General features: G+C 45.4%; 1 protein-coding gene across 3 annotated transcripts; it reads left to right on the forward strand.

Annotated features, from left to right (window-relative positions):
- The first annotated feature begins 5,271 nt into the window (after positions 1-5,271).
- NKAIN4 (sodium/potassium transporting ATPase interacting 4) lies at positions 5,272-58,220 on the forward strand. Of its 3 annotated transcripts, XM_037402955.1 has the most exons (7): positions 5,278-5,647; positions 30,898-31,035; positions 31,537-31,617; positions 40,252-40,449; positions 48,673-48,733; positions 51,816-51,900; positions 57,151-58,220. In XM_037402955.1, exons 1-7 carry the CDS (start codon positions 5,594-5,596, stop codon positions 57,158-57,160), a joined length of 627 nt encoding a protein of 208 aa, XP_037258852.1. In that variant the 5' UTR covers positions 5,278-5,593; the 3' UTR covers positions 57,161-58,220. The 3 variants fall into 3 exon arrangements, with proteins under 3 accessions (XP_037258853.1, XP_037258852.1, XP_037258854.1); XM_037402956.1 differs by lacking the exon at positions 51,816-51,900 and having other exon boundaries at positions 5,272-5,647; XM_037402957.1 differs by lacking the exons at positions 5,278-5,647; positions 30,898-31,035 and adding an exon at positions 31,225-31,381.
- Positions 58,221-60,692: the final 2,472 nt, after the last annotated feature.

Consider the following 60,692-nt stretch of genomic DNA (forward strand, 5'->3'; position numbering starts at 1 on the left):
AAAGACAGGCTGGGAATTGCAGTGAACAAGGGAGGTTCTTCAGTGCTGCGGCTCCGGTGAGAGGTGGTCCGTGGCACAAGGCACCCCATCAGACTAACACAAATGCTGGCAGCTTGCAGGGTGTTTCTGTCTCGATGTTTTTCCTTTATAGTCACGGAGACGTAGAAAAAGGTTATTTGAAAGGCTGCTGTGGGATGTTATGGCAGAATTGTCAAGGCATCTTAGTAAAGCTGTAAAAGTGAATTTGAACCTTGACTCCACACTGTGGTGGTAAATGGGTGCCTATGTGTTTGATCCAGGGGAGGAACAATACTAGTCTTGTTTCCTTTGTTCAAGCCCTTGATCGTACAAACGAGGTAGATGTATCAGCTAGATGTGGACAAATTGTTCACCTTGCTATTATTCTGACATACCGATGAGCTTAGTGAATCTGCCTTCCACCTCTGCCATCCTCCACTTGCTCATCAAAGAGTGATTTTTGTGAATTTGTTGTGCAGCTGAGCAAGTTAATATTAGGGAATTACAAATGCAGAATGTAGGTGATGGTGGTGTCGAAATGCAAAGAAGCCTGATTAGGAGCTGCCCCCCCCCTTCCCACCCCAACATCCAAGACTTCACAGGGATCAGAGACAAAATGACAGATTTCACACACCAGTCCTGATGAGTTTTACAGATTGCCCTGGGCTTCTGGGGAACCATTTCAAAGCACAAAAGTCATTGAGATTGTTTCCTTTCTTGTGTAGTGATGAGAATGATTTTTAAAACATTGTGCTTTGCTCTCACGGGGCTGTTTTTCTCTGTGAGGCAGTGAAAGGAAGGGAAGAGCAGAGCGTGGTTCCTTCAGGCATCGCCTGCTGAGGTTGAACCACTATGGTGCTGCTCAGTTTGGGCTTCTCTGCCTCTCTGGTCCCTCTGGAGAGAAGGAAGACATGTCTGTGCTATTGCCACCTCTCAGGTCTTCTGCTTTGATAGTCTTGGCTTCAGCTGGCTCCAGTCCCAGAGCAGCTGAGCTCTGCAACAACTCTCTAGTTATTACCCCAGGATAATGGGAGGTTTAAAAAATTACAAGTTTAAAATTAGAAGGTCAAAAGCTCTTGCCCTTTTTTCATGATATCTCTCTCTCTCTTTCTAGTTGTAATCCTTTGCTCTGTAAAAGGTCTTCAGTAAGAGACATGGGAATATTAGAGAGCGAGAACCTCTGCTCGCCAGCACTTAGGTCCTGTCACTGCAGCCAATGTTACTCTTCTGAGGAGACAGGGCAGAGGCTAGTGCCCTTTCCTCCTCCCACCCAGGAAGGTGATTTCTCCTAATCCAGTTGTACCTTTATACGTTTTAAGCATCCGCAGTGTCCTGCAGCAGGAAGCTTCACAGCTCACCCATCTCTTAGGTGAAGACTTTCCAATTGAGCATTTTCAATGTGTCCCTTGCGAAATACTGCTGGCGCAGTGGAAAGCTGCCATCGGTCAGACAACTGGCAGCAGGTTTTGCTTCTCATTTGTGATAGAGAAATATGGTGTGCCATGCCACCTTGGGAAGGCTGCTGCCTGCCCTGAAGGAGGGGAGCGGGCTGGCTGAGTAGCTCCTGAGGCCATAAAGCACTGGCATAGGCACATTTTGCCTTTTGGAGGTGGCGTTGGTGAGGTTGGAGTACTCTGACACCACTGCGTTTGATCAGATGTCTGTAAAGGCACTGTGAGCCAGATGAGGTTATTAAGAAGGAGAGGAAGTGAATGTAAATGAACTGAGCAGACTAATGCACCCCACATGTATCGTGGGATGTAAGACCATCCATAGCTTTCAGCGGCTGTGACAATTACAGGGTTTGGGCTGTGAAGAAACGTGTCCCCAGCTAATACTTTTAGCCTCTATTGCTCATCTTGATCTGTCAGAGTGAGGAGGCTGCAGATATGAGAGATAACAAGCTCTGGTAAGCTACTGCTGCTTTGTTTCAAGCTTGCTAACTTTATTTCTTTATTTCTTCTGAAGTAAATCTGTCACTTCTTGAAGTAATTTGGATGTAATCAGCCCGGTACAAAAATAACAAGGTCCCATTGTCTCAGGTTGCTCTCCCCTAGCACTGCAGCTGGATCCATGCAGCCCCCTCAGCACAACACACTGGGGTGGGAAGAGGTTCCTGATTGAAGCACTGGCTGAGAACAGGGACATTCAGTCTCCGGAGCATCACATGAACCTGAGGATGATTCCCAACTGGATTTCCTTCCCTCCATGAAGTCAGGATGTGACCAGCATGTGTGTCAGGATCTTAAAGTGGAGGGGCATCCCCAGGAATTAAAGGAGGAAAAAGGAAACAACTAGGATCGTTTAAACATACCTGTGGCACAGCATTTCGAGAGGACTGCAGTAATGACTGCTTGACCAGTTCTCTTTTCTTGGTCTTCTCCTGATTGCTCTCTGGTAGAGGGGGGGATGGAGCTGCCTGCAATTGCCTTGATCTGTGTGCACACATCAGAGATCAATATCCCTGCTGAGAATCCCTTGGACCCCATCCGAAACCCTTAATCAAGAGAAATCCTTCTTGACATCCAGACGGGACTCTTGAAGCAACATTTTGCCTGTTCAAAAGCTGAGGATGAGGTTATACTCCAGGAAGTAAAAAATTCAGGATACCGAGCAGTTCTTTTCTTTTTTGCTAATTTTTAAGATTGTAGTTGGTTTTACGAGTTAAACTCTCGGGATGGGTGTGTGGTCCTGCAAGCACTCTTGCAGGGATTCACATGGTCAGGACTTTGCACAATTTTTAGGAGATGCTGGTGGCTGCTGTGGCTGTGCCAAGGCAAGTGCCACTGTATAGTGGCACTTGGGGAATCACTGGTGGTACGCCACACATCAGCAATGGCGCTGTGTTTTGACAGCCTCTGGGCTGCCTCACCCCGTGGTGCCTTGTTCATCCACCTGCTAACTGAATAAACGTAGGATCTAAGTTCTCTGTGTTTTATTCACTTGGGTCCAAATTCAACTAAATTAATATTTCATTTTCACACAAATAAAGGATTTTCTGGAGGTCTGTAGGAGACACTTCAACTGGCCTGCAAAGAGTAACCCAAAACCCAAACCTGTTGAGATTCAAACTCAGTGCACTTCCACTGGTGTCCATAATCAAAAGAGGCTGGAGACCACAGCACTGAAGCAAGTATCCAACTTTTAACACGTGAGAAGCCCCGCTAAACCCAGTGAGGGACTTGGATGCTTGAAGGCAGGTCCCCTCTGTGTCCAGGCCACCTGCTATACCAACGCAGATAAGAAATCATATGAATGAAGATTATAACATCAGGCTCTGAGAGTTTTAAGTCTCCCTTTGAAATACAGGTTACGTTATCCCTGTGGTTTCACTCTTCTTAATAAGCTAAGGAGGGTCAGTATGTTTTCTTTCAGAGGCAGGTGGAGTCCCAGCCAACACATGGTTCCTTTCTACTCAAGATAAAAGTGCAGGTGGAAAAATTCCTGTTTATGTCAAACTTAGTATTTCAGCAGCAGTACCTTTTGCTGTTTCACACGACGTCTTCTTTGTAGTACAACTGAGTTGGAGAATAGCTACGCTAACTGGAGATTTTTAGAAGCAGGAGGCAATACAAGAGATACAAGGAACCTGAAGAAATGGCACAAAGGCCAGGTACCAGCCCGCACGGCTGCAACCCCACCTTTCCCCCACTGTTCCCAGCAGCTGCCAGAGCACGGAACACAAAGCAGCCTAACCCCAGCCTGCTTCCCGCAGACTTGAGCTCCACTTGTAATTCTGGTGTCAGGCTGCCTGACCCAACAGTGCAGAGTGAGGCCTCCCTGTGCAGTTTGTAAGGAACGTTTCATCTGCGGTTATTTAAGAGTGAACTGGTCTGCGTGCCTCTTGCCTCCACCATCCAAAGCCTACCTTCCTGGGAATAAAATACTGCCAAAGCTTCTTCAGTCCACAGTTTTCTGGGTGAAATAAATCAGTTTCTTCTCTGGGTGTATGCCTTTCACCTGTAATAAAATGTGTTTCATAGTATGTGACTGCATTAAGTGATGCCCTGGTTGTGCACAGTGCACAAGTCAGATAATCAATGTACTTGACCATTTAAAACCAGTAGGATTTGTTACTAATTCAGAATCTGTCTCCTCATTTCAGTTATTCAGAGTTTGCTTGTTTGTTTGTTCTGTTTCTCCTTGTGGCTGATTTGAATAACAATAATGTTAATGTAAGGGTTTTAACATTCATAGCACTTTAGGACTAATCCTGCTTCCTTGGGGTATAGTCAGGCAATGCTTGCTTTGAGAAAAATGCTAGTGGTTTTATCATTTCAGCTACCATCTCCTTCTCACACCACTGTAAGAAGGAGTGTGGCTTATTTAACAGAAAAGTGGATCTTGTCACCCACGGTACGAGGTCGCACCCTGCTTTGGAGGCAGAAGCAAAACCCTAACTTGCTTCAGAGTACGAACGAGCAGCCCGAGAGTAACAGAGCAAACTGTGGTGCAGGCATTGGAGTGACTGGAGATTGCAAACAGTCAACATCGTCATCAGATGAGTCTCTCCCAAAGCTTCTTATCCTGTTGTGTTGAGCTTAGCAGCAAGTCTGTCCGGATCACAGTGCGCGATGCGTGACCCGCTCCCCAGGCCGAGCAGAAATGTATGCGGCAGGGAGGCTGATGTGACCCCACCGCTTCAGGACCTGGGTTCTCCTTCTGGAGAGAGGGAATGGGAAGGACTCAGGCATGTAAAGGAGGTGGTTGTGTGCTCGTGGATTTGCTCTACTATCCACAATTGCTCTTCTACAGATGCAGGGTGTGGTGAGTGGCTCACAGATGGTGCTCAGGTAGAAGCCTTTCTTGGAAGAGAGATGCTCTCCTACATCCCTCTGCCGCTAGTCAGCTGTGATTCATTCACAAGCCTGGGTATATACTTTAAAATACCCACAAATGTGTGTGCTTAAAGAATTCCTTGTCTTATCCCCCTTTCTGAGTTTGTCTGCCACGTGCACGTGCTCTGACAATTTTTATGGGAAGAACCGCTGTATTTTGGGTTTATTCTAAGCTTTGATTTTTAGAGCGAGCATGCCAGCACCTGCACGGGGAGGAAGGTGACAGGCATGTGCGGAAGGGGGAGAGGAGCCCCTGCTCCCCGCCGCCTGGGGTGCACTCCAGGCTGTGTGTCCGACAGACACCCCTGCCCGTCCGGCACCCCCGGGCACAGCCAGCACCGCCCGGGGACAGAAAAGCCTGTCCCAGCCGCGCAAGACACCCGGCAGCGCTCGCCGCGGGGAGAGGCGCTGCCCCGCCGCGCTGCCTGGCTCAGCCTCCCGGGGGAGGGCTCAGCCCGGGGGCCGGAGCATCCCACCCCGCCTGCGGGGGCTGGGGGCGCATCCCGGCGGTCTGCCCCCGCCCCGCCAGCCCTGCCAGCCCTCCCAGCAGCCGGGCCGGCAGCCGCCGCCGGAGCGTTGCCCTTTTAAGCCGTGGCCCCCACTTGCCTCCTGCGCCGCTCCCGGAGGGGCTCCGGCAGCCGCCGCCGCCCCAGCTCCCTGCCGGCCGCCGCGCTGCGGGCCGGGCGCCGAGAGCCCCGGGGCGGCGGGGCTGCCCCGGCCGCGGCCGCTCGGGGACCATGGGATGCTGCACCGGGCGCTGCACCCTCATCTTCCTCTGCACTTTGCAGCTGGTAAGTGGAGGCGCTCCGGGAGCGGGGTCGGCGGGGAGCGGGGGTTCGGCTCGCCGGGACGGGCACCGGGAACAAAAGCACCCCCCGCTGGGCGCCCGCTGCCCCGGGCCGGGGAGGGCGCCCCCCCCCTCCGCAACTTCGTCCCGGAGCGCGGGGGGGGATGTCAGGCAGCCTCCGCCGGGGCTTAGCTGCGCGGGGGGATTCGATGGTGCCTGAAACTCGGTGACGCGCTTGGGGGGAAGAAAAAAAGAGGAAAAAAAAAGTTCTCAATTCGTAAGTTTGTGCTTATAAAATACAACTAAAGAAAAAATAATCCTTACTTCTCCGTGAAAGGAGTCCAGGCAGGCTCGGTGGCGATGCTGCAACCCATCCCGACCCGACCCCAGCTCCATAGGTGCTGGCACCCACCGGTGCCCTCAGCCTCTCCCGCACCCAGCGGCCAGGACGGGCTCCCCCATATCCCACACTGCCCGCCTGCACGGGAGGGGGCCACACCGGCTGGGAAGGAATTAAATCAAACCACCTCGGGATGAAGCGCTTAGATAGAATGTGCTTATAAATATACGTATAGTTAATTAGGAATAAACTTCCCCGTGTGCAGAGAGCGTGGTCCCTGGTGGGCACGGGGTCCTCGTCCTCATGACATCTGCGTGCGTGATAAACAAAGGTCTGGTTGTTCCCCGAGTGTCCGTGCATCCAGCCTGGATCTGAAGGGTCCCCTTCTTGTCATTAAATGGGCTCCAGGGCTCCTCCAGCCTTAAAAAGGAAATGACAGCATCGATGTATTTAATTTCATTTACCCCTTCCAAATTTGCTTGATTTTGGAGCAGGAGCAGCACGCAGGAAAGGGCAGGCTTCCTGCTAAGTTCTGGTGAATAGTGAGCTTGTGCCAGGGGGTGAGTCTGGTTAAAAACTCTTTGTTTTGGAGTTGCTCACTGTGACAGCAGAGTATTTTCTGCCAAGGGACGGTGAGCGGGCACTTTGCTGGAGGTGGGAGGGAAAAAATGGGAACCTGCTAGTTTTTTAAATGTAAACCATCTGCCTAAAATTGGAGGGGAAGAGGGAGGGAGTGCCACCCTGCTAACTCTGACTAGCACCGTCGGAAGATGCAGATGGAAGGTTTGCCTCCTAGTTAAACAAAATACAGAGCAGAAGTGGTGGGGTTTTCTTGCACAAAGCATCTTGCTAGGCATATTTATGAGCGAGTTGAATGACTGGGGAGTGTATTTAGTCTCCTGGATTATTTCTTTTGATTTTTCACCCGTGATCACAGAAGAAAGAAGCTGTACCCTGTATTACATTAGAAACTGGCATCTCAGCACTCACTGTCTCTTAAACCCACTATGTCATCCTGCTTTAAAGCACACACTCGCACACACTGGGGAAAAAAAAGAAAGAGAAAAAGCCATGAGCTGCTGGTGCTGTTCTTATTTCTGACAAGCGTGGGAGTTTTCTTGTATCCAAGATACAGGGACAAAGAACCCCCAGCATTTTATTTTCCTTAAGACCCTCCTCCTTGAAGAAAAGAATCAGTTCGGCTCATTCTTAAGCAAGTTTGGATGCCTTGGCCATAGCGATTTCCCATGGCACTTGCTGGGTGAATTGGTAGAGCTGGAAAAATGTGAGCTATGGTGAGGGAATTCCTGGAGCTGTGCTCTGATGAGGGTGAGGTCAGGAGATCCTGGCTGGTTCCCAGCAAGTGCTTGGGTGAGGGTGAGATCCAGCCTGGTGCTTTCAGATTTTTTTAAAGCAAACTTTGTCTGTGAGTCGTCACATCGCTTCCACATCAGTAGGGCCAAGTGACCTGTGGGACTTACTGCTGCTCAGGGTGGGTTCTGTTAAGACAAAACACTGAAGAATCAGGCCAAGATCATCAATAAATTATAATGACATGAACTTCCTTTGTTCCTCTCATGTCTCTGATTGGCTTCATCTGATACTTGGAACCCTTCGCAGTCTTCCCTGTGTGTTGTCAAACTCTGTCTCTCCCACTACCAAAGTCCCAGGGGTGAAATCCTGGCTCCTCTCCTCCTGGTCTGGGGAGGTTTTACTTCTGACTTAAATGGGGAGAGGGTTTCGGTGCTGGGGTTTCCCACCCCAGTTTTGCAGTACACCCCTATGTTTCTTTACATGTTCTCATCTCTGTTCCTCCAGGCTTCACTGGGGCGTTTTATAAATGATGAATAAAAACACAAACACCACACACATAGCCCCAAAATCAAATTAGGAATTTTAGTTGCGATGCTTCATAGAGGTTGTTTTACTATTAGGTGCAAGTAGTTGAGTGAGCGTGTGGGGAAGTGTTTGCACACTGCAGCCTAAATGTTTCCCTAGGAAAGAAAAAGGCAGAAAGGGAACATATTCATCACTGCAGTGTATGCTCCCAAAGAAAGAGTTTGTGATCCAGTCAGAGAGCAGAACAACGTGTGAATTCAAGAAACGGCTACACAATGCGAATACCAACTAGATCCTCAGCCCCCCACGGACCGAGCGCTCGTGGCGCAGATAGGGGAGGAGAGCCGTACGCATCTGTCTGAAGAAAATCAGGGCTGACTCCCCAGCGGTTTGCTAATCAAGGGGGGAGGGAAGGCTGTAGTTTGAATAAATAATTTGCCATGTTCCAATTTTAGGTTATTGTTTCCTTGAAACGTCCACCTCAAGCTCTTGCTTTGCCGATTGGTGCTGCAGGGAGGCTGCAAGAAGGTTCTGGCTCTCCCTCTCAATCCCAGGGCGTATTGCTGTCCCTAATCCTTCCCTTCTTCCCAATCCACCCCCATCTTCAGCTGAAGTTTGGGTGAAAGTTGGCCCAGGTCAGGGCTACCCTGCAGATGATCTTATCCTCAGCCACGGCAGAGGGAAGGATCGTCAGCAAGGTGATGGGGTGTTTGTAGCCCTGAGTTTGTGCATCCCAAGGATGTTGCCACCTCCCAGTTCTTGCTTTGCCTGAACACCTCTGCTGTTGAGGTGCTGGTGTTACCTGCAGCAGGTTGCTAGCCCTTGCTCATCCCTCCCAGCCTTTGGGCATCTGCATGTTAAGAAACATGAGCAAAACTTAAATGAGTCATAGGCCTCCCCACAAAAAAATCAGGACTGTGTAAGAAAGCCTCTGCAGAGGGCTGAGAAATGTCCCTTGTAGAAATTAGGGTTGAAAAAGGCTTGTCAAGGGCAGGATTTCTGAACCCGAGTGGTATGACAGAGACTGTCGTGCCCAGCAGGACTGCGAGCTGGGTGGGTCATGGTGAGAAACCACAAATAAGGGCTGGCGCTCAGGCACGGAGTTACTAAAACATCATTGATTTGCTTCTTCCATCTCTGCCAGCGTGAGTTTGCACCCAAACGGTGTATTTTCTGGAGCCGTAAGTGATTGTGTACGGAAGGCACTATGTGAATTTATTTCCACCGAGCATGGAAAAATTCCCTCCCTCCCGGTGCCCTGTCCCAATAAATCAAAGAACTGTAGTTTCTTTACATTCTGTCCGTGGATTGAGAGCTCAGATGCCAAGCAAAGCCTGGAGACAATTTTACAGATACATTATAAATCCCCCTAGAATAAGAGCTTCTAATGGAAAAAGTGACTAATACTTCAAATGAGCACAGAACAAGGCGCCCTGGGACAAGACTGCATATTGAGACTAACCAAAAGTAACTATATACCTTTATTTATTTATTTTCTCATGCTTTCTTTCTCCCTCACTCCCTTCTCAGCAATGCCTTTTTAATCTCTTACAGAAGGGGGTGACCAGTTCTGGAAAATATTTGAAACCAGCACAGATCCTTCTCTAGCTACTCTCTTGCAGCTAAAGCAGCTGTGTCAGTTTGATCAAGGCGTAAAACGATGGAGAGGATGCAAGGGGGGAGGGCAGAAGGGGAGTGTGGCAGACAGGCAGGTGGGACTGCACTGCAAGGCAGGATCTGGGCAAAGAAAAGCATGAGTTAAAATAGATGGACTCAATCGGATCGGCACACGTGGGCTGCAGGAGGGAGGGTGGTAGAGCATCTTCCCAGCCAAGGGAAGGAGCAAGCAGGATTGTGGCGTCTGGGGGCTCTAGAGACAACTTGCTTGGCTTTCTCCTCTCCATCCCAGAGACATTCTGAACTGGAGGCAGGGTGGGGAGAGCAGGACGCGTCTCCCCCCTCCTCTGCAGCTGCCTCCGGAGCCGGGGCAGTTTGATGCATCTCCTGAGGGAGCTTTGAGCTCGCACAGCTGTGGTACGGCTCAGCACAAAGCGTTCGAGGCAAGAGCAGGTGCAAGGGAAAGTGCAGTGTCCCTTTGCTCATCACGCTGCTTAGGACCCCTCCAAAATTACCTTGTGCTCTCCCTAGCTTTTTATTTTCTCCATGGTTTGTGCTTAAATTATAATCCCTTGAGGGAAGAGACTATCTTTCGTGTATATGCACAGCACCTAGCACCACCATGGCTTGAACCTTTCCTGAAGTCCTTGAACAATACTCCAGGCTAAATAATAACATAAGTCTAAAGACTACGTTTGACAGATGCTGTCTTCATGTCTGTTCCAGACAAAGGAAAATTAAAGCTGTGCCAATAATAGAGCTCGTCAGCATTTTCCACTGAAGCTGACTTTCAGTAGAAACCTGGGGATTTGACTAAATGAATATTTTCATGAGAAGTATCTGCTTTCCATAGACAATTCTGAGTTTTTCTCCCGAGTTTTGGCCAGAATATTTTGGAGAAAAATCAAAAATGTGCTGGCAAATGTTTGCTGTGCTGGCAAACATTTTTAATTTTGGAGTTGTAGAGGTTTTCTTACAAAAACTTGAATTTTTGCATGAGATTTTTTTTTTTTTCCCCTGATCAGCTGGAGTCAGTACTGCTCTAGCACAGTGGTCTAAGCCCAAGAGCAGCACAAGGGAAGAGGAGCTTGGGGTATGTGTCAGACGTGCCCGTTGCAGACTGCGCCTTGCCCGGCAGCCCACAGCCGCGTTTCCCATCGCTGTGGCGGAGATTGCAAATGACTCATAGGAACCACGTTTCTTTGTGTCCTCTAACCAAACCCATTCCGACCAGGAATAAAATCAGGCAAGAGCCAAGCCAAAAAAGTAGCTGAGGGCAGGGTGATATTGAAGTCAACTCTTCTTGGAGAACCGGGGTTTTATTTCAGCTGACGCAGTATTTTTGCCTGACCACTCTGATTTCTTCTGGCCACTCTCTGCTCCTTTGTCTTCCCTCTTTTCCTCTCTCTGAGCACCAGGGCCATGGAAGAAGAGGTTCCTGATGGGGAACCTCTCCCCCCAGCCGGTGTGGGGTTAAGGGAGCTGACGTTGCTCCATTGTGTGCTAATAATATACGGAAACTAGGATCGTTTTGGCTGGGGTGCAAGATGGAGCTCTTCCAAGAATCTGCTCCAGGGGCCCTCAAGTAGGAACTCTTGGAGAACAAACTGGATAACAAAGGCCAGATTGTGATCGCTTTTCCTCCAGGAAAGCCCTGGAATAGCCCATTGCTTTTCGAGCACTTAAGAAAATGCATATGACCTCGCGAGCAGTAAGTGCCCCAGCTGTAGCATTCCCTGTTCCCATTAACAAAACATTGGGTCTGAGGTCGGCAGAACTGAACCTTTCTTTCTTATTAAAAAAAAAGAGATAATTTTTGATTCAAAGTCCTGATGCTTGTGAAGCTCCCTTTGTCCTCCGCTCCTCCTGGGCTGCAGTAGATGTGATGAGCACACCTGACCGCGTAGGTTGGATCTCTGTTTAAGTTTGGTAGAAAAAGAGTTTTCAACAAAGTGGAAACTTTTGTCTCAAACGTAGCACATTCTCCTCCCATTCCCCATCTCCAGAACATGAAGAGGGGAAAAAAAGGACATTTCTGGGCAAAAAAATGTAAATACTCTGGCATTTAGTAATGTTTGGTGAAAATGATGGGGGACGGGGGGAGGGTGGTATTGTGCCAAACCCAATTATTTTTAACTTTTCAGAAGTGTTTTCAAGCTTCTGTAAAAAAGTTGAATAGTCTTGCTAAAAAGAAGTTGGTTTGGTGGTGTGTTTTTTTTTTTCTTTGGAGTTGTGCACTCTGGGAGTTCTCATCTTCCAAATATCTCTGAAGTCATCGTGTCTCCTCAAACCCAGCTCATGTTGGGGTTTATGGGGAGAGGTCCTCAAGGAGAAAGCACAGGCAGGGCAGTGCCTCGCTGGGTTGACTCATCTGCTTACAGGCCAGTGGGTTTGGTATTTTTGTTGTAGAAGGAAACTCAGTAAATAAACGCCCTGCAGAACTGCCAATGTAAGATATGTTGTAACCGTTCCAGAGTCATAATATTACCTTAATGTTCATGAGATTTCAGAATAAGTATAAATGACTTCTGCTTCACTTGTTTGTTGAGCTTTGATGAGGGTCAGAATCTTATTTCATCATCTTCTTGCCAGGGATAACAGTAGGGATTACAAAAGTGAGGATTAATAGTAAAAAGTAGGGAACCAGTAGCAGTAAAGTAATAATAGGAAAGTGGGTAGTAATAGCAGGGATGAGAAAAATGGAAATGATTGAAGTGTCTGGCAGAGATCTCGGAGTTGGGGTTTCAGCAAAAGCGCTGCTTCTCACCAGCATGTCGGGTTTGTGTTTCAGGTTGAACACACAAAAGTCAGTGGTGCCGTTGCTCTGGCTCCTCTCTGGATGAGCCGAGCCTGGGGCCCACGCCTGAGAGTCCTTGTGAAGTGAAGAGCAGCAGTTGTGTTCTGCTGTGGGTCCTGAGGCTTCACAGAGCAGAGAGGAGCGAGCAGCCGTCCTCTGCTGGGGCGAGATCAATAGCTCCTCCTTGACTTTGCTGTAGCTCATTAACATCCACTGTCTTTTCCAAGGGATGCTTTTGGGTCTCATTTCCACAAGGACTTAATTGCCATTTTCCTGGTGTCTGTGGCTTGTTCTCAGCACAGCTGCTTTTCTGTCAGGACATTAGACAAATATGTTGTTTATCAGGGAAACGCACGTCCCAGATTTTCTCTCAAAGGTGAGGATTCGTGGAAATTAGGAGAGCAGCCTTTCTGCCCTCCCCTTCCCCCTTCATCCTCTATGTTGTTTGGGTGAATCTAGGTTTAGTAATTGAGATGTCAGATTTCCCTGACACCTTTCGGCTGGGAGGATGATGGTGTGGAAGCGGTGACCTCCGCTGCCATCTGCCATGGCTTAATGAAAATATACTGTGGGAATCAAGGCAACAGCTTGTCTTCGTCACCTGCTTGGAGAAGGCAGACGTCAGCAGTTGCTGTGCCAGCTTCCTTTGCCACCTTTCAGTGACTGGCCAGCCCTGCAAACAGCTTCCAACCTGCTCTCCAGGCGCTCTCAGGCCAGCAAAATATCTGTTTCTTCCCTCTTCCCACCCTCGCCTCCATTTTTTTCATCCAATGCGCAAAACACTAGAAAACCAGGACCTTCATCCTATTTTTTCTGTGCCAACGGAGCAAGCAGACAGATGCCCGCCCAGGCCCTGATTTTCGGAAGTGTGGGAGCAGAAGTTGCCACCCCGTTAGGGCAGCAGCAGCAGCCTCGCTGCACAGCAGTGGGGCAGGGGTCTGAGCCTGGCTGTGGGACCCAGCCGTCGTGCCCTTGCTTTCTGCACCATGGGGCAGCCCCTCACCAGGCAGACTTGCTCCCCGTTGCAGTGCCCTCCGAGGAGACAAGAACGCAGCTGAGGATCGCACTGATGAGATCGCTGGAGATGGGATGCCCGGAGCAGGGTGAGCCAGGGCTCCTCATCCCAGCTTGCTCCCTCCCACACGGCGCAGAGCTGCCCACGAGCTCAGCCTCCCAGGTCTAGGAGGGCATTGCCTGCGAGAGGGTCTGTTTCCTCAGCACGGTTCTCCCAGTCTCTTTCCCTGTCACTGTGCCATCCCTGAGTGACCTGGGACATTGCTGACCTGAGGAAGGTAGGTTAGAATGATACAGGGCAGAGTCCCTCCTTCGTTAGTGAGCACTGGGGCAATCAGTCACCTGGTCACAGATACGAAAGAAGAATTTAATATTGCCGGGGACAGTTGGGTTACACTTCTCCCCAGGAGCTAAGTATACCTAATAAAAAAAGAATCCTGGTGCTCAGATGAATACACAGTTGCCGTGGATATACAAAGCCTGAGAAGATGCCTCCTGTGATCCCTCTCTGGGGAACAGGGACCTGTCCTGTGTCTGCGGTGACCCTGACAACAGCCCTGGACCCATTAAAGCGTCGGGTGCTGAAATATATTTTCCAAGTGCTGTTCTCTGGAGATAGTTCATCTGTAAGCACCGTTTCATCTGAACAGTGAAGGTGAGATAGAGGACACAAAAGAAGGGGATGGAACATTTTATTATCCACACAGAACTTATAAAATATTGAGTGTAACCTTGCATGGAGTGCTCTGTATGGTGTTCATCCATCACAGATAAACAGCCTCACCACAATTAACAGTTTGTCACTGTCTGTCTTCAGCTCTACCCTGAAGTTACCCCTGTAGTAACCAGAGCTCAGTCTCAGTACCAGGACGGTTAACCTACCTGCACATCAGGAGGAATCTAAGTCCTGGCCTTACTCAGAGTTGTTCATATTTAGGAGATTTGGACATTATTCTACAGTACTGCAATAAGAGCATTGCCTTGCACATTAGGAATGGCTTCTTCATGTTGGGAGTATCTTGGGTTGTACTCTAAGGTCTACAGCCAATCTTTTTCCCTACATGAAGCTCAGCAGATAGACAGTTTTTGTGGAGGGTATGTGGCAGGGTCTTTGCTTAACATGACTGCCAGGGTCCAGATACTCAGGAGTGCCTAACTCCGTGCCGTGGGGCTTGGGAGCATCCTTTCCTCTCAGAGATGCTGGACCCTAAGAGGGAAAGAGTCCCGCTTCGGTGGAAGCACCACATCCAAGTGCTCCAAGGCCCAGGATGTAGTCGTGGACATTTAAAACTTTTTCTCCTTTGCTGAGGCTGAATTATTGAGTGAATCCTGGAGGGAAAACTCCTCCTGAACCAAAGACCCGCCTCAGCAGGATAAGGAAGAACCGACTTGGCCTGATGGCTTTGGCCTTCCTTTAGAGACCTTGAAAGCAGCAGAAACCACAAGTATGTGTTTACCAGCCAACAGGTTCACAGAGGTAACATCCGGGCCCGTAGGCTGATTAACCTTGTGGAGAATGACAAGACCTGAGTCCTGACACAGGCAGATGATTGCACCTCCCCAGAACCCAAAACACCTTTGAGGTTCTGGGCCAAACACCTCCTGTGCAGAAGAGCTTCTCCTATAGCTCTTCCCTGGAGGACAGGGAAGAGAACATCCAGACCTCTCGCCAGGTTTGAGGACTGTGCATTTACATAGCTTGCATGAATACCTGAGCTACTGGCTACTTAGCCAAATCAAACCCAGTTCCTAATTTCCCATGGCTACTCGTAATCCGTTAGCAGCAGATTTCCGTGTGTGAGATGAGAATGGGCTCTGACAGGCGGCTGGCATCCCCAGCTCCGGCAGACAACACACTTTTTGTGATATCATTGTGGGAAAGGCAATACACCTGCTTATATTGTATATGTACAGAATTAGGGGAGAAATCTGATTATCCTAATTACTCAGAAATGCTAAATATGCGCAGAATACAGTTTGGCTAATTAGCCTGGGAGATTGCTGGCTGTTCAGCAGGGAGGAGAGCGGGTGTTGGGAGAAGTGTGATGGGAGTTTGCAGTCTGTTATGTGCCCTTTGCTTTCTAAGCATGTGGAGAAAAGTGAGCATGGGGGTTTGGAGATGTGATTACCAGCCTGAAAACAAATTACAAAGCTGCGAAAGGGCAATTCTTTTTTCAAATGTCTGCCACTTTTTAGGATTCTGGGTCTTCAAGTTTCCTATCTCATTATTCTGAGAGGAGATGTTCAAGGGAAGGATGGGTCTGCCTTGCTGTGCAAACAGCTGGTGAGAGCCCCTGCACGACACCTTCTCGGAGGTATCTGTTCGGCATGCTCTTTATCATGCCGTCGTGCTGACACAGGCAGACTCTCAAATGCTCTCAGAAGCCTGAGGAAACGACGATGGTAGTTGCTTCGGTGAATGGTGCTGCTTCGTTTGCATTTAATGGGCTCATTTGCACCACAGAAGGGCTTGTCAGAAGAGCTCTTCTGGCCCCAAATCCGACCTGCTTTTCCCAGAGCTGCAGAGGAGGTCAGGTAGGTGCTAGGCAGGGTGGAGGGTGGTTCATGCCGAGTACATCTCAAGGGACTAACCCCCAGGTGTCTAGTTCCAAAGTGGTTCCTCCAGCTCTGGATGGGGCACCAAGCAAACCATCACACTGGACAGGAGGGCTGCAGGAGCCACACCAGTGTGACGTGGGGATAGCTCGGATGCACAACTCGGTGTGTTCTTGGGTCCTGCAGTCTACACAACGCTCTTAGCATGAGATGAAGCCCAAACCCAGGTCTTCTGGATATGATCAGTGCCCAAAATGCACGTTCATCCATTGCTCCTCATAGCCATGATTCCTCATATCTTTAAATAACCCTGCATGGCTTTCACTCCTGACCTAGCAGAGACTAACATCTACCTCAAGCTTTTCTGGAAGGGTTAACTTTCCCTCTCCTAAGTCACTGGCCATATTCCATGTGCTCAGGATCGGTCCCGCTGTCAGTTCAAACCAACGTTAGCTGGGAAGTTAGCTGTGAGAAGCGTTCAGGCTTCCAGGGCTGCCACTGAAACAGCTTAAAACTGAGTTGTGTGACAGCCTGGAAGAATAGATAGGGTGATATAAAAACTCTGCCATGGCTTCAGACAATAAAGACTGTGTCTCCCTTCTGATGAATAATGGCTCTTTGTTTTAGTCCTTAGATGACAGGGCTGTTACAACTGCTGAGAACTATTCCAGTGCTAAATACATGGCTGTGTAATAAAGGCTCTGCAATCTATGAACTGGGACTGAATAGATACTTGAGTGAATCATTTAAAGTACGATGAATTTCTGAAGCAGCTAATAGTGACAGGAGGTGGAGGGGCAGTAAAGTCCTTTGCAGATCATTTAGCCAAAGGATGTTTTCCTTGCATGAGATGTAACCCAGGTTTCGTGGCTGCCAAGTTTTTTCCTCATGGTGGCTCCCATGGCCATAAAAAGTTCCTCACTCCCAGGTTTGGACGCTAACTTGCAAACAAAGGACATTTCAAATGGAGCTCCAGTGTTTGGTGGTGAGTGACTACAGATTTTCCTGCAGAAATCCTGGAAACCCCGTCCTGGCAGACCCAATGGGAATGCAGCAGCATACCCCCTGTTCAGCTGTAAGCCAGGGCTGAGAGCTCCGCAGGATTTTGCTGGGCTCCATCAGAAACAGTGTTAGTTTGGAGCCTGCTACAATAAGGAGGAAAATGCTGCTTCCTACCACTGCAGTGTTGCTGAGCTAGTGGGAGAGGAGAGGCACAGATGTTGTTGTCCCTGTTCTGGAGTTCACCTCAGTCTCGCCAAATTAAACTTCCTTGAAATTACTTAATGTAGTGGCAAGGATTTGAATTTCCATAATGTGGATTAACACTTTTCTATTTTAGCTAATCCTTGCAGGCAGACCTGCAAGCAGGGAGATCAAAAGACTTGAAAAAACTGGGCAGAAAGTTTGGAGTAGGAACAAGCCAGAGATGCTGTCATTCCAGGCATAAGGAATCATCCCGCTTCTCCAAGGGGAGCAATAGTGGCAGGGAGGCAGGGCCATGTGTGGATGAAGCTTTGGTGACACAAGTTAATAGAGGGCAAGTCTTTGTCCCCTTTCATGGCCGGAGGAGACACCAGCTTTCAGGAGTGCCACACATCTGAGCTGCTGCACCACGGTTCGGGGTCCAGACCCTGCAAGGTCATCAAACTCCTGCACCACAGAGACACGACCGCTAAAGGTTTGCTGCGATGGAACTCTGTTCTCCAGAGCTGCCAAAGTGGCATCTATTGACCAGCCTCTATTTTAAAAGGAGGGGAAGGGGAAAAAGAGAAGGAAAAGAGAAATTCAGCTTTGCTGTTGAATAAACCATGAGCCATTGAGGAGCTGCAAGTCAGCAGGGGAGGGGCAGGGGCAGCGCAGAAATGAAGGGGATGTGAACGTCATGTGAAAAATGAAGCACAGGAGGGGCCTGGCCATTGTGCGACACTCCTGGAAACTTACTTGGCAGGTCAGTTGGTGGGAGGCCAAAAGATGTATACAATAAAAGAGAGACACTCGACTGGACTGAAAATGCAAACAAATTGGGTAGCACAACAGAAGAGATAAATTATGCTCAAAAAATAACTAATGGCTGAGTGACGCTGGATAAACAGTTACATATAATAACGCCACTGTTTGTCTGAGCCATCCTAATTGGGAGGCTGGGCAGCATCCGATGAAAACTCTGCATTGCACATTTTCCCTTTATAATGAGGAAGATTTTTCCCTCCCCCCTGAAAGCTTCCCCCCAGTCCCATTTAGGAGCAAACTGAAAGCCCTGGTTTCATTCCACTTTCCCACAGCAAACTCATCCTGGCAGGAACTGCACTAAGAAGGACAAGTAGAAAATGATAATAAATTGAGGACTTGCTCTTATTTCACCTTGTGACAAATCTATCCAGTATGTGACTCAGGGAGGCTGATAAGAGCATGGACTGGGCTGCCGCTTTCCTTTTGACGCTTGGTCATGTGGAAAATAGCCCCATTCTAGCCCTCACTCAAAAGGGCTTTCCTTTAAAAATAATGGGTTTTAAAAGGCACTGGATCCTTATTTACACTGTTGGAAAGCCAGCAGCTTGCCTCCATCAAAGTGAACGTCACGGGTCTCATTTCATCATCCACTTGGACTAAAGAGCAAAAACAAAGGGGGATCTGCACAAAAAGTGATACGGTCAATGCCATTAATACAAGCGAGAGAACTTGTTAAACCTGAGCTTTTCTTTTAGCATGATACTGTATTGCTAATAAATCCCCGATGAGAATCTTTTGCTTCATTCAGCTCCTCTCAAGTATAGGAGGAAAACACCCCTACAGTGGTGTAGGGGATGGTGAGCATGAGAAAAAGATGGGCTTAGTGACTTCCACCATGGCTCACTCACACTTTGAGCCTGAGACTCTCCACCCCAAGGCACTTCTTTCCAACACTCAGCCTCATTTGTAGCAGAGATGTGCTCTTAGCCTTTAATGACTACCCAGAGCCCAGTGCATGTCCCAGGCTACTTCATCAACCCACAGGAGGCTGATCTTCAGCCTCAAATGTGCGTCTAAACTTTTCGCCAGTCCTTAGGCAAAACGCCTACATCCTTAGGTATTGACTTGATTAATCTGTTTGAGCACTTCATGTGTCTCTGTCTTCTTGCTTCTATTGACTTAAGAAAAATAGAGCTGGCTCCCAGCTTCCTAGCCTGTGATGCTCATGCAGAGGTTAGAGCTGAGGAAGAAAGCCAAGAGACAGGCAGCCTTGCTTGCCTCAGAGAGCAGCAGGGACCGCGCTGCTGGGGCCGTGCCGAGGGTGCTGGGGGCTCCTGAGATGTGGGTGACAGCTCAGAAGTCATCTTGGGTCACACAAAATTGGCTTTGCTTCCTGAAATGGCTGGAAAACTGAGATATCTCTACTTTACGTGTCTTGAGGGAGGCAAGGGAAGCTAGGTTTGTTACCTGTAATTACTAAGGTAATTGATCAATTATTTAAGTATGACTGATTTTCTTCCCATGAAGCAACCAGAAGATGAAAGTCAATAGTGATTGATTAATTTCCTAGCCACTTTGTAGAGGAGAAGTTGTTTGGGGGGATTGTGGTTATTGGAAAATTCCTGCAACACCCCAAAAGCCTCTGACAGTCCCTATTTGTAACAAAACAGTAATTTCCCTGCCTGTTCCAATTTAAACCCCCTCCTGTCAAAGGCATTTTACCGGAACCAGAAGCTGGACCACTAAATGTTTTTCATGTCCAAAATACTCTGTTCTTCCCAGTTTCTTTTCATTTCATGCTTTGGCGACAAGCCTGGAAGTACATTCATTAGGGGAGAGCTGGTCAGTATTTCTTTATTGATACTTACTTTTCAGCTGAAAAAATGGCTATGTGTTTTTTCAACTATAGTTTTTTGAAGGGAATTTTTCTTTTGTCCTTTTTTTAACTGAAAGAAACACTTTTTTCTATTAGGTTGGGGGGGCTGGCAAAGCACAAACAACAGTGTTACTAGGGATGGTTAAAACTCAGCTGTCACAGTATGGGTCATTTTACACCGACGACAGTGTGCATGAAATGCAACCAAACCACTTGGCCCATTTGCAGCCAAACTCCTAAAATACCGCCAGCTTCTAATTTGCCTGAAAACTTTCTGCATATTGCCATGACGTGCAGAGGGGAAAGTCTCCTAGAGTGGGTTTTGATATATAAACCAAATCACTTCTGCAGCATTAGTTATCTGCTCTGTCCTGACTTTCCAGCTGTTTATTAGACTAAAGTTACGTCCCTCTGGCTGCTGAGGGCAAGGTAAGATTAATGGCTGAGATGAGCAGCAGCAGGGGGCAGGGGCTGGCAGGTAGACTGACTCGGCGTCCTTTGCTGGGCATTGCTGGGGTTTGGTCGTATCATCAATGGGCTGAATTTGGGGGAATGCAGCGTGGGCACAGGTTTCCATTTCTCTGGTTTGGGAATGTGACAGTGATGGGAAAGGTGAGGGGTTTGGACTGGTGCTGCAAGCTGCAGGGGAAAGTCCCAAACCCAAAATGCCACCTCTTTTTACCACTACGGGCAGGTGGGTATCAAATAAAAACACTATTGCAATGATTATGCCGTTTCTGCTGATGCAGGATGATTAGCATGAAATATTAAAGAAGCTCTTTACAAATACAACCCAAGTCTCCAGCTATCTGTGTAAAACAAGGATGTTATTCCTAATTCCTCTATATAGATGGGAAGATGGACAGTTAACAACTGTGCTGGAGGGCTTTGGTGGAAGGAGCAGGAGCCGGATCAAACCCAGGAGACTGATCCCTATGTGGGCTCACACCGGTTTGTGCTGCCATGTGTGGGAGCTGGGCTGGGTGTCAGTGCATTGATGCCCAGATGCCTCCATGTTGTTCCCATGGGATCTTCTCCCCTGCTCCGTCAGACCCGGTTTTTACAGAGCCCTTCAGCACGAGATTGCAGCCGGACATACGCTGCGCCTCCAGCAGCAGATGCTCCAGCGCTTGACTGAATGGGGGCTTCTGTCTGTCTCAAGGAGCTGCTGCTCATGGCATTACAGCAGGGCCAAAAGCATCATTGTAGCTGCTGGCAGGTGGAAAGGGAAAGCTGTGAAATCATGGGGAATGTGTCCCTTTGGCTTCACATGTTGCCTCTCCCTGACACACACACACACACACACGCAGCTTCGCAGCTAGGTATTAGGAAGCAGAAGTGCTAAGAGCACTTCTTTGTGTCCTGGTGTGGGAGATAAAGTCTTGCTCTATGAAAAAGGGTCTGTTTGTACAGGAATTACCAATGGAAATTTCTGGGTGGCTGTGCTCTCCCCCGCTCTGCTGCAGGATGATTACAAATGGGTGTTCCTTCTAGGAGCAAAGTTGCAGCAAGACCATGGCAGATCCCAGTTTCCTAGATTATTAATAATAACAATATCATTTTCTTTCTTCCCTATTTCCAACCCACCCTGTGCTTCTTTTTTAATGAATTCTCTTCTCTTGCTGTAGACTCTGCAGTGACACCAGCCTGATTTGTAATGTAAATAGGCAGCCCAGTGTAAAGGCGACCTGCAAGAGCACCGCAGGGCTCTAATTATAATTTTCATTAAACTCCTTCTGTTTACGAATATCCAAGCAATCTGGCATTGCAGCAGGAGCAAGAGGAAATTAAAGAAACACTACCGCTTAGCTACAGTGTCAGGGAGCAGGGACCCAGCTGTTGAGCAGAAACTGAAACAGGGTTCCTGTGGACAAAGTTTTGAAGAGTTATTTCAGCTTTGGCATCCTTCCTCTCTCAAGCTTTTATCCCAGTTGCAGGGCTCGCATGTTTTTCCTTCAGAGGATCTGGCTAGTGCAAGCGTTTTACACGTGATCTATTTGTGACCTAATTAAGGGGATCAGCTGCTAGAGCTCCCAGTGCAATGTGCAGGAAGGAGCTGGGGGAGAGCTGCCGCTGGGCCAGAGCAGGATGGGGCAGGTGGAAGGTGCTGAGCAGAGGCAGAGGGACTGTCAAGCAGAGGGGAGAGCAGGGGGCTTTATCTAGTGAGGCACTGGGGGGGGTCCACAAAAGACCAGCAACACAGAGACATTTGTCCATGTGCCCTGGGGAGCATCCTGCTGAGCTGAGGACTGCTCTGACGCACAGACCTGTGCAGAAAGTGAGGCTTTGCTGGCTGTGCTACATGGACACCAAGAAACTCTCATCTTCGTCTTCCCCTGGACAAGAAAAACAGCTCAGGTGGCTTTCTGCCAGTGTTTCCCCTTCAGAGAGGCATTTTTGTAGCTCAGGCCACCGCTGACCCTTCGTGAAGAGAAAGTGCTGCAGGTACCAACCATGAATTAGACTTGCAGGAGACACCAAATGTGAACACTTTTGTTCAAAAAGCTAAAGGCCGGGGATGGTTTCAGTGTCACTCGGATGCAGGGAGTCTTTCTCAGGCTGTGTGTGGACAGGACAGAGGAAAAACTCAGCTTGGCTTTTTGGCCTGAAGCAAGAGTTTCTTCCCCCTTTGGGAAACTGCCAGTAGTAAATTTAAGGTCATAATTCATCTTTGGGGTAACCAGAGGCAAAATAAAATTGCAGTTTGCAGTAAGTGCCTATAAAATAGCAAAGATAGCCATAATTTTGTCTAAGCTGGGTGAGTCCAGCTGGTATCTCACGGGCTTTATACACCCTGTGAGTTTTGGTCTAACCTGAATGATTTTAAGTCTTTCTAGTGCGCTTGAGAGTTGATGGGAATGTCCGAGCTGTTCCCAAACTGCTGCTCCCACATCCAGGAGACTCTGGAGAGCTGCACCATTAGAAGACAGGCTGGGCAGTCCTGGCCCAAACAGTCCTTCAGGACAGCCTTGTACCTTCTGTGCACGTCCTGCCCATATGTTTGCTCTCTCCAGCTCTTTTAGCTAAGCAAACAAGCTTAAGATAGCAGGTCCAGAGGGAATAAGGTATATTCCCTATACCAAACAACCCCTTGGCCAGTTTTTAAACATTTTCACTTTTCCCCTGCATCCCTGTCATGTGAACAAGCACAAACTTCGGATCGCCTTCCTGGCTGAGCAGAGGCAGGGGTCACAGAATATAATGCCCCATTGGTAGGAAATAAATCTCTCTATGAGAAAATTAAATTCCTGCTGATCTCCAGCACTGCTCTGCCTCGCAGCCTTTATAGTGTTTAGATGGCTTCATAAACGGTAGCAGAACTCCCGAGGGAAATGGCTGGTGAGTTAACGGCACGTCTTTGATACACTTCACTCAACAGGGAAATTTGTGCTACTGGTGGGAGAAGGTCCATCCGCCCCAGTGCTAAAGCTGTCTGTCATGCCAGGATGCTGTTTGTGGGGAGCAGCAAGGACGTTTGCCCATGTTCACCAGTACAAGGGGGGCTGAGCCAGGATGGCCAGTCCTCCAACAGGCGAGGGAAAGCCGGGGCTGCGACAGGTGTGGAGCCTGAGCCTGGAATAAGGCTGTGCCTTATGGAGCATCTGGCTGACAAAAACATCAGGCACTTGTTGAATAAACTCATTATTTTTTATGTCTGTTGCAAATCCAGTCATGTCCCCTTTGTTCCAGTGCCCCCTCTCTCTGTTACAAATCCGGAGAGCCAAAGCTGAGCTATGAGACTGAGGGAGAAGAATAATGGGGGGGGGGGGGGGAAGCATTGTGGGCACAACAGATTAATTTAATTATGTTTGGGAAATGTAGGTTTGAGTGTTGACGTCGGTTACAAATAAAACAAGTTTGTCATTCTTGTCAGAGTGCTTTTTTGCCTGGATCACAAAGGCACGTGCTTATTAATTTAGCCTGATTGCTAATCTCAGCTATCAGCAATCACAGCAGCATGCAGTACTTAGAGGCTGTCAGGGGACACAAGCAGGAACGAAGGGAACAGAGCAGCCTGGGTATCTGATGCTGCTGCACAGACACTTGTCTGCATCCCCCAGGTCTGAGCCCCAAGGTGAGACGTGGTCCAGGAAAACCAAACGGCCCAGAGGCTGTGTGGGGTGTACGGAGCACAAGCCTCACCAGCACGCAACTGACCCTGATGTGGGAGAAGTTTAGGCAATACAGGGCAATTATTTTACTGGAACATTGCTCCTGGGAGCTGTATTCTGAACACCATTCAGAAAGTCAGTGCTGGGCAACCTCTTCTCTCCAACATTATGTGCAAGAGCCAGCTAATTAAGTGTACTGCTGGGCACCCTGTTTAGAGGGTTGTGGAGCAGGAGAGGGGCTGTCACGCTTGTGCTGCACCTGGGGATGTGTCCTTTTGTAGGGACCATGGGCTACGGAGTCTTGCTAGAAAAACTACTGCCAGCTACTGCCTTACACCCCAACGCTTTCTCTCTGCCTTCACACATCTCTGCTGTTTTCACCACTATGTGGCCCAACACAGCACTTGGAGTAAAAAGGTTTAAGAGGTTTGTGTGCATGAATGCTTGTGCATAGCCCGTGTCTTCAGCTGAGCCAGGCTGGTGGCTATACGGGATGTACCGGGAAACCTCAGCCTCAACTCCAGACACAAACAGGCTTCTGCACTGCGCCGGTGCCAGTCTCATCCCTAATGTTTAGCAAGGGTTGTGTCTTTCCTAGAATACTAAGCAGCACCCAGATGTGTGAGACCAAATAATGACATATCTTTGCAGCTAGGATGTTTCTGAAAGGCATCAGCAGAAGAAAGTGTAGGGATCAAGGTCAAAGTGGCAGCACTCTTGAGAGTGTCATTGCCAACACACAAAATGACACTGGGAGGGAAGAGTCCAGAGCACAAAGGTGCCAGGTCAGGAAAAAACGAGGAGGGGAGGACTCGGTGCTGGGCTGTTTAACAGCGGGATGCTCTGGGCTTCAGGAGGGAAGTTGTGCTGAACCACACCGAGGGGTTAAGCCTGCCCAGGCTCTGCACAGGATGGTACTGGCGCGGAAGAAGCCCTGATGCTCGGCTATGGCAGGGTGCAGCCTGAAAGCTGTGTTTGCTGGAGTGTGACAGCCAGCCCCAGCTGCAGGGTACTGACCTGGTGTGGGGCTCACACCAGCGATGGGGACTTCCCAGCTGCCTCATGGGGCCCTTGGGCAGGCATTGGTCTTCCAGGCCATCGTAGTGACCAGAGTTTGCTTCTGAAACATAAATGATTTAAAGATATAAGGTCTGCCGTTGGAGGCCTTTGTAATGTCTCTGTGAATAGAAGGGGTTTCAGCAGCTTCTGGGGGGAAAACAGACCAAAACGAGCAGAGAATGGGCCTTATTGTTTCCAGTGGCCAGAGTGACCAAAGATGCCTGAGAGACAAAGTGACAAACAGAGACCTCCTGTGCAATTAGTCTCTTGACCTCTGTGGTCCGGCGAGGGATGCTGGGAAAGGAGCTGTGGATCACAAGGCCCCAAGGAAGGTTTCCTTGACAACACTTACTGAAGAAAAATGAGATTGCATGAATGCGGTGGGTGTTAGCACGTGAGATGCTGACTTTAGAAGAGACAAGGACGCGGCACCTAGCAGAACGAGCCCCTTGGTTAGGGGGATGTGAAGCAGCGGCTCAGTGAACTGCTTTGTCAGAGAAACTTAATTAAACACCTACTGCAACCATTAATATTTATTTAGAAAAGCAGCCACTGTGGTAAAAGCAGACTTTTTGTTTAATAATTTTTCTACCCGCAAAATCTTCTCCACCTTGAATAGGCACTGGCACGACAGGAATTTTCTGCTCACTGCTGATAGTTTCACCAAACTGCAGCTTGTGTTTAGGATTCTTTAGATCTAGCACTGTTTCACCATTTACAAGCACAAAGCAATTGCATAGAAAGACTATGTATTATAATATAATATTACATAATAATACCAATAATACCAATACAATAATAATAATAAACAAAGCAGACTGATGTTTAATATTGCCAAACTCAAACTGTTTTATAAAAAAAACAAAATAAACTCAAACTGTTATATAAAAATACGTGTATTCAAAACCTAAATAGATATATTTTTTAAATGCTACATTTGAGACTTTTTAATTTCTTCCTGCTGTTTCAGCTAGCTGGACTTAAATTTTCTTCCTTATAGGATGACTCATAGGGATAGCAGCGCTGTGACTTTGCCCTGACATCAACCATTGCATGAACAAAATACCTCAGGAAATCAATGCAAGTTTTTCCGCAAGAAAAGACCCGTGACCTTTTTCAGTGAAAGTCTTGGCTGCTCCGATGGTGTTTGCACAGTAGACAAACAAAGAGCATCTTCTTAAAAAGCAAAGCCAGTTGGCAGGAAATCAAATGCTGAATCAAGGCGTCGGGAATCAGCCAGGCAGCCCTGAACATCACGGGAGCACGGCGGTGACCGAGGCTGCAGCTGAGGCTCTTTCTCAGTTCAGGCTAGAGAGAAAGTAAATACAGGGGTTTAAGTTGCAATTTTTGTCCGTGTGGAAGCTATAGATATGCACACAGGGGTTCAAGGTGGCTGTGTACGCCACGGAACAAGGGCACTGCAAGAGTCAGAGCAGATTGTGAGGCTGTGTCCTTACAGCGGTGAAAGAAAAGGAGCAGCAAAAGATTTTCCAAGTTGCTTTATTATAATCCAAGTGGAAAATTGTCTAGGTTTCTGGGTGGAACGTTTTTTCTTCTTTTTTTGCAGGAGTATCTCCCTTAAGTCCTGGCTGGCCCATAGCAGTAGGATCAGCTTTTCCCATTTGTTCCTTTTATTGAGTGCTTGTAAATTTATTTCTAATATTTAATTTTTAAAAGAAATCTCTTATTGAAGATGAACTTGGAAAGTGTGAAAGCAGGTTTACTTGCAGGAACAGACACAGATGGACATGTGTGTGTATAGGCAGGACATCCTCTTGGCACGTCTGTACCTATTACTGGGCTTTCCAAGCATCTTTCCTGCATCTGTACGAGTCATGTCAACATCTTGAAAGTAATTTGTTATTTTGTGTCCCAACTGATTTCAGAAATGCAGTGAAAGACACAGATCCAAACCAAATAAGATTAAAGGCTTTAAAAGCTTAATAAACTAAGAAAAGCAAATCTAGCTGATAACATGGTCTTAATAGTGGGAAATAAAGGACAGGGAGTTAAAGAATTACAGGTAACTAACTGACTTGTTCACCAGAATCCTTTCTTCCTTAGCAGTTTGGAGGCACAAGGGGAACAGGTTGAACTTTCCAGCTTATCAGCATGACAGGAGCAACAGAAGACAAAGATGAGGGGATAGAAAAGATTTAAGGGACCAGGATTCAAACAAGCACCCCCCAGCCCATGTTGAATCAGCTCAGTGTGTCCTGCTGGCATCGACATCTGCCAGTGACACTGTCTTGCCAGAGCCATTGGAAATGCAGCTGGAATAGTTTGAACCCCCCAGCAAGAAACTGTTTTGCATTTTGAGATGTTTTCTAAGAACATTTTCCTATTCTGCAACGGGGTCCATCAGGCAACGCTGCCCTGCAGCTCAGGTAGAGCTTCCCTCTCTGGCAAAGTTTTAACGGTGTAAAGACCTTGAGCATGTCCTGTCCTGCTGGCTTACAAAGCCTTTCTTTGCTCACTGTGTGTGAGCTATGCGATAGGACTCTGTAAACTGCAGAACATCTTCTTTGCCTTTCTTATCTTTCCTGGCTGTATAAATGAACGATGGCCCAACAGAGAGCTTTGGCTTGTTTTGTTTGCCTGGCTAACAACTGCTTCGCACAGTTATTTGCTATTCCAGTTTCACTCAGATCAGCAGAAATGCGGAGAGAGAAGTCTGCCACAACTACTCTGATTTTAGTACCGCAACAAATCATTTAATTTTAAAAATGAAAGGTAAAAATGTTCTATGAGCTAGAGAAGAAAAAGGAGCAGAAGGAATCCTAGTTTTAATAAGAATAGTCATAAAGAAGAAAAATTTGTCCTCCCTGATGGAAAGGCCCTGTCAGCTTTGAATGGGTTGAAACCTGTGCCACAATCTGTGAAATTTCTCTTTACAACCAATCTCTCTAGAATATAATAGGCTTTCTCAATGGAATAGTGTGAATCATCATAAAAACCGCTACAGCCAGGATATTACTCTGTAGAAACTTGGCAGCAGCAGAGAAAGATGGCATTTCCCCTGCTCAACAAGAGGGTCCAGGAGAGGTTCAGCACAAGGCTGCAGATATATCTGTACCCGTAGGCAGGGGCAAACGCTGACCTTGCCATTTCCAAGCCAAACTGAAGGACCCAGGACTGCAGGCTGCCCAGCATTCTGCACATCTGCAACCCCAAATCAAGACCAGCTTAGCACAAACATCAGCCCTGTTTACCTGCAAATCTCAGCAGCGTTCAATGGGTAAGCTTTGCACACAGTGTAATGAGTGAAATGGTTGTTTATCTATTTGCTTTCAGCAAATATTTCCGTAATTATGCTAGGTTCCTGGGGAAACAGGGGCAAGCCCAGGGTAACTTCAGGCTGCACGTCTGACAGCTGGATTGCAGCACAGACTCGCTACCTGTGTGTCAGTAATACAGTCTTAAGAGTTTCATCAGTAGCATTTGTGCTTGTCATCAACACGCATCTTACAGAAAATTGTTTTTATTTTTATAAAAGAGGAAACAGCTTGCCTGAGCTTGCACATCACACAAAGGCACACAGACCCAGCTCTCCTTAGCTGACCCAGCACACAGGCACAGCCGATCTCCGTACCAGCTGAGTCACGCCTGCAGCTCCCCAGGACACAAAAACATTTTAAAAATGCAGAGGAAGTGGAAAAGGGACCTAAATAAGGACAGAAACAACCTAGAGACAAGAGCAGTTACACTAAGTAAGAGGGAAATATGACATGAAGCTAACTTCTGGGATGATGGGGAAAAATACAGTGTGGCCGGAGACTGGAGACCTCTCTAGGAGCTGTGTCCCTTCTGAAGTCGGTGCAGGTTGGCAGGTCCATCTCCAGGACAGTTGGGTACCTCTCACTTCACAGACCAAGGTCTTCTCTGGTCCAAACAAGTCAGGAAACATCACAAAGCTGTGGAAGGACAAACTTTTCCCTTTTTATACAGCCCTAATGGTCAATGTTCATTTGTGAGGAGAAAACACTTTTCCAGACATGGATGCCCTGATTCCGGAGTGGGATAGCTCATGGCATCAGGCATGGGATCTGTCTTTATCCCCCTTTCCAGGGCCTGAAGGCAAGAGGCGAAGCCGAGCAGGGCATTATCTCCGCAGAACACACTCCCATTGTGTCCCCTTGGCTAATTACTGCACCACGGCGCTGGCTCTTGCGGCACATACTCCCGCGTTAATGTAACGCACAAAGCCAATTAAATGCCTGATTGGATGAAGCGGTCACAGTCAAGTGACCCACTGCCAGCCAGTCAGGTTTCAAAATTTCCAAATATCATTAAGGTATGTTCGTTAATCCCCTCCTAAAAGATTATGTGTTTAACCTATTACTGCTGTTTCTGATGAGATACAGAAACTCGGCTGTGCTCGGGGGAAGAGCAGGCTGGATGGGAAACGAGCAGCACTGGCCCTGTTCCAGCCCGGAGCGTGGCCACACAGCACATCCCACAGCACCTTCCAGGTGGTTCAAATGGATCAGAACATGGCAGTGTGTGTGGCTTCAAAGGGAAGACTTTTGCAGAAGAGAGAGATTTGGTGACTACCTCCGTTCCCTCCCCACTCTCTCTGCCCCTCCTTTGCCCATGAAGAGAGATGTCAGAGAGGGAAAGCTGCTTACCACCACCCTGATTGATCTCCCTTAACCAGGGCTGCTATAGAATTCTTTGAAATACAGATTTCTGTTGCACTTCCAAGGTAATGTCAAGAATTGCAATACCTTTCTAGCCCAAGAGAGATGTGAAGGTTATTTCCCCGCTGACCCAGGGAGGAGGAGGAATAATGGTCATTTCATAGATGTGGCCTCTGTGATCTTACAGCTTGACTGGGACCTGCAACCACTCACATCCTGCAACGCTTTATGTCATTACAGAAGCTCCAGTGCTTGGTCCCCAGCTGCCATTTAAAAGCCAAGCCAGGAAAAGATGTCACATGGCTGATTATACACAGCGGACTAGGATAACCCATGGTTAATGTCTTAAATAGTACTTAGATTAATATTGGCTATTGATGGTAAATTGTAATGATTTATTTAGGTGAAAATAAATATGAAATGTCATAATGCAATCCCAGTGTACTATTATGATAATTAAACCACTTTAAAATCTTAACCTGATGGGGAAATCTCCAGCTGTGCCTTAGCACTAGCAAAGCTGCTGGTCAGTGGCGGGAGGCTGGCTGCACTGTGTTAGCGAAGACAAAGATCTCTCTGCGTAAGGCTGGGCACTGGGGAAAACCCTGCAGGAATGGCTTTGACCCCTCCACTCACTGTTTCTCCTACAGACATAGCATCTAAAGGCTGGGAGGACGTAAAGGCTAGCACGCAATTGCACATTTATTGTGCTCTTTCAGCTGCATGCGTAGCACAGCAGTTCAGATCCAGGTCACCAGTTATTGCCCGATACCCAGACGATGGCTACAGAGGAAAAGCACATCTTTATGCAAATATGATTTAAAAATCAGACCCAGCACTTCAACAGTAATGGAGTTTTATTTCTAGAACATAGTACTAGCCTTGAACCATGTTATTAGTGCTGGAGAGGAGCACAGACTGTCCTCCTGGAAAACTGATGTTTGCAGAATTTCTTTACTGGCTGGCAGCATTTTTTGTGGGGCGAAGGTGGAGGAGAGCATTTCCTCCTCTCTGATACTTTGATTGATGTGTACTGGAGAGCAGAAACATGAGAGGTGTCACAAATGATGAAGTGATGCTGAAGGCTCTGACAAATGAGCTCTTGAAAGTCCTGCTGCAGCCATTTAAGATGTTACCATCCCACTGCTCACCTCTGCCTGGGCCACCTCCCCATTGCAAAGTGCACAGAACAGAGGAATTGCCTCCACAGGCACTGGAGCTCACTGGTCTGTGTTAGCTTAGCCATTGGAGGAAATGAAATGAGTACAGGGTGGAAGCGGGGGCATGTAGACATGTTTTGTCCTACTGACCTGGTTCATAGGCAGTAAATTGCTTTGGGAATGGAGTAACATCTTCAGCTGCTGCAGTGATTTGCTCAGGGACCATGCCAAAACCTTGAGAATAAGTGTCACAAGTCCAGGAGCTATAACTCTCCTTTTCCTTCTCCCTTCCAGCTTGCTGCATTAGAGAGGCAAGTGTTCGATTTCCTGGGATACCAGTGGGCCCCCATCCTAGCCAACTTCCTCCACATCATCATCGTTATCCTTGGCCTGTTTGGCACTATTCAATATCGACCTCGCTACATAGTGGTGGTAAGTAAGAGCCGTTTCATTCAGAGCCATTCAAAGCCTTTCGCAGCCTTTGCTCCGGTGGGATATGGCACGTGATGAGGAACGGAGTAAAGCCCTTGGGAAATCAGGCACGAGCACTGCAAACAGTTTTAGCAGGAGGTGCCTGGCTGTGTTTAGGAACACATTGTTCAGCGTGCTGCACTTTCACCATACTTACGCCAAACTTGGAAGATTTCAGATAATTATTACTGGTACCAAGGTAACACTGAGACACGGCACAACAGAGACGGAGAGCTAGATCCTGGACAAATGCATGACAGAAGCTCTTCCACTCCCTCCAAACTTCTGCCCCTGTGTCTCTAATAAAGTAAGAAATCATGTGCACATGGGAAACAAACAGAGGAAAGGGATTGCAGTGCTGACTCAGGGCATTTAACTGCCCCCAGCTGGATCACATATATATAAACTAATTCTAGTGACTTCCTAATGTTTATGGCTTCTCTCCCTCCTATTCCCTTCTAGTATGCCATCTGGACTGCAGTTTGGGTCACCTGGAACATCTTCATCATCTGCTTTTACTTAGAAGTGGGAGGGCTCTCAAAGGTGGGTATGAGCTTTATAGGTGGGTGCTCAGGCTTTGTATCAAAGGGGATGGAGCCTGGCTGTGAGAAGGGAGGGGGGTCAGGGTGGGTGGTGGAGGCTGCCTGGGAGCGGGTCCTGCCCTCTTGCTTGTGGAGCAGGCTGCCTTCCTAGGGGCTGGGGGACTGCGGCTTGTTGTATGGTAGAAATGAGAAGCTGGTGGTGATTTCTGGAGCCCTTTGCTGGTCAGTGCAGGTGGTGGCTGGAGTAAGCCCTTCCCTCGCAGCGTGTATTTGCTTTTTAAAGGTGAGAGCAAGGCTGGCAGCAGAGCTGTCCTGAGGGGAGATGGGTGCGAGGGCTAATTCCCAGCCGTGATGCAGAGGGGGCTGGGGAAGGCTATGAGCTGATTATATTACAGATGCTTGATCCTCTTATGATCTGATGGCACCTTGGGAAGAAGGGGTGTGACTTGGAGGGAAAGGGCCTCGTGCAGCCTTGAGTGTGCTCTCTGCCAGCCTGTCCCAAGGAAGAGCTGCAGCAGGAGCCCAGTCTGGCTGGGCTGACCTGGACCATGGGCTTTGCTGTAACTCTGCACCTGATCAGCTCTGGACATTTTGCCTCCCAGTCCTGCTGAAGACCTAGTGCCCTTCGGCAGCAGGGACAGGTACCTGGTTGTTGCCACACCAGATGAAATACTTCCCGTTGCAGCTTTTGAGAGAGGCTTTTCTCTCCTGAACAGAGAAAAAAACCAGAGGGATGCTGGGGAGGCTAGTGCATCCCCTCTGGATGCAACCTCAGGGGTGATGTGGCTTCCCTGTCTTAATTCTTCCTTTTTAAATACAGTGGTAGTTATTCATGGCTGTTGGCCAGGGGTGTTGTGAGTTAAGGTGTGAAGCCCTTTGAAGCCTAGATAAGCTAAGTATTGCCGCCTGCTTAATGAGGGGTGAGTCAGAAACAATAAAAATGAGAGACAGGCCCTAAATTAAGCCTGAGCTTTAAGCAATGTATTACTAAGTGTTGCTGTAGCTTAGCAGACTCAGAGCAATTATAGGATACAGGTTCATTTTGGAGAACTCTACATCTGGCCTGAATTCCCAGGTCATACATCTTAAGTTGCAGTCATAATTGGAACTGCACTATGGGGTTTTTTCAGGCCTACAGCAAGTCATGAGTGACAGCATAAATCCTTTGCAGATAAGAAAATGTAACTTCCTAATTCCTCAATCTCCATTTCCCCTCTCAACTATCCACAGAAAGTTTGAGAAAGTTCTTGCCCAAACCAATGATTACTCATGGTCTAAAAGCTCAGCCTGAGATGATCTTGGTGTTGGTTATGACCAATTAAAAAAGAATTTTATGTAACTACTTAAATATTCCCTTCTGCAGAGGAAATATTGGTTTGATAAACTGCTCTGGGGGCTTCTGTGACAGCCAGTGTTTGCTTCCAGCCAGCTGATTACTTGTGTTTACTAATCCCAACCTGCTGTTGGGTTGCTGTTCTGCAATTCAAACAATGTGGCAAACTTTCCCTGCTTCAGAGGAGCTTCATTTCATAACCTTGCCCTGTGCTGGGGCTCACTTTAGCAAAGCCAGCCACAGAGAACCTTTATTTAGCCTATGGGATGACACTTGTGATTGGGGACATTGATTATTTTTTTTTTTTATAGAATTGGGCTGCAGTAAGAAGTTATCCACTCAGTCAACTTTTCCTCTAGAGCTGCAATAAGAAATTCATGCTGTTAGTTTGGTGGTAACTGGCAAAAACAACAGAGTATTTGTGCTGTTTTGGCAGTAAAATGCTTCAGCCTTGCCTCTGTTCTTAATGAGTTACTTTCACTTAAGGCTATCTTGTAAGAAACTCATGATGCTGCTTTCTTTCCTCCTTGTCCCCTTTAACTGAGGTTATTTGGGTCTCTGTAATGACAAAACAAAACCTCACTTCCACACGAGAACAAAAGATACATTTGAAATAGGAGTTAAGGTTTCCGTAGGACAGTGTGCTGCTTTGCAGGCTGGACTCAGTAGCATCGCTCTCCTGCTGCATCTCTAGAAACCTGACCCAAAGCCAGCTGACATCTGCTGAGTCTTCTTGATCTCGGGGTCAGGATCAGACCCTAGAAGGACACCTGGCCTTGGATAAGCAAGTGCTGGGCAAGCCCTTGGAGGGGACAAGGGCAGGGCAGTCTCAGCCAGGGTGTTCATGGCAGCAGTGCAGCAGCAGCAGGGTGGGTACCTCTGTGCACCAGGGGGCTTTGGGAGGAAGCTGTCCCTTAGCTACTAATAAGAAGTCAAAGTCCAAGCTTGTAATTAGCCTGGCGGGAAGCAGGTAGATTGTATTAGAGGAAGAGCTTTGGTGGCATGAGGCTGATGGAGCTGGTCAGGTAAACACCAAGTCATTAACTGCTGGACTAAGCACGAATATGCTGGGGAGTGTTTTGGACAGGGCTCTGCTCCTGTGCAAGTCCCTGAGATGTTGGTAGCTCTGAGGAAGGTCTTCACCTGCTGTTTCCTTTGTGATTCCTGGTGAGCCTGTGGGGAGTACCATTCCTGCCAGCCCTGCGCTTACCCCTCCATATTCCTGACAAGGGCAGCCTGCCAGGGAGGTCTTTGTCAGCAGCTAGATAATTTATAATGACAAAATGCAGAAAGAGCAGTGATCTAGAAAGAATGGAGTTTAACTTGGTGGCTGGTAACGACAGCCCAGTGCAACTGAGACTGGTGATAATTCAGGTGGGGTGAGAAAGGATTCAAGTGTTTCTGCTGTAACAAGTTTAGGAAGAGCCTGGAGAACTGAAAAAAAAAAAATGAGGAAAAAGTTATGTGCGCTTACTGCAAATACTTCTTTGTGCTCTGGTGCCTAGATCTGATTGCACAGTGGTGAGGGAGTATAGGATGTGAGCAAAAAAGTGCTGAGCATTACAGGGCTGAGGTGAGCAGGGACACTTATTCTTGTGCCCCCCCTTGCTTTGGGTGCCTGACTGATCTAATAAACAGAAACCAGGGGCACCAAGGCCGTGGGGTTGTTGAGGTAAGGTCCCATGTCAGTCAATAAACAACTGGGCAAAGGGGTTAAGAGACTATATCTCCGTTATTCTACTGACGGCAGTTTATATAGGCTGGTAGGTGTGTGGTTGTTGACCTGCAGTTTGGGGGCTAGCTGTTTGCTTTCCTTTACCAAGCAATCACTTCTCCACTGCCTCTTTCCTCTGTTGGGTCGTCTGCCCATCACTTCTCACCCTCTCTTTCCTCCTGTCTTTCAAAGCATTTCCCGAAGTGCTTCTTTATCCTCCAGGTTCCTCCAGCTGTGCTTCCTCTCCCCTGGCCATGGAAACCCTGAGAATAGCCGCTCTGGTTAGCCCTGCTCAGGGTAGTTAAACTACTTATTATTGTAATATGTAACTTATTATTGTAACTACCCTGAGTTATTTTTATTGAAAAGGATAATGTTCCTTCCTGCTCTGTGAATCTAGTCTCTACTTCTTGGAAGAGCTAAACTGACCTGATTTCTATCTTTCTTTCTGACAGGTGTTTTTTCTTTTATCTTTCAATCTTTTCCTAGTAGGAATAAAAGTGTGAAATATGGCACAGCAGAACTTCCTTAGGTGCCCAGACACAAATGGATCAGCCTAAGTGTCTAAGCAAGCACTTCCCTTGTTGCTGCAAGGGCCTCCCTAAGATGTAGCCTGTGCCAGCTTTCCTGCAAGCGCTTTGGCAATGAGCAGGCAAGAGATACAGCAATCTGGATTTGAAGGGTTGCTTTTCAGCATGGCAGTGAAATGGTGATGTGTTTCTGAGTGGCTTTTGGCAGCACTGCAGCGCTAACTTACTCTGTTCATACTTCCGAGCACACTTGCAGCATCTGGAGGAAATGCAGCCTCTGAAAATGTTGTACCACTGCTCTGTGGTGGGGCTCACAGCCGAACTTCCAGATTGCTCTTCATCCTCCTCTGGTCTGTTCCTGTTCCATCTCCCTCTTTTCTTGTCCATCTGGCCATTTGGTTAGGAGAATTGTTGGGAGCTATCTCTGAAGTTTCTAGGCTGTGCTTGAAATAACATGTTAAGCTTCTCCCTGTCTACTCGAGTGTGAAACACAGTCCCTTCTGCAAGCCCCCAGTCTGAGTTAATTATTAAAATCCTGCTGTTAAGACATATGAGCATCTGTCTGTCCAGCTGCCATGCTGACTGACTCTTCACCATGTACTTAAGAAGTGTTCAGAGAGGTCTGAGGAACTGGTGTTGTGTATTTCAATGTATCCCTTTGTCTTCTCCCTCTGGAATTACTCATCTTGGAATGGTGAATTTTTATATTTTTTTTTTACCTTTCCTTTATATTCCCTCTTGCCTACCCAGTGCTTTGATCTGAATCCAAAGCTGTGGTGGTGGTCAGAATCTCCTCTTGAAATGGAAGCAGCTCTTATTAGTCAGACGGGGGGCTATTTGTATTCCAGAGAATCTGGACAGCATCTTGGGATGACTTTGTACCTGGAGAAAATACTATGATGAATAAATGCATGTGTAATTACAACTGTCCCTCAACTCCATATAAATTTGGAAACTGGAAGCCTGAGATTTGGACTTTAAATGCTGTGGCACTGTCAACAAGCCTGCTGAGAGACAATGAAAGTGCTTCTCTGTTGTCTCAGGGTGATAGAGCTATTCAGCAAACATGACTAAAAAATAAACATGGTATTTCATATTCTGGTAAGAAATGTTTCCAACTGAAAAGATTTAAAATGTCTCTGCTGTCAAGCTCTGAGGGCTCCCATACAGGGTTCAATTTGTTCCAGAAACATCGTAGTGCTGGCTTGCCTGATAATTAAGGGAAGTCAGAGAGAGGTGGTTCAGAAGCTGTTAACAACAACAAATAAAATAATCTTTGATAGTGTCCCATAGAAAATAATTTCAGAAAACTATTTTAGAAAAGGAATGCAGCTGGCTCTGTGGGTGTCAGAGATAGGTGTGAGTTTTCCTGTGGGACACAGTGGGGAGAGGCTGGGAGTGGAAAATAGACTCTGTAAAATGTAGGTACTACAGTTTTAGTGCTGTTGTCCTCCTTCTCACATGGATGGCAAATGGATGGCAACCAGATGCTACAACAGTTCAGAGCAATATGCGGTATTTTTTTTTTTTTTTTTGGCTGGCCTTCAACATGCTCCTGTAAAGGACCTCATATCACTCTTTGCTCATATTTCAGACTGAAGGTTAAAGAGGAAGCAATAGCCCTTCACATCACAGCCTGTCAAGAAACAAGGGGGAGTGCAGTTACACACACATCCTTCTCCCCTTACAGCAGGGCTTGCTCACTTCTGGGACTGATTAACATCTTCCAACCTGCTTACCACGTTTGGGAGTATTTCAGTGTGTTTAGACTTCAAATGTCTTGCAGAAAGGTTTTGGGAAACAGCTGTTCCCTCAACTTTCTTGCAGCTGGTTCTTTTCTCTTTATTTCAGTGTGCTGTTCCCATTTTGTAGTTTCATTTCTTTTTGACCACCTCCTTGCAAATGAAGCTGGCAAACTGCAGGAGACATCCTGGGATTGTTTTCCCAGTCTCCCAGCAAGCACTGAGTAACTGGAGGTCAAATAAGTGATTTTCTTCAATGCTCTTTTATTGTGCCCCACCAGCACAGGTATCCAGTGAGGACGTGCAGCTGGGGAAACAAGCAAAGGAATGGCATTGCTTGGCACATTGAGACCCTTCCATTCATGCTGCCCTTGTGCCCTGCAACGCTCTAGGCAGATGCTCGTTCAGAAAGGTGTCTCTGTGAATGCGAGGGCATCCACAATCCCTGTGTGCAATCAGTATTCATTTTACATCTGAGAGATGGATGGCTCGTCTGTGAGTCATCGTGGTGCTTTCAGAATCCAAATGTGCTCAGTTTTTCCAATCTGTTCTTGACTGAAGTATAATTTTTTGTGTTGTTGTTGCACAGAGCTGGAGTGTGATTGTAGGCAAAAAGCAGTGAGTGCTGGTTAGGACCTACTGTTCCTCCACCTGCCCACCTCCAGCCCAGCACTTGTTCTGCTTTTTCAGGCTTAATTCACAAGCAAGTTCAGCTTCTGCAGCAAAGTTAAGCCAGAGCCAATTCCATAAAGGAGCTTCAAGAAGGAAAGCAGTCTGTTTCTTACTTTGCCAAACACACATAGACGCCTCTACGGAGCCGAGAAGGCACCGAAGGGGCTCTTTGCATCAGTGAGGCAGAAGGTTTGGGAAGGCACCATCTGTGAGCTGGGAGAGGGAAGCCCTGGGGGCTGAGGTTAAGAGTAGATCCTGTGGTGCCCTGTGGAACAGCTTTGTTTCTGTGCTAATTGGGGGAAGCCCCAGGCAAAGAAACAAGAATTGAGTCTTTTTAAAAAAAAAAAATAATGATTTTTTTTCCTTCCCTAACCAAAGTAGTGAGTGGCTTGTGAGAGGGAGAAGAGCACAGCAGCTTGGAGGGCTGGATGTTGCCAGGAGGAAAAGCTTTGGAAAGACCCGTGTGTGTCAGAACATGCAAACTTCGAGAGAAAGAAAAGCTTTGCAGAAAAGATGCAATTTGGTGGATATGCGAGATGTCTGTGGACCACTGAAGAGCAATGCCCAGCAGAGGGAGCAAGCCAAGGGCTCTTCTGCCAAAAACCTCAGAAGCTGGAAGAGAAACCTAGCTCTAGAAATGAAGATAGCATAGCACCTTGCACTGTGTGCATTATCCTGGAGCTGCCAATCTAATGATTATTCCCCATTGCTTTTAAAAGGCAGACAACTCCCTTTAAACTCCCAACTGTTAATAGAGTTTTCCCTATTGTCTTTGGTATTCAGGCTGCCTCTCTGCTTGTGCCACACTTCATCTCTATGCCCTCCTCCATCTACTGTAAAACACATCCCATCTGTTGTGGTGATTATGTCAAGAGTTTGGCAGCTGTCTTCTCACTTAATTGTCCACATTTCTTAACATGTGCTTCCTGCAGCATATTTTAATAACAGCTCTGCAAACTCTTTTTGAATATCTGTGGTGGAGCGGAGGGTACCTACACAACGTGCCTAGCGTGACAGTTGGTTTCTACTCACAGGTTATCTGGCTGGCATCCAAACTTTCTGCCCTTGTAACTCAAGTTTGCCCCTGGATACAAACCTGGACACAGAAAAGTATATCTGCAGGGCTGCCTGGCTAGGCTCCCCACATTGGCTGCGGAGACAAGTCTCTCTCCGGAGGGTAATTCAGAGCAGGAGCCTGGATTAGTTTCTCTGAATCTCTTTTTCCCTCTTGACTCCACAAGGAACTGAGGCAAAGGAGCTGCCACGTGAGGTTCCCCATGTGAGGAAGTGTGAATACCCCAAGCTCTGACTGCTGCTGTTCTGGGAGCCGCTTCTTTCCTACAGGGACCGTGTAGGACTCTGGCATGAGCAGTGTGAAGTAGTAAAAGGATAGGTGCTACAACTTTTAGTAGTGGTTAGGTGGGGTGTGTATATCCAGTACCCATTTCTACTGTGTAGAAACACGTAGATTCTCTGCCTGAGAATTTTGTAGTCTTCTGAAGAAAATTTCTAACCCCTCCCCTTGTTTTGTGGTCAAAAGCGGTCGTTGATCCTGCATCAAAGTGTCCAGCACTTAGCACTCACCCGTGAAGTGACACAGCTGATCTATTTAGCCAGTTCTGAGATTGTCTTTTACTGTCTGCAGGGAGGGCTCTGCCATGTCCTGTAAGCTCAGAATCCCAAAGCTCTCCCAGGTACACCAATGACTACCACACTTTTCTCAAGTGTGAGAAAAGTGTTGTCATTTTTAAATGAGCACCTGGTTGCATACCAAACTCCTGCACTACTTGTGTGGCATTTCACTATGTAACCCTGACAACAGCATGGTTTAAATTATTGAACTAGCAAAGATGAGAAAAGCAAAACAAAAAGCGCATCTTGGGGTACAGATGATAAGGAATTGCTGGGAAGTGCTTGCAAGAAGCTGCAATCATCACTGTGAGGTCAGCTCAGCTGGGTGATCTGACCTGAGGCTGATAGTATGTCACTAAGGTCAACAGAAGATGTGGAAGCACCATGTGTGAAGAGTGTGGAAGGAAATCAGACAGAAATGGTACAGGAATTTGTTCAATGTCTTAAAAGCTAGGAACAGAGAAAGATCTGTTGGGTTTTGAAACTCACTTTGGGGTTATGAGGTTCATGTTTTTCAGTTCTATGTGTTGATGCCTGCGCTGGAAAGAGCACACCCATAGCACGTGATGCTGTGACAGGATGCTAAGTGCTGCCTTGTTTACCTTTTTCTTCTAGTTTTGCAAGGTTAATCCTCCCAAGCCCAAAACTTGTGGTTCCTGCACCCAGAGAAGACCCTTCTAGCAGAGTGTTCTTGGGTCTGCAGCCTAGAAACTGTATTTCTAATTTAAAAGCTGCCCAGACCTACTTCCAAAATATACTACACGATGGTGCAATAGGTTTGTTGCAATCCTGCAAAACTGCCTCAGAAGTGGTTCCCACCACAGAAGCCTGCCTGTGAAATACTTTTTAATAAGGATAAGGAATATAAAGCCAACATGTTTTGATCTGCACTACCATTTTTTGAGGGTGGGGATGTCAGACTTTAGGTTTTCCATTACTTAATGTGATCTCTATCTGACAGCATGTCCAACATTACAGTAAATGGAATTTTCTTTGCAACTTTTCTCTTTAGGACAGTGAACTCTTGACGTTCAACATCTCCCGGCACCAATCGTGGTGGAGTGAAAATGGTCCTGGCTGTGTAAGGAAGGAGGCTTCGATGTCTGGCATCAAGGGGCTGGACAGCCATTCCTACATCTCTGTGATAGGCTGTGCTCTGGAGTATCGGTACATCGAGGTCATGCACAGCTCCTTCCAGATCCTGATCGCAGTAAGTGCGTTGCTGAGAGCACCACAGGGTAGTGATTCTTGAGGAGATGCTGGGTTTTGGGTTTAGTTTTTTTCAGGCACAGAGGCTGGCCTCTGTTTCCCACCCCAGTTTGTATCATCTGATTGCAAAAGCCTCTGTGACTGTTTTTTTGTTTGTTTGCTCTCCTGTTCTCTCTTATGAACAATATTGCTTGAAAGAATTGGAAATGAATACCAGCAAACTTTTGCCTGAGGTAATGCATCATGTGCAACTGTACAATAACAAATCATTCTGCGTCCCTGTTGGGGTGTAGAAATCCATGTTTTGACAAGGACAGAGACCCTTCTGAAGGAGGATTTCTCTTAATATACATGACTTCGTGATGGGTGCTGGAGCACATATGTGCACATTTGTTGTGAAGAAATTAAAGGGAGAAGATTCTTATATCCAGAAAATAAAAGAAGCTTTAAGGAAGCAGAAAGCAGCATATTTTCTTTCTGCTGACACTTGAGATATATGCACTGTATGTTTTCATCAACTCTTTCCTCACTGGAGTCTTCCACTGGCTTTTTAAAGTACTCTGCAGTAATTCAATGCCCTTAATGTTCACTGTTGATTAATTGTTTCTCACTTGTCTGTGAAATTAACTGAAACAAAATGTCCATTGTCCTCCTTACTTCATTGGCATTCTCGCATTTTGTAGCTGCATTAGAGTTAGCAGCCTGCATCTTTCTAATCTGCTTTGGTTTGTTGCTATGTGGTTAATGGCTTTAGGTACAAACGGACGTGGACTGGTGAAATGTTCACATTTCAGCATTCAGTTTTGGCTTAAAAAAGAAGGTAACTTGCCCTTATTAGATTTTAAAGGATAACAAATACAGAAATTCCAAGGTTCTGGAGTGCCAATTACTTCTCTGCACGGTTTTGAGACAACTTTCCACTGTCTTGATTCTGCATTTCCTATTAGCTGGGATGATCTGCGTGACCCAGTGAACTGCAGGGGGGGGAAGACTCAGGCCCTGCTCTTGCCATGTCAGAAAAAAGAGGCAGACAGAGAAGCTCCTGTTTGCCGAGTTGGCTGGACTCCCTGGCGTGTGTGCTGGCTGTTAATATTTGGTTAGTTCTCCTTCAGGGAAAATGATCTGCATTAAACTGTCTTGAGAGTTGTTTCGATGCATGTGTATGAGAAAGACAAACCTATATGTCCAGAAAAATAGACCCTGTTGTCTTTTATAAAGGGCTTTAGCTGGAACAGGATTGCTGCTGCTGAGCTGGTGCTGTTCCTGAGTTTAGTGAAGCAACTGGCAAACTTTGAAGTCAGAATATCTCAGACTTTTAAAGTGCAGAAGTATGTCACTGTTAGCATCCTTCCGAAATGCCTGAGTGGGCACGAGCCCCTGGGCCACAGGCTACAGGTTCAGCCAACAAATGGTCCTGAGTTTGTTTGGAATAGACCTTTGTTTTATGGCAGCTTACTAGCTTAGGCACATGGCCCTGAGCTGTGATCGCACTGATATATAGGAGTCTGTGTCTCTGGGAGCGTTTTCTCCTCTGCTTCTTCCCAGAGGCACATGACAATATTCTCTGTGCATCTGCAAAACACCACAAAGGGCCAGATGGGGAGATAAAGGCAGGAACTATAAGATAAAATAGGATTTAGGTAAATATTTTCTCTCTCCTCCTTCCTGAGATTTAAGTTGCAGTGGATTTTTGAATCCTAAACCCTGGAAATGAGGCTGAAATACTTGCATGCAAGAAAGCCATATGGGCTGAGCTACGCAGAGTGAACAAAACTTCTACTTCTCCTGTAATAAGGGTAGAGTATTGAAGCCCCAGGCCTGTAACTCAGGCCAGTTCTGAAATGCTCACATAATTTTGTCATGTCGTGGGAGAAATAGAGCTTTTCCTCTCTGCTTTGCTGAGGTAAGGCAGAAAGCAAGCCTTTTCACTTTCCCACTCAGACCTTGTGTGAAAACAGTCAGCCAGTTCTCTCCCTTTTCAGTTTCTGAGGGTCAAACTCTTTGATACCTGCCAGTATCTCTTTCTGTTCTCTTTATCTCCTTTTAAGGCAGATTTTATTATGGGCTGCTGTCCTTCCCAGAGCGCCTGGCAGGTACCGTGCTGCAGACAGGCACGGAGACCAGATCAATAGTACAGAAAACATGACTAGGAACTTGAAGGCTCAGGGGATGCAGCAAGGAACACAACTTAGTTTCCTCCTTGTCTGCTGCACACTTGAGACAGGAATAGTCCATTCCCTGTTAAGAAGAGCAAGGGGCAGGCAAAATTGTGCTCTCTGTAGCTTTTTTTGCTTTGCCTAATGAATTTTAGAAGTTGTGGGTTGCGGGGTGTGTGTGTGTGTATTCTGGGTTTTTTTTGTTCCAGATATGGTAGTGTGAAATCTATAGTCTTTAACGATGCAGTAGCCAGCTGTGGACATTTTGGTTCTTTTCTAGAAATACCAGTTCCTTGAGACTATTGAGAAGCTGTAGTGCACCATATTGTGTACTTGGGGTAAGGCTCACTGAAATCAATCTTGCATGCCAAAGGAGAGGGAAAGCAAACCTGAACCCATATGGTGAGCACAGTGTTGCCTGTCATCTTGACTCCTGCTGACTATATTATCCTGCTCCTGGGCATACATTTGAAGATACATAAGGTCTCAGTCTGCTTTTGCTCACAGCTTGTCTGTACTCCTTGAAGGCAAAGCAACTCCTTTAATCTGGAACGCGATCAAACTTGGGCATATCAGTCACCAGGCATGATACGAGTAGCTGTAGGGCCCAGTATGAAAATATTTCTCGGTGCTTTAGCACAGAACATGTTGGAGGAAAATGCTCATTGTAACATCTGAGAGCCTATAATGGTATAGAAATGTCACTGCAAAACTAATCCTACCAACCCAACTGGGAAATGCAAGAGCAACCAGTTTGTCAAGAAAAGAAATCTGTTTTGTTTTTATCTTAGCACGGATTCATCCTGCGTCTCCCCAGCTTGCCAGCCAGCAGGGAGAAAAGTGAATTCTGGTTCTGAAATACCTGGCATAGCTCTGGGCTGTCCATATGGTAGATCTGGGAGTGGGGAGGGTTAGGCTTTTCCTGAGGCTCCATTGAATGGAATGGAAATTGGAAATGTCTGCCCAACCGAGAGAACTCGTTGCCTGCCTGTCTGCTGTTTTCACTCAAACTGACAGGTTGGAAGGTTCCCAGGAAGGCAGCAATGCAAGCCTTGACAGCAGATGTTATGTGAGAAGCAACGCGCAAGAGATGCTTTGCTGTTGGCAGAAGTTAGATTTTCAGTGGTCATAATTGCATCCAAAGAAAAGAAGGTCAAGGAATCAAAGGATTTTGATTGCCTCTTTCTGGCTATCTGGTCACAACAGCTCTTTCACAAGCTGCCTGTTGGCTTTCTTGCAGCAGAGCGCTCTTCGTTTTCCCCCTTTTGCATTGATGAGAGCATACATGCTTCATTAGGTCTGATTAGAAGTGAAACCTAGAATACTTCTGCCCTGAAGGAGGAGACTGCATATATTCTCCGTGGTGGAAAAACAATAGCAAGCTTTTCTATTGAGAGAGGAATTGAAGAGCCCAGACTTTTCATGAGGACAGATGTAGACTAAAGCTAAGGTCTTACACAAGCAACAGTAACACCTCCTAAAATCTGCCCTCCCATCCTTCACGCATTTTGCATACTTCCAGCCAGCTGGTCCCTTTCTGAAGATCTTGCTGTAATTCAGTCTTTCTGGCTCCAGCACTTTAGTTCAATGCTGCTGTTTTATGAACATTTTTCAACCCACTATTAAAAAACTGACTTCAGATGACTGAAGGGCAGAGGGATGTACAGACTTACATTTTCATCATTCCCTTTGGGCACACTTGTCTCTTTCTGGTTTTTCCTGCTCTATTTATTTGCCTGTAGAATGCTTGGGACATCCCAGCTCCACCCTCTTTTGTTCCGCAGCATGTGTGTTCCCAGGCTGTCTGACAGGCTGACTAAACACACCTGCCCACAACATGTGTTCCTAATAAAAAGCTTAATTGGATACTTCTGCAGCCTAGAGGAAGCTCGTACTGCACTTGCAGAACAAGTAGAGAAACACCAGCAGAGGCTAAAGCCCAAGAACATTCTTTGGGGAATTAAAGCAATAGCTTAGTGTCATTTTACATCACTGACAGTTTCCCTCCTCTTCCACTTCTCCTACATGATTTGCAAAGATCTAAGAATTACTGTTATTTCCCTGGGACAGTAGAGCTCAAAACCTTCTTTTGTATTGGAATCAGAAACCAAGATGGCACTTTGAGCAAGAGTGAAATCACTTCCAAATTCTTGGCCTTTGTGAAGCTTTCTGTTCTGTTCATTGCTGCAAAACTTTGTGATGTTTGGGGGCTTGACATATCTTAATCAAGGATGCAGTTAGAAGGAAACCACTGGTGTCTCTTGGAGTCTGCTTATTGCACAATCTAGCAGACTCTTCCAGTGAAGAGGACTGGACAATAAGGAGTGGCATTTCTCCCCTGTAGCTATATTTCGTTCATAATTCAAGCAGAAGGTGAGGCAGGGGGAGTCCCAGGAGTTCATTTAATCCCTGAGGTGATACGTTTAATTACAGTTTTAGTCAGCCCATATAAAAATGCAATTCATGTTTACATTGTGCATCTCTCCCATCCTTGCCACTGAAACTCTCCTGTTCTGGCCAGGTCAAAAGACTAGCAAAGCTTCTTTGACTAAGAAGTGCCATTAAACATACAAATTTTTATTGATGAAAATCATGTAAAGAAGGAATGGATTATGAAGTCAATAAAAAGTAAATTTTCAACAGTAAGCAGGTAATTTTCAAACAAAGCCAGGATAGACAAGAAATAAAAAAGAAAACCCTGCACTCCAGTGGAGCTGGAACTAGAGATTTAGGGAAGTTCGCTGAATTCACTAGCTTTTGATTGGTTTGTTTGTTTTTCTGAATGCAAAAGTTCACCTTAGTCATAAAAGCAAAAACTTGCTGGGTGAGAGGAATGATGGTTGAGGGTTATGAGGCATTAATTTCTGTGCAAAACAAACTTCCCAAGTCAATCTTACTGCTTGCTTGGTGCTTCTGAACCGTGAATGATTTGAGAGGTTTAACAGGTTCCCTGTAACTGTATTAGCTGATAATCATTCATGCACTCTGCCCATAAACTGGGCAGTGTAAGTAATTTTAATTGTTAATACTACCAGGAGTTCCCTGACACAGATATCACATAAGGTTTGTGTGTACATGTTAGAGTATACTAACAGTGTTATTATAGATTATAATAACAGTGAATGCATTTAGAGCTGCCAATTTGCATGGCTGTTAAGCCAAAGTTCCTACTCTGAGGCATGATGGAAAATCTGGGGAAAGAAAAACCTTCCTAGAGCTTCCTTGGAATCAGGGCATACACTCAAGATGCCTTTCCTGCTTGGATATTTGTGTGTATGTAAATGGGTATGATTTGACCTTATACCTGTAAAATGTAAGAGGCTGGATAGCCAAGCTATACAAATGCTAGAGCAAGTACAAAGAGTATGTGTGATCACACTCCTAATTTGATCCCAGGGTGAGCGCAAACGCACCTACATTGGAGACCGGGGCGTGCAGGCGAGTGGTCAGACACCTCGTGGAATGCTGGGGCGCCTTCAAGCTGGAGCAGTTTTTCCAAGAGCACCGATCAGTGCTAACGGCGTTAGCTACCGGGGTACAGCTAATGAGCGCTAATTGGTGATGTCGCAGCCAAGCCTGCGGGCGGCGGCGTGGGGGCGCCGTCAGCACCACGGCCAGCGCCCGGGCCGCGCCCCCCGCCCCCGAGGGGAACCGAAAACCTCCTCTGGGAGCACAGGGCAAGCGACAGGAAAGGAGAAAAATCTCTGATTACTGATTTCTCTTTGTTTTCTTCTTCTTTTTTTTTTTTTTTTTTTTTTTTTTTTTTTTTTCCCCATCTGCCTTTAAAAAGCAATGGTTCCACTCGTGGTTTTACTCAGCTGAAGGCAGCTGGTGCTCTTTGCAGGTGGAATTGTGCTTTGCATTGGCCATGAATAAGGATCATTTCTACAGTCTATGCACAGTTAGCCCAGTTAGCTGCTGGGCTATAAATTCAGCCCTGACTTGGTACTGGTTAAATTCCCTATTTAGACCAAACCAATGCTCGTTCCAGAATGTAAAGCAACAAGTTGAACCTACACATATTCACATTCCTCTTCTTCCATCTCTTCCATTTCTTCTTACATTTGCTCTTCTATTTTTTTTCCTTTTGTTTTTTGATACTTCATTTAATGGTTTTCCCCTCCAAGCAAACAGCCTAGGGTAGCACAGTCTGTGGGGGAAGGCAGCATCAAAGATTTTGGGCTCTGACTATAGTCCTTTAAAAAAATCATGCTGGCCATTTTAAGACTGCATTCTAAAAGCAGGTAAAATCAGATTGGCCATTGCATCACACCCAGAAGGATATTTTATTTTTTTTTCCTTCATGATGTCCACTGTACTTCATATAAACTTATGACGCAGCCTTGGTTTCAAAAATGTGCAGCAGGGGAATGAGTGAGTCCATAGAGCTACCTCTCCTCCTCTGAGGTACTGGAACACGCTTCCATAAGGCTCATCCAAGAGGAAAGGAGAGAGCTGGCTTGTTGTGCAGACCATTACAGAAAATTGTAAAGGAAATACAAGGTTTAGTGATGCTACAAAAACATTCCATTTCCTTCCAACAAGGCGTGTGTTGTCAGGGAGAGCTGGAGAAATCACAAATGCCTTATAACTCCCCAGTAGAAATCTCATTATCTTGCCTTTTGTTTTCTGGGGTGATGTATTTTTCTGTCATATTAAAAATGAATGGACTCTATTTTTCAAGCCCTACCATGCATCATTCTGTCTTCCCTTAGAGTGGGTCACTGTAAGTTACATTCTAACTCCTGTTCAAAAGAATTGAGTTCACAGTGGAAAACAATTATGTCTCACAATAACTTTACTAATAGAGTTACTGTCAGCCAAGAGCTTGCTAAGTGGGGTGTTATATAAAGATGTAAAATGAAGGATGGAGAAGATATTTGATTAACAGGGAGAAGGCAAAGCAAAACCCTGCGGGATCTAGAATGCTTAACTCCTGTAGTACCAGCAGTTTGTTTCTTTAATTCAGACTGAGTAACAACTTGCTACTGAAACTGAATTGAGACAGTTCTGATACTTTAGAGCTTCTATGAACTATCAACTAAGGACCCCACCCAGCTACTTTAAATTGCTTTTTTAATGTTTACTCTAGTTTTCTGCTCTAAAGACTACTCTGACCAACGGGTTGACGCAAGGGCCGCACCACGCCAGGATGGCTGTTATTTGAGAGGCACCCTATTATTTTACTGTTCCTTCCTTCCTTCTATCTGGTTCCGTGGAGTTGGCAATTTACTGCTAACCTATGCAATTTTTGAATTAAGCCCATTGCTATCATTCTGTTTCTCACCATCCTCTGACCCATTTACTTTGCAGGCCCAATGCTTGATTAGTCCACAAAGAAATGTTCACTCTCCAAAGACAGAAAGAACCTTAGAAATCATAGAGCTATACTAAGGCTGGGATTTCTTTCCAATTATTTTTGATCTCCAAGCCTAAGTTACTAAAGACTTCAGTGTCTCTGAACCTTGTTGCCAGGACATCACCATTTTTATGGTTAACTAAGATTCTGTCTCATCTGCATAAAAACTACACGCATCTTGTTGGTAGCTCCTGCACTTCTTTCTTTCTCTTCCCTTGCACAACTCTTATGACAGGAATACGGAGTTGATCAGCTCCTGTCCCTGGGCCTCTGTTAATAAAACCTACCCCTGTGGGTCTGTCCTGTACCTAGCCATCTGTCTAAAAACGCTACATAAGGCACTCTCCTGCACCCCTATCACCTCTTACAGAGAGTAAACATAGCATTGCTAGTTTCAGTGTCAACAAAGCCAGCCCATGTTCTCGCCAATCATTTTAACAACAGCAGGCTACTGCTCTGCAGATGAGGATGGACCTTGCAAGTTTTTAGTTTTGAGCTTTGTTTAGTATCTTCCAGCAGTACTTCCAGCAGTGTCTTCCCTTAAGCTTACACCTGCACCCCGTGCCTTACAGCAAATATGACTTGGCTCCACCATTGCAGCAATGCTGCCAAACTGAGAGTAAATATTGGCTGTTGAAGTTGTGCCAAGTGGGTTTTGACCAGTCTCACAAGACTGATGCTAAAATGATTTATTCTCTCTATTTTCCAGCTGGTGGGCTTTGTCTACGCCTGTTACGTTGTTAGTGTTTTTACAGAAGAAGAAGACAGCTGTAAGTATTTATCAACAGATCCCTTGGCAAAGGTTTTATTAAATTATATTTCTCTCTCAGATATTTGTCTGTCAGGACTGAGTTGCCATCAGGCTTCTTTCCATCTCAGCATCCATGTGATATGGCAGTACCTACCTCTCAAGGATCAACTATTTTTACTGTGAAGTTTTTTCCCCCCCATGTCACTACGTGTTAGATGCTGTAATTCTGCTATGCTTTCAGCACAGAAAAGCTTGTGTTTGGCTTCTTGTTCAGCCTAAGCTTTACAGAAACTGGGCAGCTTCTTGTGCTCTTAAGCTTATGTAGCTTAAGAATAATGTTACTGAAAGATTACCATTGTAATTAAGAGTGCCTACAACAAAGAATACAGCCCAGTACTCAAGCAGGCCACCTGCCGAGGATCATATGCCACAAGCTGAGGATGAAGCAGAGCATGAGATTCCTTGCCAAGGACCCAACCTGACCACTTAATTTAAAAGCAAAGGCAGTACTGTATTTGAGGAGGAGGAATGAGCTGACTCCATTGTGTTTGGTATGCAAATCTCTTAAAAGTGTCAGGCAGTCACTAGGACATGTCAGAGAAGAGCAAAGACTCAGAGGGATCACTTGGGCCTGTAGGATCTATGCAGATATCCATAACCTGATCCTGGATTATTTTGCACTTCTAAAACTCCCTTTGAGACCAATACTTTTACAAACAAAAGAATGAATGCATAGGAGACAAATAAATGTGAAGTCTGATTTCTTTGGGCAATGTGTTGGGTCTAGGCCAGTTTACTGCAGGTAAGGATCTGATCCAAAGGCTTCATATCCAAGTATCACTTCTGTAAGACATTCACTAGGTTTGTGCAAGTAGCTTTGTGGTTTTAAAGAGCAGCTGAAAAACAACTGCTTTGAACTGAATATTCGAAAGTACGTGAAGAATTTTGGTTTCACAGGAGCGAGATGAGATGCATTGCTTATCTGACCTGTCCCCATGTTTTTCTGTTCCTTCTTGTGTGGCTGAACTCATTCTGCTGGCTTTATTGATCATTTCTTTAGAGCTTAGCAGTGTACTTATTGAAGGTGCTACATTACAAGTGAATTTTTTTAAATTACCCTATAGCTCTTTCATTAGCCAAATAGCTAGAGTTCTGAATATTGTAAAGTAGTAACTTGACAGAGCTCATTTTTATAGGAGGGATCTGTAAGGAGAGGCAACCACATGGAAGGAAGTGTTATCTAGAAATGCAGAGTTGTTAATTTCAGGATATGTATTTTTTTTCCACTAACAAATTCCAGTTTCCCAGCTTGGAGTTAAAATGCCAGCTTGAATAATTAACAGTGACAAACGATCAATATTTCACACTCACAGTGGTAGATCCTTCCAGTGACCCGAATAAATTTGAGCTGCGTTTTAATTTTCTCTTCTATTTGTGGTTTCCTTTAAATGTTACTTTGATATGCAGCATGAAGTAATTATAAGTGCTGAGGCACATTAATCAGGAAGCTCATGCTAACGTGATTTTCATGAGAAAATACAGCAGTAGGGATCTACTAAAGCTGAATTGTGGGCAAGAATATTTTAGATGTGCTAATGCACTGTAATATATTGCAACAATGAATCACAGTTAAGATTTTTAAGTGACCTGGAATTTCAGTGCTTCCATGGTTGGGTGCTCAGAAGTTAGGACTTTTGTCCTAGATTGTTACTGAAAATTGCAATTCTTTAAGGTTTTCTACTTTAGACATTCCACAACTGAGGTAATAGAGTTAATATCTGCCTTTTAAAACTGCGGACTCTCTTGATTTTAAATACTTAAACTCAAAGAGTTTCAAAAGTGGCTGAGAAAAGGTCACGTCTCACTGGAACTACTGGGAATTATCCCCCCATTAACTTCAAACCTCTACAGATTTTTACCTATTTACTGACAGTTGTTTCAAAATCACAGTATCAGCATAAAGCTACCCATCAAGATGGAATTTGTGAGAATACATTGCCCTTGAGTTTCTAAACATATTCTAAGAATTGGGGTTTTTACCACTTCCAATATATTTAGTAAATATTTTTTTCTGTTGTCTGTTCACTAAAAAATACCAACTCTTTACCTAAAATTTAAAATAATAGTGCCACCTTCAGGAAAGAAAAATAAACAGGCATTTATATAGTTAATAAGACTGGACAGTTATTTTCAAATGGCGTTTGGACAGGATGGCTTTCACACTTCCAAAGAAAATGCACTAACTTGGCACCAAAAAGCGGCCTAAGCTGGATCTGTTTCACAGGGTTTTGCAAGGCCTGCTAGGTCAGTCACAAATCACACCACATCATACCCCTGCTGCCCTGGCTATGCTGGCCAGCTCAGTAATATAGACTTGGCCTAATTTCAGGGGAGCTAAGAGAGACTTGGAAAATTCTTCTATGGTTTCTAAGGGAATTGTTATTTAAAACTTTCCTTGTTTAGTTACATTGCCCTTATGTGAATACTAGAGAAGGGAAGCATTGTTCTTGTTTGTATACAATTAAAAGAAATTGAGTTGGCAGAGGGGACGTGAAAAATATCAGAGCCAAAGATAATGAGGTATTTGCACTTTTCTAAAGCCACTGTTGTCTGTCTTGCAGAAAAGACAAGTGGGGCAAGAAAATTCCCACTTCACTATATAACCTTCACGGGGACTGCTGTGCTGCCAACTTCTCTGCTGGCATTCACTCATGAGTCATTCCCCAGCTTACTTCCTTCAGCACATCGCTGAATGGCAGAGGCTTTGTTAGCTCGGTTCTCATGTGAAGTCACAGCATGGTGGCAAGATCCAAGGAGGCTGAGGGAGGCCCTCTCATTTTTCTGGAGTCTCTTGTCAGCTCTGCTTTAAGTCCTGTGTTAGCTGAATCTCCTCTTTGGCACATTTGCCCATCCCAGGAGATCCCAGAAAGAGGTCTGTACAGACAGGCATTTCCACCAGGTAATCCCTACCTGAAAAATCATTTTTCTGTTCTCTCACTGATTTTTATGTTATGCCATGACATGCACCAACTTTTTCTTTAATTTCCTTTCAACTTTTTGGCCATGTTTGTTTGTTTATTTTAGTTCTGATTTTTTTTCAGTTGATTTCATTGGTGGATTTGATCCATTTCCTCTCTACCATGTCAATGAAAAACCCACCAACCTTTTGTTCAAGCAGACATACCTGTAAGTATCATCTCCTGTGCTAAGAGGCTATGCATGCCTCAGTTTAATGGCTCAAGGGTGCCACAGGTTTGGGGTTTCTTCCTCCATGCACATTGATTTCTCCAGCAGGCTTTTCAGGCATGGAAGGAGTGAACAAGTGGATAACAGAAGGGGTGAAACTGCCCCTGCTGAGCCCCAGGTTGCCGGGGTGAAGCTGGTGTTGCCATATTCAGCTTATGGCAGTGGTACTCGATGGGTAGCAGAGTGGCCAGCTACAGGATGTTATTGTAAACAAACTACTGGATGCCTTTTCCTTGAAGAAAGCAAAGAGAGGCTTTTCAGCAGTGAATGGTGCCCAAGCAGGAGCTGTGAGGACGGAAGAGTTGGCCTCAGTGGATGCTGAGCATAAGCCATAGCAATAGCAGAATATGGTTCCTGCTCTTGAGGTTAAATTGTGGTCTGTCAGGCAGAGCCTCGATGAAATATCTTTAAGTGGGGTAAAATTTATGCCACATCTAGTTATTTAACCTGTATCTTAGCTCTGTGGACAGACAGTCATAACTGAACTCTGACCCATACATCACTGCAGTTATGATCACTGGCCCTCTGTCATCTTCTGATAATATTCTCATGGTAACACCACAAAATCTGACTCTGTCTTGGGTACAGGGTCTCCTTATATCTGTTTGTACTTCTAGGGAACTTGTTAGGTACAAAGCTAACATACCAGTGAATTAAATTAAAATGAGCATTAGATGGTTTGTATGCAGAATGGCACAAGTTTGTTCCTAAGGTTTCTTTTTTTTTTTTTTTAATTGTTGTCTACAAGAACAGAAGCTTCTATGTGTAGAGCAGCCCAAGAGTTCAGCTGAGAGATGGAGCAGAAAGAGGAGTTGTCCACAGCAGCTCCTCTCATACCACTAATAGAGATTCATTGTTGAATTCCAGCTTCTGCCCTCTGATAATCCCTCCCCACTGCTAAAGGCACAAGATCGCACTTTCACGCTGTCCACTTAAAAGCTGGTTCTTAATGAGATTCTCAAACACAAAGGCCAGTATTATCTGTTTAAAGCAGCAATAAGATCTGAATTTTTGATACTCTTTAAATCAAGCTGCAAGGCAGCAGTTCAACATGCAGACTTTTTTTAAAGCAGCTGCTAAAGGAGGCTGTTTTTTGGGGAATAACATTACTAGACAGCCCTGCCAAAAAGAAAGATGTGAGGATGGGGGAGAAAAGTGGGGCTGAGGAAAGAAAAACTGCCCACAAATAGATATATAGATGTGCCCCTCTAATGTAGTACAGACTTACTACCTACTTTGTCACTGTACACAAGAACAGGAAAAGTAATTTTTGCAAAGCAGTTAAAATTCCCTGTAACTTTGGGGGTTCTATAGCATTATTAGAAGGGATGCTACAAGAGATTAAATATTGATTTCCCTCTCATTTTGTCACAGACGGATGGAGTTTTCCATAGTCTGCAGAAGCTGTGGAGCTTTAAGCAGCTCCCTGATTTACTAGCTTACTGAAGAAACTGCTTCAGTGCTAAAGAAGCATCACTCTTTTGCTGTAAGGCGTTTGAGCTGCTTTTTTTCTAAAAATGACAAATTCTGTCTGTGAAAGAAGCTAGTGCTTATAAATGAAGTTTCCTTCATGGGGAGACAGTAACATGAACAGAAGCTAGTAGTGTAAAACTTTCTTACAAGGGTCTCAGTAAGATGGTAAGCTACTACTGAAGTACACAGATAATTTTGTTGTTCTTCAGTCCCATTCTTCAAACCATCACTTATCTATTGACAGCTTCTGCCAACACAATATAATATTTCTTTCTGGCTAACAGGAGGTGAAAACAGCTGCTGAGCAGTAGATAAGGTGACCCTCTATAAATTTCACAGCAGCCACCAAATAGCAATTTTTGTTTATTTATTTCAGCCTAGCTATTGCCTTTCTTCCACGTGTATGAATGGGAGTAAGAGGAGAAATGGATACTTGATTCTCAACTAATGGTGGCAGGGAGTTTTGCAGTCTGGGGGACTCAGTGCCAATGCCCTTGTACTGATGTGAAAATCATTTCATGATGACTGAAGGCATTTTCTTTTTTTACATCCTACTCAAGAAGATGCAAAACAAAAAATACATCCAACTTCTTTCAAGTTCAAATTTATACAACAGCTAGGGGTCAGGAACATGGGCTTTCTAGTTGTAACTTTTTGTTAAAGGAAACGCTGAACAAACCCAAACCTGTTCTACAACTACTGACTTGGAGTATCGGCAACCATGAACTTTTGTTTTAGCATCACCCTACTGTCAGCAGTTCTCCTTATAATGCACTTCCCCATTTGCCACAGCTCTTTAACAGGATCACTTTTCTTCATTCCCTAATGGCATTATCCTATTTACTCTAGTTTTATCTATCCTTTTCTGATGAGATCAAACTCTTTCCTCTCCTCCCAATGTGCCCCTTCCCTTGTCCTGGCTTGCATTTTTTCCCTAGTCTCTCTCTTTCATCTCTGCAAATTTATAAATTTTCACAGATCTAAAGACCCCACAGAACAATGATGTTGACCTAGGCCAATGGGCATAGCTTAAGTCCAAGACCAACCCCCACAACCTCTGTATCAAGCACACAGCCTATGAATTGGATAACTTCTAAATATGCTGTCATAGTTCAAATATATTAAATAGAAAACACTGTACTCCTTGGCAGCCTACTTCAGTGGCTATCAGCTGCTAAATTCAGAATTCAAAATGTATACCCCATTTCTGACCTTCAGCTTCCATCCACTGCACTGAAAGGAGTTCTTAAACACCTTTGCCTCCTACTAGAAGGAAACTATTCCAAATACTATCCCCAAATTACTACTGATAATAGGTACTTCCAGACCATAATCCAGTTATCACCCATCTTTATCATGGTAATCTACTGACCTCCTTGGCTTCAGGTGCAAGTTTCCAGTTAGTGGAAAACCTCACAGATTATCAAATCAGGTGTGTTTGTGGTTAGCTGTTTGGGGTTTTTTTAAAGCCAACAACAACATAAGTCAACCAACAGATTCGTACTGTTGCTTACAAAGGCATGATTTAATTGTGCTTCATCTTAATTAGCACCTCCAACACTCACACAGCAACAATGATATTCTATACATAGTTATTTCTATTTCAGGTTCCACAACTGCTTCTGTCCTACATTTCATTGACTGGGGGAAGCACATTGGTTGTGATAGGAACTATTTCAAGTCACAAGCTTAAGTAAAAGAGACTCAATTTATCATGAAAACATTGTTCCAGAAGTTTTACTGTGTAATAGAATTACCCTTAATCTCACTGCTGCTTACCAATCAAGGCACTGCACTAGTTATTTAATAATAATATATTAAAGAATCTTGACAGAAAATATGTTGAAGTCTTCAGTGCATGAGTTTCTGGGTCAAAGAACTTAACCAAAGGACTTTAAATCACTTATTGAAAACCAAAGTTATTCTCCTGAGGCCAAAAGAGAATTTTTCCAATGAATTTTCAGAAGAAGGAAAGGCTGAGCTCATACCTCTCCCTTAGGTAAAGCTCAAACTCAGGCCACGCCTGCTTGCACCACTGTCTCCTCTTAGGCTGCGCAGGATGGGACATCAGCTCTGGCTTGCTTTTCTTCTTGTTCACTTGTAGTAACAGAATTCTCATCATTTGAGGCAAGAAAGCATTCTTGCACTGGTAACCGTGGAAGGGTTAACCAAGACAGCTCTGAAGTTTCTGACTAAAGCTGTTCTCTGCAAGTACCCTTCAGTACCTGCAGGACAAACAGGAGGAGGCCCAGATCATCATGATCATCAGCACACCTGCTGCAGCCATTCAGTCTTTTGACATCATTCCCTGAATTTGTTTCAGAAAGCAGCACTGTGCAGTCTCAATTATAAAGCAGAAGAGTCTCAAAGCATGAATTTGTACGTGATATAGTGCTAAATCAAGAACCTGCTGGATGACAAGAGGTAGCCTCTCTTTAAAAGGTAGAGATGAGCAATAGATTTTCCTGCCTTTTAAGACTGTATTTATAAGACTAAGCAGTGAATTGCACAGTTGTGAGGCTCCAGTCCATAACACTGATCTGGCACCCCAAGTACTACATTACATTAATGGCTTAAGAGCTTTAATTTCATTTTAGTTGCATAGCCAGATTTCACTGACTTGGCTTTCCTTAGATCTACCACTGGAAAAGGCCATATGGTAGCATAGGTTGTGACTTTTATCAGATGTAGGATTCTGTATTGACAGGGTAGCAACAGGAAGTATTGGTTAATTGAATGATCTAAGGCCCCAGTTAGTGATTGCTCACTGTTATACTCCCTAATCAATTCTTTTGTGGTGCAGTCTGCCTGCTAGCCATAGGCAGCTGCGAGCATGCAGCATTAAAGGGCTAGACCCCATGTAACAGTCATTCACTTAGAGCTTGAAAGGAGATTCTTAAATAGAGCAGCTGACACGTACAAGTGCACAAATAACATCCTTCAATTTAAAAAAAAATAAATCAAAATTCAGACTGAAACACTGGAGGAGGTAGAGGATGGAACTCCTTCAGGATTTTTCCCCCCACCCACTCCAAACTTTGTTTGATGACAGGAATACTTTACAAAGGAAATTTTTATTTTTTTTTTTATAACAGGAAAATAAAAATCCCATTTTGAGGAGAGAGACAAAAACCCGCACAACACAAAATGCTTCTGCTTTTCTTTCTAGGTAGACTTTTTCCTAAACAAACAATTTGCTGAGTATCAACATGAATTTGCAAACTGTTTTGACCAACCTGAAGCTGCATGTTTAAGAGGTGACGTTTCAGCTGAAAACACTCACTCATCTTTACTGCTGGCTACAAAAGTAGATCTGCTTATACTGCTGCATCTACATAAAAAGCACGTCAACACAATCTCAAGAAGCTACTATATTCTAGACATGACCCCTAGCTTTTATAATTCCTAACCAAATTTTAGGCAGCTCCAACTGCTGCTGATACATAGATCTAACACTTTGGCTCATACCTATTCCTTAGTCTAACTGCAGCATATTCAGGTATATGTATAGCATCCCTTCCAGACTTGAAGACTATTTAACCACATTACTTCCAAGCTCTCAATCCTATTTCTCATCTGTAGTCAATATTTAAAAACCCAGAACAGGAAAAAAGTTTTGTCCTCATTATTTCCACATCATTTCAGTTGTCTAAGTAAGCAACTTCATACTTCCTCCACACTGACGCCCTGCCTTCACTTTTTCCCCCCCCGCTACAGGCCTGCGTAAGTAAAGAAGAAGCAGAGGATGGATAAGCCTTGCACTCCACCATCAAAGGTGCTGCAGGAAACAATCTCCTGTGGCCTGGATCTCTGGCAGATGAAACGCAGGATGGTGAACTCCATTCCATTTTTTGTTCCTTGTCTTGTTTTCAAATGCAATGAATGTACATTGAAGAATGGCCATGCGGTTGGTTTTTAATTCTCCAAGTGCCCTGACGAACCATTCCTGCCATAGTCCGGTGGTACTAGCCAATAAATGGCACAGGCCTGAAGACCTCAGGCAGAATGAGTTCACCAAGAGCCTCTCAAGAGATACAGCTGAAGTCGGAGCTGCTTCCTTGCACCATGGATCCATAGAGAAGGAAGCACTGCATAACACCCTGGGACATTTAACCTGTTCTGTAGTTAGTTTCCTCCCCTTCTCCTTTCCCTTGTTGAAAAAGCCTAAATCCCCTAACGCAATTTTATCTCCTCCCTGCCTGTATAGGACTACACTTGAGTTATTTAGGCTTTTTTGGTTTCTTTTGAAGTTCTAGATGAGAGCTCTTCCCTTCTTCTCCTGCCACCCATCCAAGACTCCCTCTTTCTCTGTTATTTAGACATGGTCAGCACCTTAGCAGTAGGCATTGTCCTGGACTTCAGTGTTCTGTGACCTAACTCCTATAATGCTGAACAGCTAAAAAAATTAGTACAAGCACCAAATCTTCACCCAGCATGGAGCTTCGCCCCATTTCAACATGCCAAGCCATTCTCAGAGCAGCTGTACCTTATTCTGGGTTTACCCATCTACATTAACACTGGTGTAGCCATATACACAGCTGAAGCCTGCTGCAGGACACTGGAAAAGGCCTAGTTCTTCACAGATCATTGAGGTTTTTGTACCTGCCTTCTTCACCAAGCAGCTGCGCTTATTCCAGGCACAAGCCTGGCAACATCCTGATGGAGGGGGGGGGTTGTGACAGGATAATTTTGAGGGGAGGGAATGGGCTGAAGGAAAGGGGAAATATAAGTGTAATTAAGTTGCATTAATGAGCTGCAGCAATTAATTAAAACAACAACAACAACAATGTCATTTTTGTTAACTAAGTCTCCCAGCATGTTCTGGGTCAAGCAGAGAGAGAGCACTTGTCAGCCATCCGTGGCATTCTTTGGCTGGTACGTTCCAAGTGCTGTTGTAATTCTTTATTGTCTTACCTAATCTGTTTGAGATTAGTTTGGCATTTTTCAGTAATGCTTTTCAGAAGTCAAGCTAGAAACCATGCTAGGGAGGGGAAGTGTGGGGGCAGAATTAAAAGAAATAAACACAATGAGTGCTAAGTCAAAGACAGAATGATGAACCTTTCTTGGTCCCATTCCAAAGCGGGGCCATTCTATAAACCCAAGAGTATAAGCAGTAAGGGAACATTTTTTATTTCTCTGCAATTCCATTTTTCCAATGGATTTCCATGGAATTCCATTCCAGATACCCACTACAACCTAACATCCCAAGTTCTGACCAGGTGCAGCTGTGAGTACAAACATTGTCTTCTGTAGGTATTTCTCCTTTTAGTCAGTAGAAGCCACAGCTTCTGACTGAGAAGAACAGACAACTAACTGACAGTCAGTGGTTTGATACTAGTTTCATCACTTGAAGATGAAAAAAGCTCAATCCTCTTTAAAACAGCTCTGCCTGACAAAATATAACTACCTCCCATATTAGTCAATACTGTGCCACCACCAAGTTTAAAAGAAAAGTATCAGTGGAACACAAGCTACTACACCACTTAGCATGCATAGCAGTGTGCATACACGGCCTCTTAGCACCTTTTCCACCTCTTCTTTGATTCATTTGATTTCTGTATTACAGTCATTCCTACTTGCCCACCTGATGTTCCCTGGAGGGGCAGAAAAAGGAATGGAAAAATATCCTCTAGTCAATGAGATTATTCCATGAAAGATTTCATTTATTTGAGACTTTTGAAATTAATCTTCCCTTTCCTCATCAGTAAATACTGACTTTACACTTTAATACGATTTCTTTTCCTCCAAGAGAAACATTGTCCATCAGATACCAGCACTTTTTATTGGCCTCCTTTGAGAGCAGCCAACATTCAGCACAGACGGTGGAGAAAGCAGTTTCAGCTTTGAACAGCTGAAACATTTCACTAGTAGTTTCAGGAAGGAATTCTTTTAGATAGTAATATGAAGTCATAAGGAGCAATCTGAATTATTTTGAGGTGTGTTTTTAAGACTATACCTTGCAAACTAACCAAGTCCCAGTGCCAATTTCCTAATAAAACTGATCAAAATCACTCACTAAGTACTCTAAAGAGACTAAGCATCAAACTACGCGCTTAAAGCATGCTTCTTGATATTAATGTATACTGGTAAACATCAGTTAAATGTGTGATGATCAAGTAGCTTCATAACTACCACTCTATGTTATGATAAACACAGGTAACCAAGTATCTTTCAATAGAAGTAAAATAACTGTTCAAGTAAGCCTATAATATTTAGTATCAATGACTGCCATAACTGATAAAAAAAAAAATCAGTCTGAGAAAAAAATAAGACAAGCTACCAAAGATCATATTCCACACTTAATTACCTCCTCTAGTTTTCATTAGTGGCACCATTCATCCTTCGTACTTTGACAACCCTTCCTCCCACTGTGTTTCTGCTAGACCTACTACCCTGTTCTGTGAGGGTAGGGACTCCCAGTTGTTACCATCACCACCATGCTGTTACGAGCATACGGAGCAGCTGAAGGTTTTGCTCCAGTGGGTCCCCTTATCTCCAGGTTCGGAGTGCCCTCTATTGGGGACAGGCATCACTGAGATAGTACTTGTCAAAAAACGTACCTGTTTCTGAAGGAACACCTTCCCATAGATAAAATAGCTTCACCCTTCCAGATATGGAAAAGCCGCAATTTTCAAAGTGTTAAGTAAAATAAGCCCCAGAAATAGCTGGTATGTTTACAGCCTTTTACAGCCTTGTACTCCTGTTGATGCTGTTCTTGTTTAACCCCAGCCAACCACTAAGTACCACGCAGCTGCTCACTCACTTCCCCCCCCACCCCAGCGGGATGGGGAAGAGAACTGGGAAAAGTTAAAACTCATGGGTTGAGATAAGAATAATAATTGAAATAAAATATAATCATAACAACTGTAATGAAAATGAGAGAGAAAGAGGAATAAAACCCAAAGGGAAAAAAACACCCCAACAATCAAAAAACAAGTGATGTACAATATAATTGCTCACTAACCAATACGCAGCCAGTCTCCAAGCAGCAGCTGGCAGACCCTGGCCAACTCCCCCTGGTCTATATACTCAGCATGACGTTCTAAGGTATGGAATACCCCTTTGGCTAGTTCAGGTCAGCTGTTCTGGCTCTGCTCCCTCCTGGCTTCTTGTGTGCTGTCAGGGCCTGAGAAACTGCAAAGTCCTTGACTTCATATAACACGAATTGCTAGGTAATGTTTATCAACTTTATTCTCATACTAAGTCCAACACACAGCATTGTACCAGGACAGATGCTCAGGCTAGGTTCCAGCTACACC

This window comes from Falco rusticolus, chromosome 10 (assembly GCF_015220075.1).
Source record: "Falco rusticolus isolate bFalRus1 chromosome 10, bFalRus1.pri, whole genome shotgun sequence".
Taxonomy (NCBI): domain Eukaryota; kingdom Metazoa; phylum Chordata; class Aves; order Falconiformes; family Falconidae; genus Falco; species Falco rusticolus.

Bases quoted from the DNA above. Each gene is read 5' to 3' on its own strand.
- NKAIN4 (XM_037402955.1), top strand. From the start codon at position 5,594: ATGGGATGCTGCACCGGGCGCTGCACCCTCATCTTCCTCTGCACTTTG. The intron at 5,648-30,897 runs GTAAGTGGAGGC...TCTCCCTTCCAG, and splicing joins TCCTCTGCACTTTGCAGCTG to CTTGCTGCATTAGAGAGGCA. The intron at 40,450-48,672 runs GTAAGTGCGTTG...TCTATTTTCCAG, and splicing joins CCTTCCAGATCCTGATCGCA to CTGGTGGGCTTTGTCTACGC.